The sequence below is a fragment of the Peromyscus leucopus genome, chromosome 5, assembly GCF_004664715.2.
Source record: "Peromyscus leucopus breed LL Stock chromosome 5, UCI_PerLeu_2.1, whole genome shotgun sequence".
NCBI lineage: Eukaryota > Metazoa > Chordata > Mammalia > Rodentia > Cricetidae > Peromyscus > Peromyscus leucopus.
This window is the reverse complement of record NC_051067.1, coordinates 135,723,885-135,795,973: the sequence shown is the minus strand read 5'-3', so window position 1 is coordinate 135,795,973 and position 72,089 is coordinate 135,723,885. Positions and strand designations below refer to the sequence as shown.

General features: G+C 39.5%; 1 protein-coding gene across 4 annotated transcripts; it reads right to left on the bottom strand.

Annotated features, from left to right (window-relative positions):
* Nucleotides 1-25,934: 25,934 nt before the first annotated feature.
* Nucleotides 25,935-64,982, bottom strand: Ythdf3 (YTH N6-methyladenosine RNA binding protein 3). Of its 4 annotated transcripts, none has more exons than XM_028864513.1 (6): nt 64,622-64,982; nt 64,163-64,187; nt 61,013-61,158; nt 58,570-58,655; nt 42,448-44,046; nt 25,935-32,488 (listed from the first exon to the last, which is right to left on the bottom strand). In XM_028864513.1, exons 3-6 carry the CDS (start codon nt 61,068-61,070, stop codon nt 32,465-32,467), a joined length of 1,767 nt encoding a protein of 588 aa, XP_028720346.1. In that variant the 5' UTR covers nt 61,071-61,158; nt 64,163-64,187; nt 64,622-64,982; the 3' UTR covers nt 25,935-32,464. The 4 variants fall into 4 exon arrangements, with proteins under 4 accessions (XP_028720346.1, XP_028720343.1, XP_028720348.1 ...); XM_028864510.2 differs by having other exon boundaries at nt 25,935-32,353; XM_028864515.1 differs by lacking the exon at nt 61,013-61,158.
* Nucleotides 64,983-72,089: the final 7,107 nt, after the last annotated feature.

The following is a 72,089-nucleotide window of genomic DNA, read 5'->3' as shown; positions in this document are numbered from 1 at the left end:
CAAACACTGCAGATATCCACACTTTTGCTCCTGACACAGTAAAAAAAAAAAAGTGGTATTATTATTATCTCCATTTTACAGACCATGAAATAGAGATACATAGTTTAAATCCCCCAAGATCATTCACCCACCATCTGGACACTGCAGCCAGGATTCAGAGCTGTGGGTAATACTTAGCACTATATCTTTGCCATCACAGCTCAAGGTGTGACCCCAAAGGAGTTTCATCACCTGAAAACTTGTGAGAAACGCAAATTTAGGATCTTACAATGGCTCACCAATCTGAAATGGTAGAAAAGGCTCAACAATGCCCCCTTAGTAGCCCCTCCATTTGTAATCATGGTGAAGTCATTGAGCTAATGCAGTCCTTGATATTATCTCCAAGGTTATGCAAACTGACAAGTAAACTAATGTGGTTAAGAAGTCAGGAGGCAAGAACAGCAGAGGGGCAAGAAAGAGCATAGCCTATGTGACAGCTGGGAGTCATGAACTAATCCCCTTTCTGCACCCACCGGTCACTGAGCTGGCATTCAGTTCTGCGCAGCAGCGTTGGCCTGCTTGGCACAGGTGTGACTTGTCAATGCCCTTTCTCCCCATGCCTTGCATTTGCTGTAGTGGGGGCCACTCTGAAAACTTGCTATAGGATGCCCATAGAAACCACCTTGACGCCGGGCGGTGGTGGCGCACGCCTTTAATCCCAGCACTCGGGAGGCAGAGCCAGGCGGATCTCTGTGAGTTCGAGGCCAGCCTGGGCTACCAAGTGAGTTCCAGTAAAGGCGCAAAGCTACACAGAGAAACCCTGTCTCGAAAAACCAAAAAAAAAAAAAGAAAGAAAGAAAGAAAGAAAGAAAGAAAGAAAGAAAGAAAGAAAGAAAGAAAGAAAGAAACAAAGAAAGAAACAAAGAAAGAAACAAAGAAAGAAACAAAGAAAGAAACCACCTTGACACTTGACACTCACACTCCAATCTGAACACAGACCCTCTTTCCCTAACAGAGTAGGCAGGATGAATGTTGACAAGTCAGTGAATCCTCTTTTCCATTCTCTTAGCAGGTAAGTCTGGAGCATATGTCAGGAGTTGGAGTGAAGAGGGAGAATGCCAGCCAAAACCATAAAGGAAACCAATATTTAAGGGACACATATGAGACAGGGAGGCAACAACGAAGCCTGGAAGCCTAGTGCCAGCAATAGCAGAATTAACACTGCAGAATTCAACTTCACGTGAACCAGGGGACTGAACATTTCCGGCATTGAAGGCAAACAACCCTGAAGATTCAAGGAAGGTAAGAACTGCAAAGGGTGGATTTAGTAACACATTACTGGCAACTGCTGACTCCACTGAATGCAGTTTCCATTGCCAGCATGAAGGGCAACCTACAGGATGCTGAGTCCTTGAAGACTACGGCAGAAGAGGAGAAAAATACAGAGGTAGCTGAAAGAAAGCAGACAAGAGAAAGTTGCTGAGTTCTATCTTGGGGGGGAATCAAATACCTTGATGCTCTCTTGGGCCAAAAGAAGGCATAGATTATAGGCTGAAGCGAGGTGGGATAAGCGACAGGGTACTGTCTCTCAGCAGGGAGGACCCAACACCCTTATGATGGAGTTCATGTGGGTAAGAAATTCTGGTCTCACTGCAACTGAAAACCAAGAGGGAGGGGGTGGGGAAGCAGCCACACACGGCTGCAGGCAGTGATTGGAAGGTGCCTGGGGCAGCAGCCTGTGGTGTCTGTGCTGTAGACGAAGCAGCCATGACAGTCATGTGCTCCAGGGAAGGGGGAGAGATGGAGACCCGGGAGAATGTGAAGTCGGAGTCTTGAAGAAGGACTGGATGAAAGACTGGAATAAAATGGAGATAGTAGAATCAAGTACCAGACACGCAAGACTGGGGAGGATTCTCTGTTTTGTTCAAATATATCTCTTATTGTTTCATAAGAGTGAACAGGGTGAGCTTAGACTCTCCCCAGATCGCAGGAGCAGGACTATCTGACTGTCTCTCAATATGGGCTCCTGGAAGCAGCTGCAGGCCCCCTTCCTGTCACTGCCACTCCCATCTGGGTTCTTCACAAAATGCTTATTTCATCTGTAGTCCAGCTTCGCGCCCTTCAAGACTGGCTCTTTAAGCAGGATAACACAAAGCTCATCCACAGACATGAAGCACAGGGCGGTGTGGGCCTCTTCCCCTGACACCTTTATTTGGGGGCAGACTGGATTTCTCTTCCTGGTTGTGATCATCTCTAAAGGGTGAGGTTGGTTGTCTGGAGGGAGAATCAAGTAGGAGAGTTTGGATCGTTAGCAGATGGGCACACACACACACACACACACACACACACACACACACACACACACTTGGTTCGGGATGGGGCTGGAAAAGTCAAGTGGTAAACATGGCTTCATAAACTGTGCTAGCCAAGATTTGTAAGAAAATCTGCAAAATCCAAAATTAATATGAATGAACGCTCCTGAAAAGCTGCTGCGTCTGGCTTTGAAGGAAACGTCTGAAAGGAATCCTGTCTGCAGAGACTGACCACTGATCAGCACTTCAGTCCTGTGGAGGGGTTGGAATGTTGCAGGTCCAGAAGCTAACCACCTTATCTTGGGCTAAGTTCTAGCCCTCTGGAATAGCCATTGCTTGGCCCCCAGGTCTAACTCACATCTTGACAGCACATAAAACCCTTTTAGAATCTATTGACTTAACAGGCAATTAACCTTCTACCAATCCAAAAGCTAAGAATGCCACCAGACAGCATCTTAAACCTATAGAAAAGCTTCCACCATTTTGATGCCTGCCTCTCTGATGGACCCACTAATGTATTTCAAACTTGTCTTGCTTTATGACTTCCTCTGTTCTGTAAAACTACAAAAACTTGATGAAAGTGCTTACACGTTGGAAACATGGGATTTGGGGTGACCTAAATCTGTGTTCCCCGGGCAATGGTCACTCAGAATCATCCCAAAATAAACTATCTTTTATTCCCTTTAAGACAAGAGCTGTGCTTTTTGTGTCAATACTAACTTTGGTATGAAAACTTTGAATATGTATTTCCCAGAGCAAGAGGATAAAACATAGTTGCTGTGGGATGTTCTGTATGTCCTGTGGGAGCCTTTCTTGGGTTCTTTGTTCTTTGTGGCGTTACCCAGCAGGTCCGCATAGAGGATGATTAGGACCATGGGCCTGAGTGCAGGTGTCTGAGTTGGTCTGCACTTGGCTGTGCTGGGGGATGGTCTGTATGTCAAGTTGTTCTGATTGATCAATAAATAAAACCTGATCGGCTGTGGCTAGGCAGGAAGGATAGGCGGGACTAACAGAGAGGAGATATAAAAGAACAGGAAGGCAAAAGACACTGCAGCCGCCATGACCAGCAGCATGTGAAGATGCCGGTAAGCCACCAGCCACGTGGCAAGGTATAGATTTATGGAAATGGACTAATTTAAGCTATAAGCACAGTTAGAAGCCTGCCACGGCCATACAGTTTGTATGCAATATAAGTCTCTGTGTTTACTTGGTTGGGTCTGAGCGGCTGTGGGACTGGCGGATGACAAAGATTTGTCCTGACTGTGGGCAAGGCAGGAAAACTCTAGCGACACATAGTACAGCCTGATTTTTTCTCCTAATTTAGGACTTTTAAATATTTAGACAATGGTTGTATAAGCATCTATTGTTCTCACACCTCAGATCTCATGCGGGTTGGAGGAAGGCTGAGTGTCCACACAGGTGGTGTAACTGCCCTGTCCCAACAGGTTTAGTTTGGGCTCCCCTAGGCACCTGTGAAAAATGGTACTGCAGCTGCTGGGGCTCAAAAGTCCAAGTCCTGGTGTTTCCAGATCTGGGGAATGTTCTCTGAGGATGTGGCTTCCTACACCGTGACTGCTCCTCTCGAGGCCTTTGACACTGGGCACAGCCATCACTGTAGTTGGTGACTAGAACTGGCAACTGTTGCTTAAATGAGGTCTGGAAATAGGGCCCTTCATTCCTTGAAAAAGAGGCTCTTCCAGGCTTTTTGGACCCCTCCAGCCATTAAAAAATTCAAATTCAACTAAGAAAAGGAAACTTCTTTTTTAATTTATTATTTTTTATTTTTTAAGAAAATTTTTTATTCATTTTACATACCAATCAAAGATCCCCCTCTTCCCTCCTCCCCCCCCTCCAGCCTCCCTGCCCCAACCCACCCCCCCCATTCCCTCCTATAAGAAAATAAGGCCTCAAGATAAGAGGGATTCTATGAGCAAGGGCATCAAGATCATGATGGGGAAACCTACAGAGACAACCAAACCAAACTAGTGAGAACTCATAAAATTTAGATCAACGGCTGTGGAGCTTGCATGGGACTTGACTAGGCCCTCTGCATAGTGAGACAGTTGTGTAGCATGATCTGCTGGGGGGCTAGCATAGGATCAGAATCTATCCCTGTGCATGAGCAGACCTTTTGGAGACCACCACCTATGTATGATGGGACACCTCACACAGTCCTGAGGCAGGGGGAGGGGCTTGGACCTGCCTCTACTAAATGTACCTCCCCATAAAAAAAGAAACTTCTGACTCACACATTTCAATCACAAATTTCAACTATCTTCTCATTTCCCATACTTCCTACACTCCATTGTGCTTTCTTTCATAATTCCTAATACAACTGGCACCATTTACTGCTCTGACAAAGATCTTGTCTTCAGTGACTTATCCAATCATTTCTCTGTAGATCCTTTAGCTTTTCCACCTATAATTTTGGTAGAAAGGATAAAACTTGCTTGGTATGATCTTAGGAAATAAGAAATAACATCTTCGGGGTCATGTGTTTGGAAGAATCCACACTTCAATGCAACAACTGACTCAAGGACTTGGCCCCCAAACTCTTACTTATTGCAGATTCTGATCTTAAATGAGTTTTCTATCCATCACAAATTCAACTTTCTTTTCATAGTTGGAGCATGAACAGATTATTGCATTATTAAAAATGTAAACAGCGCTCCACAATGACACAATGATATTATTCCTTTCAGAATGTCAGGAGGCTGCCACCACAACTCCCTCCCAGAAGCTTGTTGACATAGCTGCTTTGCACACAAAGATGCTTCCTCTAGTTCCTTTGTGAAATCATTCCTGAGCTTTTGGACCAAAGGCAAGTAGGTGTTCACACTATTAATTTAATGTCAACATTACTCAATCTACCACATCCTTCAACTAAGGGAGACAGACTCCTCCAGGATCATACTCTTGCCATGGTACCTGTCCTCATGGTTAGTTATAAGTATGAAAAAAAAAACCTAAGTATCCATTTACTTGCAATCTGTTAAAAAATACTTAAGTGTGGACAGCATCATTCCACATGCTAGGGTCCCAGACTTCATGAAAAGGGGAGAGTGAGCTGAGCACCTTCCATCTCTCTCTGCTTCCTGACTGCAGACACAATGTGGCCATCCTCCTCAGTCTCCTGCCACCATGCCTTCCCACCATGGAGGACCATGCACTCAAACTGAGATCCAAAAATACACCCTACTGTTTCCAAAAGAGAAGCTGCTTAATGGCTTACTTATTGTGGCTTACTCAGCCTGCTCTCTAATAGCACCCAGGACCACCAGCGCAGGGATGGCAGCATCCACAGTGAGCTGAACTTTCTTCCTACATCAATCATCAATCAAGGAAATGTACCACAGGCCAATCTAGTGGGGACCTTTTCTCAGTTGAGGCTCCCTATTCCCAAGTGACTTTAGCTTGTGTCAAGTTGACATAAAACTAGTCAGCACAACACATGTACTAGAAAACAATCTTTTTCACATGTGCAAAGACTCGAAGCTTAAACAGGAACTTATTCTTCATGAAAAAAATTTACATGAAAATGTTTTTATGAAAAATTACTTGATTATGTTTTCTAGAAAACTGAAGAACAAATCTAAGAAAGACTAAAAACAGCAGAGCCATGAGAGAAAATGGAATTAAATAAGAGAACAGTGAAAATAAATCTCAGTGGCCAAAATTACCAGCAATATCTGAGAAAAGGCAATCCAAATTAAAAGAGAAAGCAGAGGACAAAGAGGAGGGAGTTTCTCACACAGAAGGAATACTTCGAACAACAGATGAAAGTAGTAAGTTCTGTGAAGAGTTTGGTCATGTAGGTAAATTGGGCATAAGCTTCTTTTATCTTTTGCAGTATGCCTGGGAATGAACTCAAGACCTGAGGTGCCAAATAAGTACTCCTCCACTGAGCCATATGCCTAATCCAAGCTTCTACCATTCACAAAGGAAAAAGATGTCCTTAGGCAGAGGAAGGGAATAATGGTATGTGAAAATTCTAACACCAAATTTTAATTGAATGTGCCTGTATGATAGAAGGAATAAATATTACACTTGACCTTGTCACTTGGGACAGAATATAAGGGTTACCAACCTTAACTATGTAAAAATAATAATATCTCTTTACTGAAGTTGGAAACCGAAAGGTGTAGAGCAGAGTGTTGACTTTTGCTTCCTACAGAATGAGAAGCAAGAACATCCTCTAAGGATGATAATATCTGCTGTCATTTGAATTTCAAATGCTCCCTCTAAAGGTCCAAGAGATAAAGCTTTGCCCCCCCCCCAAACAGTACCATTTTTGAAAGGTGGTGGAACCTTTTCAGAAGTTGCGCCTATTAAAAAGTCATCAGGCTATTAAGAGGTTAGAAGAACCCCAGTCCTTTATCTTCCCTTCAACCATGACGTCAATGCATTTTGCTCCACTGCATGTATCTGTCATGATGATACCTTGCTATTTTGAACAGCCACCCTTAGAGTAAAATGTGACCTAGAAATATTACTAGATAAACCAAGGCAAGGCTCATCTGTCTGGTGCCATCAACACAGTAAATTCAAGCCTCTAAAGGCAGAGAGCTCTGTTTCACAGTTCATCTCACACCCATTGATAGTATGAAAATTCACATATTCCAGTGGTAGAATCATATATGTGTGTTGAAAATCCAGCCAACTAAAAGCAACTGGCCTTGATCACCTTTTAACAAAACAGCTTAGAGAAACAGCAAATGCATCATGTGCAATATGATCCAGCTGACAATAGTTTTGATACAACTTGGGCTGAAACCAGTGCATTTCATAGCAATAATACATTCCTCTGTCCTTCCCACTGGCCTCACAGAACAGTTGTAGTGAATTGCATCTCTATACCAAGGCTGTGTTAAGCCCTGCATTGTGCCTTTGAATTCCTTTTCTCCTTCTGTAAATTGTGAATCACCTTTCTGCTAACTAGCATGCCTAGGTTGTGTATTCATTTCACAATCCTCTCTTCATAAGCATATCCCCTTACTTAGGAAAACTCTAAAAACACATCTTCATTGGCAGCATAAGCAAAGCATCAGCACCAACAAGATGATGGGGCAGAGCCCGGTATGGTGGCACACACCTTTAGTCCCAGCCGTCAGGAGGCAGAGGCAGGCCATTCTCTGGAGTCCAAGGACAGACTGGTCTACAGAGTGAGTTCCCGACAACCAGGGCTACACAGAGAAACCCTATCTCAAGACAAAACAAGACAAAAAAACAGATGGTGGTGCAGACGTAAGCAACAGTTTCTAGGCATTCTATGAGTTGACAGCAGATCAGCTAGAGAGTAGCTCGTCATCAAAGTGAGTGAGCCAGGAACACACTGAAGTTCAATTTTTATTTTATTTTCTTTAAGTTATTTATCTATTTTACATCCCGACTGCAGTTTCCTCTCCCTCCTCTCCTCCCTTTCCCTCCCCCTTCCTCCCCTCTGCATCCCTCTCAAATCCACTCCTCTGTTTCTGCCCAGAAAGAGGCAGTCAACAAACATGGTATATCAAGTTGCAGTAAGACTAAGCACCTCCCCTTGTATTTAGGTTGGGCAAGACAATCCAGTATGAAGATAGGTTCCCAAGAGCCAGACAAAGTGTTAAGGACAGCTCCTGCTCCCATTGTTAGAAGTCCCACAAGTAAGCAAAGCTACACAACTGTGACATATAAGAGAGAGCTTAGGTCAGTCCCATGCAGGCTCCCTGGTTGTTGGTTGAGACTCTGTGAGTTTCTATGAGCCAGGTTAGTTGTTTCTGTGGGTTTTCTTGTGATGTTCTGGACCCCTCTGGCTCCTACAATCCTTCCTCCCTCTCTTCATCAGGATTCCCCAAGCTCTGCCTAATGTTTGACTGTTGGTCTGCATCTGTTTCCTTCAGTTACTGGATGAAGGCTCTCTGATGACCACTGGTCTGATCACCAAACTTATCACAGGAGATGACAGTTCAGGCTCTGTATCCACTAATGCTAGGAGTCTTAGCTAGGGTCATCCTTGTAAATTCGTGGGAGTTTCCCTTGCATCAGGTTTCTACCTGTCCCCGAAAGGCCCCTTCTTTCCAGTCATCTCTTTCAATACTCTCCCCCTCTACCCACACCCTAACCCAGTCCCCAAATTTCCCATTCCCACCCACCCCAGTCCACCCAGGAGAATCCCCCTTCTTCTCCTCTTCCCAGAGAGATCCATGAGTCCCCTCTTGTGCCGTCCTTGTTACCTAGTCCTTCTGGGTCTGTGGATTATAGCATGGTTATCCTTTACTTTACAGCTAATATCCACTTATGAGTAAGTACATCCTATGTTTGTCTTTCTGGGTCTGGGTTACCTCACTCAGGATGATTTTTTTTCTAGTTCTGTCCTTTTGCCTGCAAATTTCCTGATGTCATTGTTTTTAACAGCTGAGTAGTACTCCATCTGAAGTTCAGTATTGACAGACCACGAATAAGACAGTTACCTATGAACTTAGGTTATTAGAACTGAGGGTGAGAATGAGCCTATCAGCGCAGACTCCACTGCAGCTCAGCTGTGTGACACACAGGATGGCTGAGCGACACAGGCACCACAACAGGTGGAGAATGTAGGGTCTGCCTGAACTTAGCCAACGGTGCTTGACAAGTGTTCTCTGTTTCTCCGTGTCAAAGGGTGGTACCATAATGGAGAAACACACCTCCATCTTCAGGAACCTACGTCATCCTCTTCCATGAAACTCAACCAGGTCCTGCCTGCCACACTTTCCTTGCCAGGATTACCTGGCGATATGGTGTGGTCCTGACTGATCATCACTGACACAGAGCCATGGAAAAGGACATACAGTAGAGTGTTGGGTCAGAGCCACAAAATGAAGCGGAACTCCCTTTCTAAGACTGCAGCCAGACAACAGAGCTGTCACGTGTGAACTCAGTCTTCATGTTCACACAGCAGGCACAGCACCTACAGAGCTGTGTCCCTAGTCCCTGTTTCTCGTTTTTGTTGTTGATACACATACATCTGGGCATGATGGTATACACCTTCAATCTCAGCACCTGAGAGGCAAAGGCTAGCAGGTATCTGGGAGTTCAAGGCCAGCCTCAGCCACATAGAGATTTTAAGGTCAGCAGGGCTACCTACCCTGTCTCAAAACAACAATACATACGCACACACACACACTTTTTTCTTGAATGATTTTTAGGTTTATTTTTGTCACTGTTTCTCTCCCTTTGCACTCTGAGTCAAATTCTTTCATTCTCCCATCTTTTTTTCCTTAAATTACAGCCTTCACTTCCACATTTCTCCAGCTACTCCCTTTTCTCCTTTGCTTTCCATCTCCAATTTCTTCTTTAAATTTTTTTGCTTGTTTATTCCTGCCCTCATCATGCCTACTGTTGTTAAAATTGTGGTATTATAGTTGGCCCTTAATACTCACTTTCTTTCTATATCTGGTTCCTTGTTATCTGTAGCTGATGCTATTTATTCCCCCTTCTCTATGCAGTGTTGGGGATCAAGCATGACACCTTGAATGTGTTGTGTTGATGCTGAGATATGCCCCCGATGCAGCTAAGAGGCAATACACCTTGCTCTATGCATAACCCACACACACCTAAATTTCAATGTGAACACTTGAACTCAAACCATTGGGAAGGGATGGCCAGAGAGATAGCTCTGCTCATTAAACACCTGCTGCCACACCTGGCATGAGTTCTAGTACCAGGACCTCCCGGCTAGAAGGAGAAAGGCAACTCCAGCAATGTGTTCTCTGGCCCCACATGCATGCTGTGGCATGCTTGCAACCCCTACCCCAAATAGTAATCAATACAATTTAGTTTTCTTTAAAGAGCTGAATTAAAAAAAAAGAAGAAAGAGAGAGAGAGAGAGAGAGAGAGAGAGAAAGGAAGGAAGGAAGGAAAGAAAGAAAGAAAGAAAGAAAGAAAGAAAGAAAGAAAGAAAGAAAGAAAGAAAGAAGGAAAGAAAGAAAAAAAGAAAGAAAAAGGAAGGAAGAAAGAAAGAAAGAAAGAAAGAGATGCTCTATGTGACAACCAAGATCTAAGTAAGGAGGACGAGAACCCTCTCTTAGACAAGCACCCCTACTGCACCAGCAGCGACGTAACAGAAAGGCTATGGACACTGCCTATGAGGGACTGCAGCACAGGTTTCTCCCATACCCTGTAAGACCCCATGGTGTTAATAAGATTATAGCAGTAACTACAGGGGCCAGTGAGATGACTCAGTAGGTATAGACACTTGCTGCTGAGCCTGACGACCTGAGTAGCATCCCTAGGACCTGCATATCGAAAGAGAGAACTAACAAGTTATCCTCTGACCTCTATTCACACGCTAGGGCAGGTGAGCACACACCTGTGTGAGCAGGCATGTACATGTATTACACATACACAAATAAATAGATGCCAACATTTTTTAAAAGACATTAGTAATCTCAGAAGGTGCACTCAGACTCTACTACAATACACGTCCCTGATCTACTAGAAGTATCCCACTCTTGTCAAACCTACAGAAAAGTTGAACCCTTGCGTATGGAAGGGAATATACTGAATCAAGCTGTATTAATCACTGCCAATGAAGTAACAGAGGCACTGGAACTCACATAGAAGTATAAACAATATCTGTAATCATCAGGGTCCTCTAGATGAACAGAATGGATAGATGAACAGAATTGATACAACTTAAAGGGGGCATTTATTAGATTGGTTTACGTGATATTGTCTGGGTACTCCCATCATGGCTGTCAAAGCCAAACACTCAGTTGACCAGTTCAGAAGGCTAGTTGTCTCAGCCATCTCAATCTGGTGCTGAAGGCCCAGATGATTCATACAGAGCTGCTGGTCTTCAGCCCACACTGATTGCTTGAAACTGGGTCCTAAAGTCAGCACAGGAATGCAGCAGCTGTAATGATGGGTAGATGATGAACCTCTCAGAGATAGCAAAAGAGTGAAAGCATGCAGGAAAAGCAAGGCATTCCTCCTTCTTCTTTATCTGAGCTGCAAGTGGAAAGTGCCCTCCAGACATCTGGATGGGTCTGCCTATTTCAAATAATCTGATCAAGGAAATCGCTAATCAGGCTGGAAAGACAGTTTCTACTCACATGGCGGCTCACAGCCATCCAACACTTCATTTCCAGAGGATCTGATGCCTTCTTTTGCCTCCATAGGCACCAGGTATGCACATGGTACACACACACACACATTCAGGCAAAATGCCATACACATAAATAAGATAAATACATCCAAAAATGTAAATAAAACAAATGAAATCATTCAAAAGCATGTCCAGTAGCTTGCCTTTTAGATGATTCCTGGTCCAGTTGACAACCTATTTAAACATCACCACATCCATCTAAACAGAAGTGAAACACCAATTTAGAAATACAAGAAACATATAATACAAGTGGCATAACTCTCCAAAAGCTGTAATTGTCTAGCAACTGATTCCAAGGTTAGTGCAGTGGAAAAATTCTTGATAAAGAATTATTCTTGCTGGGCGGTAGTGGCACACGCCTTTAATCCCAGCACTCGGGAGGCAGAACCAGGCGGATCTCTGTGAGTTCAAAGCCAGCCTAGTCTACAGAGCAAGATCCAGGACAGGCACCAAAACTACACAGAGAAACCCTGTCTCAAAAACAAACAAACAAAGATTCTTTCCAAAGACCACCAAATTCTGAGAGACTTCAGAAAGACCCAAACAATACAGGTAATTCCTACCCCCACTAGTTACCGACCAGAACTAGATAAGAAGACCCTACTACTGAAGCTGCCACATGCCCTGGTAGTAGGACATGGAGAAATCAATCTAGAACTCAGAAGCATTCTGATTGCTAGCCCCCAAAGTGTCCAAAGGTGCTATGTAGGCTTCTGAAGGACAACTTATCAACTGCCTTACTCCTCTGTGGGCTGTGTTAGTCTGGTGCAGAAGTAACATGTCTGTTACAGGGGTATCCAACTACTTTGCTATTGGAATTGAGGCTCACTCCACAGGAGGAAAATTACATCTGACATTGTAAACCTGGTAAAAAGCCTGTGGCTGTGGAGGTCATGGGCCAGAGTTGGGAAGCTATTGTTGTGATTTGTTGTTGTTATATAGACAGGATTTATTCCATTGGTTTTTATGATATGGACTGGATAGTCAAACAGTTAGTTGCTAAGAATCTGATAGCTGCTCAGTCGACCACAAGGATGCATGTCTTAGCAATACACATCTGGTATTGAAGGCCTGGAGGATTCCTGGCACTGGCCTTCAGATCACATCAGAAGGTTCCGATGTCAAAAGAAAGAAGGCAGGGGCCGTGAAGTAACAGAGTAGCTGCTGTGATTAGCAAGGAGCAAAGACAATACAGCAGCCCACATTGTTGTTCAGCTAAATGGACATGGTGCACCCCTCAGCTGGCCTTCTAAATTATGGATGCATGCCCATAGATTAGTGCTGCTCTCAGCTCTAGTCCAAGAAGCTTCCTTTTTGCACTGGACAGCAGTTACTGCAGAGACATAGCTGGTCAAAACGCTGAGAATGAATAAATAGGCCATCTAAATCACACACTTCAAAGTGCAGGGAACATCATGGAGGAGAGGATGGAAGGAATTTAAGAGCCAGAGAAAGGGGAGGAGCATTGCAGGAAGCTGTTACCTGGGTAACCCGTGTCTCCTCAGGACCTATGATTACCTACCTTCACAGACCTGCACAAGATCGGACCCATCATCATTCCTCAAGAATTCAGGAGCAGTTTGTGAGGTCTTTCTCCTCCTGGGGATTTAGAGGCAGTTATTGGTTGCTAGCAGGAGGTGGGGGTGTGGAGGGAACACATGAGAATCCACACACCTTCCTGAGAAGCTACTGGCAGTTAACTGGTTGCTGGGAGGAGACATATTATTCAGTGATGTACAATGATTATGTTGCCCATGCATGGTTTTGTAAATCTCCCCTCTCCCATGATCATGTCAGCAGCCTTAATCAAAGTCACTGTTGTCCTTTGATGGTCTCTGACCATCAGAAAGTAAGGAACAGTCTCTTTGGCCATGATGCCCTGCCCACATGCATGAGGTCAAAAAGTGCACCTGCAACCATGAACCAAAGTGAATTATCCTCCATTCAGTGCTTTTCCTCAGATATTTAGGTCATTATGACAGACCCCATTAGTACTTTTTGTTTTAGTCTAAAACCCCTTTCACCAAAGTGTGACAAAAATCGATGAGTTTGCAGCCTACCGGGCGTGATACTGGGAAGGAAACTTCACTTCCTTTACTCTAAGTTATCTCACTTGTTCACAGGCATATTGATAGCACTCTTGCGGTGTTGTAAAGGGCAATGCACTGGGCACACACCAAGAGCTATTGCCGGAAGTCCACAAGATACAGTTGCTAGTTTCCGATCCATCAAATTCCTGCCAAGCTTTCTGACCCAGGACCACAGATCACCCTTTTTCTTTCATCTTATGCTAATTCTCTCCCTGAGTTGACTCTTCCTCTTAACCATTTCTCTAAGTTACTGTTCATCCCAAAGCCAGACCCACGTGCTGATTTTGGGTTTCTTACAGAAACAACCCACTTCAAAGAAATGACTTCTTGTGGTTTCTAAGCAACAACAAAATGTAGGGACCTAAACAAACAACCATGCTGTGTTCACTCTCACCTTTCTGTAGGTTGAGCCAACTCAGCGGGGATGTTCCGCTGTGAGTGGGGAATGACCAAGCCATTTACAGGTTCTCTAGGGTGCTGAGATGGGTCTGGCTCTATGCACGCAGCATCATGTGAGCTCTGCCATAGGATAGCAAGATTTACATATGTCCAAGTGGGTATCCTTAAACTATAAGACTGGAAGCTGAGAGACATTTTAAAACTTGGGGTCATTAGGTAAGATGATCCCATCCACTATGTTCTTTTGGTTACACTGTCCCAAGGCCTCATTCAAGGGGAAGATCATCCCTATTTCCAAAAGAGGGGAGCCAGGTATGCCAAAGGAACTATGGTCATTTTTATCCATTCCAAAGAGGTTTAACAAAAGCATCACAGAAAGACCTTCTTGGCAAAAGCTTTGCCATGGTACCTGGGAAGAGAACTGACCTTTTCACTGCATACTGGGCTCCTACACAAACCATCTTTCATTTTTATTCAGGCACACTTTCTTTGGCTCCATTTCCCAAGATAACTATCTTAGATAAGAAGAAAAGAGAGCCGAGTAGGCAAGGTTTAAAACACAAGAAACCAACTACCACTTGTCCTATTGCTGATAAAAAAGAAAAGGAGGAGGGGGAGGGGACAACAATCTGGAAGCTAACACCAAGCACATTTTCAGCTGTTTGCTGGGAGAAACTGTAGCAGCTGACACTGAATTTTTACAGCATCTATTTCTGCCATGCATTTCACTCACCTTGGGGTGGCAGTTTTTCACACTGTTGTGTGGACCAGGTTCAGGGAGCAGGTCACAGAGAAGTGAAGTATGCCAGGTCTGCTGTAGATCAAAGTGCTTCTCAAGAAGAAGGAGGAACAGCCTGACTAGATCACGTTATGTAAATGACAACAATTAGATTCTGGCAAGTATTATCAGACTTGGACAGAAGCCATGTGTTGACTCACTTATTGTTCATTCAAAAATTCGTGTTGAGAAGATTCTGATACCAGGCATATGCAGCTTACAATTTCAAAGCCTAAGCATGATAAGAGGCAGCAGGAGAGAAGTGCATGCAAAGAAGGTAACTGTTAAAATTGCAGGACCACACATGTAGCTAGAGTTTTCCTGCCTGGCCCACAGTCAGGACAAATCTTTGTCACCGGCCAGTCCCACAGCCGCTCAGACCTAACCAAGTAAACACAGAGACTTATATTGCATACAAACTGTATGACCATGGCAGGCTTCTTACTAACTGTTCTTATAGCTTAAATTAATCCATTTCCATAAATCTATACCTTGCCACGTGGCTGGTGGCTTATCGGCATCTTCACATGCTGCTGGTCATGGCGATGGCTGGCAGTGTCTCTCCTCAGCCTTCTGCTTCCCAGAACTCTCCTCTCTCCTTGTCCCACCTACTTCCTGCCTGGCCACTGGCCAATCAGTGTTTTATTTATTGACCAATCAGAGTACTTTGACATACAGACCATCCCACAGCACACACATCTTCCCTGAAGCACAGCACCGCCTTGACCTCTCTGCTTTCCTTCTAGAAGATAAGTCCTCGGGGCTGGAGATGGGGCTCAGTGGATAAGAGCACTGGCTGCTCTTCCATAGGACCTGGGTTCAATTCTCAGCACCCACATGGCAGCTCATAACTGTCAATAACTCTGGTTCCAGGGGATCTGACACTTTCACATAGATATACATGCAGGCTAAACACCAATGCACATAAAATTAAATTACAAAAGATAAATCCTCATGCCTACAAGTGGCCACAGGAAAAAAAATAAATGAGAATATGGCTTCTGGATTGGTGAAACATCTTAGGAGGTAAAGGTTCCTGCCATCAAGCCTGAGTTCAATTCCCAAGGCTCACATGGTGGGAAGTAACGACCTCCTACAAGCTGTCCTCTGAGTTCCACATGTGCATCATTTTCTCGGGCCATCAGATACATACACATATAAAACAAAGCAACATCATTTAAAAAAACTTTAAAAATACGATTTCCTGCTAATTAGATTAAAAAATACATAGCGTAAACATAATCTGAATGGCTACAACATTTTCTTTTAACTGTTTTCCCAGCAGGGTGCCTGAAGCCAGCATTTAGATTCACCTCTTAGGAAAACCACTAGAGGGCTCTGGGAGACAAGTGAGCAGGCTACAGTACCCAGCCAGAGATAAGATTGCTCTACCAGGTACTTGACTGAAAGCATGGCTCAGAGTGAATGATGCAGAGAAAATGCGTTCACAGAAAACATGATGTTTTATATAAGTGTCAAGAACATATGGAGAAAGCAATTACCATGGTCAGAAGTTGTGGTTTTTATGGGTATCCCCCAAAGGGCTACATTAAAGGTCATGTTATAAGGTGGTAGGACATGTAAATTGGGCCTAATAGGAGGCCCTTAGATCACTGGAATAAGCTTTTGAAAGTCTTTCTCTTGTTTCCGGGCCCTGAGAAAAGCAATTCTGCCCTACTGTGTGCCTCCTTGCCACTAAGATTACTACCTCTACCGAATACATCAATAGTATCAGTTACTCAGTGCTGACACAGAACAGCACGAGCTGAGGCACCAGATGCCAGCCTAGGCAAGAAAGAGAAACCCTATTCAACCAATCAAGCCACAATTGGGAATAATGCCATAGGGATTAGCAGACTTTTATAATCCAGATTTATGCAGTGGAATCAATTCATGTCTAAAATCTGGATAAAACTATCATTACTTTTCTGACATCAATTGTGGTTATAGAAGTGATGGGGATGATAAGAGGGAAGATGGGGGAAGCCTGGATTTTTTTTTTTTTTTTTTTTTTTTGCAATCTCTCAGTTTGACATAGCCAGTCTCCAATATGATAAAACTTTTCCTGAATATTGATAATCGAGATGAGAAAGCTTAAATCAAAGCATTGTATTTTGGATAGTAGATACTGATCATGTAGGAATGGACAGCAGAGGGCGCTGTTCAGATCCCCAGAACACCTGTTTAAAAAAAGTCAAACCAAAAAACATAGTGGCATGTGGTTATAATTCCACCACTGCAAACACATACAGATCCTTGGGGCATTCATTCCTGTGGAATGATACCCAAGACCTTCACACACTTTGGCTTCAACAGGTGCATGCATACACATACACATTCATGTACACACATAAACAAAATTTTAAAAAAGCATAATTTGTAGCACAAACAAAATCCAACAAACATAATGAAAAATGCAGTCAAGTCTCAATAGCTCCCTCTGCTGTCCATTTCTGTAATTGTTTTTAAATTATCTTTTTAAAACTAGATGCCAGATTAAGCCAATTTATAAAAGCAGAGTTAAAGCAATACCTGACACTTTATCGAGTTTGAAGCCTGCTCATGCATCATTTGTTCAGACCTTTTCCTCTATGCTAGAGTACAAACGAGGAACGGTTAGGTTCCCAAAAAGTGCCATCTATACTTAACTTTCAAGTTTCACTTTTGTCCTCTATTTTATGATACATCAGTCAGGAACTGAAAATCAGTCTTGCTTAGAGCTGACTTTGAAGTGGGAACTAGAAAGTCTAGGCTTATAGTCCTGTTGTGGTCACAACTCAAGAGGTCAGAATCAGTCTGGATAACATACTAAATCACTTCAAAACAGGAAAATCCAAATTTGCTTGTTAAATTTTTATTAAGTGTTGTGAGAATGATGGGTAGTGAGATGGTAGGAAACTAAAGGAAAATCAGCAATAAAAGCTGACACTGTGAATCCATTGCAATGAATATGCTCAGTGAGAAGTATACCTGACTCTGTGTATTGAGATCAAGAGGAGACAGATATTCACTGGTGAGATGGCCAGAGGTCCTGTGTTGGAGCTTATCCAATAGAACTGCCGAAGAAAATCCATCTATATTGAGGAGCATGGAAACCAAGTGGGCCACCAGTGGGCACTGAGCAGAGGTGCTCTCAAAATGAGTCCCAGTGCCAGGCAGATCAGAAGGGACACTGAACGGTTTCATGTGACAAGAGATACTGCAACAGACTGAATGCAGAAGACAACCCAGAACATTCTACTAGATGAAGCATTGCTGTGGGGGTGGTCTTTCTCTATGCTGTGAATATATGCTGCTACCATTGATTAATAAAGAAGCTGCTTTGACCTGTGACAACACAGGTTACAGCCAGGCAGGAAATCCAAGAGAGTTACAGGAAGAAGAAAGGCAGGATTATAGGAGACACCAGTGGCTGCCCAAGAAGCAAGATGTAAAAGTACCAGAAAGCCACCAGCCATGTGGCGATACATAGATTAATAGAAATGTGTTCATTTAAGATGTAAGAACTAGCTAGTAATAAGCCTGAGCCATAGGCCAGTTTGTAATTAATATTAAGCCTCTGAGTGATTATTTTAGAAGCTGCTGTGGGACCACGGGACTGGGTGGGACAGAGAAAGGGCTCAGTCTATGTTTGGTGCACAATGTGGGGCAAGAATTTCCATATAAAACCTGAGAGCTTGCCGGGCGGTGGTGGCGCACGCCTTTAATCCCAGCACTCGGGAGGCAGAGGCAGGCAGATCTCTGTGAGTTCGAGGCCAGTCTGGGCTACCGAGTGAGTTCTAGGAAAGGTGCAAAGCTACACAAGAGAAACCCTGTCTCAGGGGAAAAAAAAAACCTGAGAGCTTAAAAAAAGGTTCTAAAATGGAGCCAAGAACAGCTTCCTAGCTCAGGTCTCATGACAGGCTGTGGTACAGAATGTGCCCCCTGGCCGTGGTAGGTTTCAGCAACAACATGGCAGACACCTGCAGTCCTGCAGGTGTTTATAAAATCATCACTCAGAGGCTTAATATTAATCACAAACTCTTTGGTCTATGGCTCAGGCTTATTACATTAAGCTTTACCTATGCTCCGTTACATCTTGTTCTCTGGCAGCTTGCAGAGTCTCCCCAGCTCTGCCTTTCTTCTCCCTGTATCTTTCTTGGATTTCCTGCTTGACTATAACCTGTCTTGCCACAGGCCAAAGCTGCTTCTTTATTAACCAATGGTAGCAACATATATTTACAGCATACAGAAAGACAGCACTTCCCCTTTGCTAATCAAAAAGGAAGATTTTCATTTTAACATAGTAAAATTACATATAACAAAACAGTTATCAAGCAAGAATTACAGTTACAATATCTAGTCTATTTGTACTTGGCAAATTTAAAGAAAATATTCTATTATCTCTCCTATTTTTGTGAGTCTAAAGTTTTATATCTAATTTACCTTTTAGCACAACTAAGGAAAACTGTAATTGTAACTATCTAGTCTTCAACTCCATCAAAGGCCCCAGAAGGATATAATATTATCTGAGTAAACAGGAAATACATTGCAAACAATTTCCATAATTCTAGAAATGACAGAGACACCTGGCTGTCTGGACAGTCATCAAAATTATTTAATATTTGTTCTAACTTACAATAGGAGTAAATGTCAGTACCTAACTCACATGAACAAAACACTTTTGGTTTGCTCAATGTGTAGAGAGGTCTTGAGACAAATCAGTTAATATTTAAGAATATTCAACTTTACATCACCATGAATTATGTAACATTACAAATTTGACATTACTGACATTACTATTAGGAAATCATCTGAAAAATCAAGTAAGAGCAGAGTCTAAGACAGTAATTTTAGCATCAAAGTTACTCAAAATCCAGCAGAAGGCAAAGTGTGCTGAACTGGGTTAATATAACCACTGACACACGTCTTTTTAAATCTGAATCACCATAAAAAAAAACTTTTGTAAAAATCTCACTTTCTAACTTTGTTGTGATGGTTATTCTTGGTTGTCAATTTGACTGCATCTGGATTTAACTAAAACCCAAATGACTAGGCACACCTGTGAGGTGTTTTTTTTTTTTTTTTAATTAAATAATTTGAAGTGGGAAGATCTACTTCTAATCCAGATTGGTTGAGGCGGGAAGGTCCACTTTTAATCTGGCCCACACCTTATGCTGGCAGCCTATATAAAAAATATAGAAGGAGGAGCTGTAACATGAATTCTAAATGATCTATTAATAAAAATCCAGAGCCTGATATTGGGGTGAATGCTGAAAGATCAGAGAGACAAAAGAACAAGCCACCTCTTACCTCTAGGACTCCTCAGCCTGAAAAGCTTTCCTCAGCCAAAAGACTCTAGTTCCTGTCTCCTCACGCCTTTCTCTGGGCCCCCATATCATTTCCTGTCTCAACTTTCCTAGTGCTGGGATTAAAGGTATGTGACTCCCAAGTATTGGGATTAAAGGTGTGTGCCACCACTGCCTGGCTCTGTTTCTCTCCTAGACTGAGTTAATCTCATATAGTCCAGGATGGCTTTGAACTCACAGAGATCCAGACAGATCTCTGCCTCCCAAGTGCTAGGATTAAAGGTGTGTGCCACCACTGTCTGGCTTCTATGTTTAATCTAGTGGCTTGTTCTGTTCTCTGATCTTCAGGCAAATTTATTAGGGTACAGAATATATCACCACATTTTCCCCTTTTTTGTCTAAAATAATAAAAGGTTATAACCAATATAAGAAAAACTATACACAATAAGTACAATAAGTATATACAATATATAGCCAAGAATTATATTAACAATGTCCAGTCTATTAACATTAGGCAGGTTCAGAGAAAGTATTCCATTATTGATCCTATTTTTTGAATCCAAAATGTTGTACCTAATTCACTTTCTATCCTAACTTGTATTACCAACTGAATACTAACTTTTGATGTCTTTCAAACTTAAACACTTTACATCAATTTAGTGAGCATCTTTTCTGAATTTGTTAACAAGGAAAATTATAACTATCCAGTCTTCAATTCCCTCAGAGACTCAAGAAGGAAAAAAATATTACCTAAGTAAGCAGGAAGTACAAGTAAGCAACTTCCAAAAAATGTGAGAAATGACAGAAACAGCTGACTGCCTGGACAGTCACCCAAGGTTCTGACATGATACAGAGATTTTGCACTTTCTTTTAACAAGCATGCTTAGGTTTAGAGGAGAGAGCTACACTCCAATCCCAAAGCCAGCTTTAATTTTTAATTAAACTGGAACTACATAAAGACCATTTGCATTATGTGTCTGTAGAGAACAGCAGAAACATTTAGGAAGACTTATGAAATTTTATCCTGTTAGATATTCAATATACCAATAGGCCAATTTACTCTTTTCCTTGGGACATTTTTTCTGGATGATGTCCTTTTTCTTTAAATGTTTTATTGGTCCAATGTTCTTTAGATTCCTTAGCCTTCAGTCTCATAAAAGACAAAAACAAAAAACGTTCCCCAAGCCTAACTTTAGGGAGGTTCCCAATTAAGAGGTCTCTCTTGTTCAAATCGAACCTTTATCAATTTTGATGGCATCCACAGCTTATCTTCTCCTGTAGAAACAAAAGCAAAATCTCGTCCCCAACAATAACACATATCCTGGTTTCCATTCTGAAGTCAGCATATCCTTAAAGTATATAGGCTAATTTAATTCTGTAGTTTTTGCTATTCAATGTCTCTCTGCAGCTGTTGTTCCTTTCAAATTAGCACTGAGAAAATTCAAAGTTAACAGATCATTATATAATCTATTTCTGGGGGATTTTGTTACCCCTTTCTGTTTATTTAGCATATCCTTTGATTTGATCTTTCTATGACTGCTTGGCCTGTAGGATTATGTGGTATACTATGATGGTATTCTATTTGTACTGAAATGTGATTTTAATTGTATATTAATAAATAAAGTTGCCCAGGGGTCAGAGCTATTACAGCCATAGCAAGAGCGTGGCAGTGGTGGCGCACGCCTTTAATCCCAGCGCTTGGTAGACAGAGCTAGATAGATCTCTGTGTGTTCAGGGATACACCCAGTATTGGAGACATACGCCTTTATGACCTGGAGGGCTGTACTTACAGGCAGTGACGAGGCCATCATGTGTTTGGGTTTACAACCAATGAGAAGGCAAAACAAAAAGACTATGCAAAGACATACACACACAGGAAGTAGCTCTCTTTCGGAGAAGTAGGAGCACCACAGGAGGAAGGGTAAGATTTTAGCTCTGAGCTCTGACCTCTTGGCTTTCTCTTTTACATTGGTTCTGTGTTTCTTATTTAATAAGACAGTTGGTTACATCTACAGTATACCTGTAATATGCTTTATATTGTAATAAGCAATAAACTGTTTCATTTTACCAGAGACATATGCTGGAGCATTGTGAGTTTTAATTTGTGCAGGTGTACCCGTGATGGCCATAACTTCTAGCAAATGAATGATTACAGAATCAGCCTTTTCGGAACTCAGAGCAGTTGCCCATTGAAATTCTGAATATGTATCAATGGTGAGGTGTACTTATTTCAGTTTTCCAAATTCTACAAAATGAAACACATCCATCTGCCAGATTCCATTCCTCTGAGTACCCTTTGAGTTACATCCTGCTGATAGTGGAGTTTGTATAAAGAACTAATAGGACTGGTCAGTGGTGGCACACACCTTTAATTCCAGCACTTGGGAGGCAGAGGCAGGCGGATCTCCTGTGAGTTCAAGGCCAGCCTGGTCTACAGAGCAAGATCCAAGACAGGCTCCAAAACTACACAGAAAAACCCTGTCTCAAAAAAAGAAAGAGAGAGAGAGAGAGAGAGAGAGAGAGGGGGGGGGGGAGGGAGGGAGGGAGGGAGGGAGGGAGGGAGGGAGGGAGGGAGGAAGGAAGGAAGGAAGGAAGGAAGGAAGGAAGGAAGGAAGGAAGGAAGGAAGGAAGGAAGGAAGGAAAAGAAAAAAGAGAACAAGTAGGACATTTCCTTATAATTGCCTTGGCTTGTTGCCAGGTTGTGGAAAAATCCATTTTTAAACCCTATTGACATGTTTCTTATGAAATCCTGAGGCCTCCAGCACATTTCCTATCAATAATTGATCAATCTCATCATTGCCTTGTGCTAGAGGGCCTGACAGACCATATGAGATCGGATGTGAGTTATATATAAGGGATGATTCCTATTCCTGATTCTTTCTTGTAGCTGAATAAATAACGAAGTTAATTCTTACTCATTGCCTGCTTGTTCTCACGTTGCTAAACAAGTGCATTCTTCCACTAGCATTAAAGCCTACACCTTCAGGACTCCAGAGTATACTGAAGATCAGATGAGACATCCAGCCTCATGGACTGAACAATTACTGGATTCTTGGGCTTTCCATTGGTAGACAGCCATTGTTGAACTAGCTGAACCACAGCCTGTGAACCATTCCAATAAATTATATATATATAATATATATATAAATAATATATATATATAATTTATTATATGTAATTTATTATATATGAATGAGTGACATGGAAGAAGGAAGCTTCCTTCTATATATGTTCTCTTCCTCTAGAGAACCCTGACTAATACAATCATCTGAAATAATCAACACTGATCAAAAATTAGTTTATTTCTACATATTATTTATTCTATTTGTTTTTATTGCATGACCTTAAAAATAGTACCTGAGAAGTAAGAGGGCATTAAAACAAAGCAAACTTAGCTGACAACCCAAGGCTACAGAATTTCCTGCCGTATTTAACCATTAGCTCCCTCGTACACTCCAGTTGGGGGGAGGGATGGGTTGTTAAGTTTTGAGAGAGAACAGAAGGTGGTTTAACTAGTCCTCAAAGCCTGATATCCCAGTGGTACTAGACTCCACAACTGTTGCCGGGTACATTTCCTCTCTCCAACTTTTCATTAGAGAACATGTCGCTAAGATGTCTGAAATAAGTATGCAAGGACCAAGAATGTTGTACTCTCTAAGTGGCTTAAGTACTTTTTAGTTTTTTGCATTTGAAGAAGCATAGCAGTTTATGATTATATGTGTACATGTGCAGCAACATGCAAAAGAAGTCAACTTATTTACTGCAAACAAAAAGTAAGCTTCAGAATTTTAGTAAAAAGTATTTTAGGTTAAAACTTCAAAAATGGACAGTATTAAAGGAAGTATATTTGTTGAGGAATGAATTATAAAATGTGACACATACAAACCTTAAACTGGTTAAAATATAATTTAATTGCATTGGTTAACACTGGTTCAAGACATTTTCCTTTGAGTAAACAATATGCTGAGTTCATTTCCCTGATGTCTTTCCTATGACCTCTAAAATACATCAAGATTTCTCAATGGGGTGAGAACTGAAAGACTCATTTTGTAAACACTATAAGCATAAACTCTTCCATTTTTACAATTTCCCCAAATACTTTTAGGGTTTCATGTCTACCTGAATAGCTCATCTTTATCAGATATATTCAAAACAGCCAAATTATCTCATAAACAATTCTGTCATATTTGATCAATTCACATACTTAAAACTTCCAATGCAAACAAATACAATGGGAGAAACAAACTTACAAAGAAACACTAATGAGTCTTGGTAAGAACAGGAAATGTTTAGGGTATCTGCAAAGAATGACTCCAGGACTCCTCCTGGATGCTCAAATCTGCAGGTGTTTAATTAAGTCTTCCATCACACTTCCAATCACCTCCAGCTTCCTGTAATACCTAACACAATGTAAATACTGGTAAACAGCTGCTAGCCTGTAGTCTGGGAAACGATAAGGAACACACAGTACACAGACATAATTTTTCTGAATTTCAACCCATAGATGGCAGACTCCTCAGACTTAAGACCCAAACATATGGAGGCAACTGTACATCTCAGCTTAGGGCACTTCCCACACAGCACAAAACCAGTTAACCCAGTGGTCCAAGTAAAAACAAGCTTGTGCATATTTGTTGGAGATAGTATCTCAAATACTGGCACACAATACTTTTATACTGAAGGTAACAATTTCACTTGTAAATGTTAGATATTTTCCTTAGTGTGGCACTAGAATAAAGCTGACATTTCATTTTGTGTATACCAAATGCCGCTTCCTTTTAGAACTGCAGGATTCCACTGTTGACAAATGAGGTAACATGTGCACATTTATTTCAGCTCTGAAATGTGACTGGTCAGTGAGGCGTTAAGTTTGCCTACATGACAGAATCAAAGGGGCATGTGTAGTAAGAAAAAGACAATTTCTACTCTCCTTTCCGGAACTTCTTCAGTTGTTTACTGGCTTCTCTTAACCATTCAGCCTCTGCATTTACTTTCTGTGTAGTCTATTTGACCTTGTTTTAAAGTCAGCTCCAGGAAGATAAAGTACTGTTGACACTTTCCTTAGAAAAACTATGGGTGATTATTACTAAAAGCAGTGAAAGGCTGGAGAGATGGCTCAGAGGTTAAGAGCACTGACTGCTCTTCCAGAGGTCCTGAGTTCAATTCCTAGCAACCACATGGTGGCTCACAAACATCTGTAATGAGATCTAGCACCCTCTTCTTAAAAAAAAAAAAAAAAAAAAAAAAAGCAGTGAAAGACAAAGTAGCAAAGAGACATCTGCATGGGCTCTCCCTCCTAGAGGGCAACTTTTTCATTTATTATTATTATTATTATTATTATTATTATTTAGTTAAAAGGGAGGTTTATTTTGTGGGGTAACTTACATGTGAAGGAATTGGTTACAGGGTCTGGGAAAGGTGTATCGCAGTCCAGAGGTGTTCTCTGGAGAACTCTGCTTGGTCTACCTTCAGTGTCCAAGAGAGCCAGCACATCTGGATCTCGGGTCTTCAGAGTCCTCTCTAGGCCCTGCTTTGTAGGTGTGACAGTTACCGCCATGAGTTAGCCTCTATGGGGGTTGGAACTTACAGATCAAAGCTGGAAGGGCTACCCACTACAATTGTATCTTGTTTTTTCGAGACAGGGTTTCTGTGTAGACCTAGCTGTCCTAGAACTCACTCTGTAGTCCAGTTTGTCTGTCTCTGCTTCCCAAATGCTGTGATTAAAGCCTTGTGCCACCGCCCAGCTTTATTTATGTCTGCAAGCCAGGCTACTCTGCATTTGGGACTGGGGATGTTGGATTGGGAGTGCAGTTTATGACCAACATTCTAGTAATGTGTGTGTGTGTGTGTGTGTGTGTGTGTGTGTGTGTGTGTGTGTGTGTGTGTGTAAAGGCTAAGCAACCAAATTACCACCTTGCCAGACAGCCTCCTCACCCCACCCCCACACAAAAAGAAACAAACAAAGGATACATAATTAACAAAGCTTTATTACTACAGTGATTGTTCTGGGTTCTCAATAAAGCAGTAAGAAAGTAGTCCATTTTCACTGCAACCTCTAAACTGCACTCAAGCAGTAAAGATTACCCTAAAATAACCTTTAGGGCACAACAGACCCTACATTCTTCATCAACAAAAAAGGACAGTTCATATTTGAGGGCTCAAAGTAAGCCCAGGGATAGAAATAAACACACAATGGTATTACCTCATTTAACCATTTTGAAATAAATCTTATTATCATTATTGTACTATTTTGCTCTCTTAACCCACTAGAAAATATACTGAATTAGGCAGGGGTTTCAGATTCCAGGAACAGTTAGTTACCCACCTCCAAAACTCTTGGCCACTATATTAAAAATCACCTTACAATGTTCAAAAGAAGTTCATCAACATTATGTCAAGCAAAGCCAGCCAGGCACAGAAAAGTAAATACTGCATAATCTCACATGACCTCTGAGACAGTGGTTATCAGAACTTGGGAAGAGTGGGGGAGGGGTGGTCAGTAGGGACAGCCTTATCATAATAAAGCTACAACTGACAGCAATTAATGCTTACGTCTGAGTGACAGACATGACTATTTTCACCTGACCGTTACATGTTGCACACAGTATCATTGAACCCCACAAAATATGTACAAATGCTATGTTGATTTTTAAAAGTATATATAAAAAGACTCAATTACAAAAGATGCTACACTGTTTTAAACACCTTTTCTTTTAAAGGAACACACCAGTCTAATCATAGCATACATCTACCTCAGATTTTTCTCCAGCAAAAGCTCAATGACTATCAGTTCCTACTCGCACACAACAGTCAGAATTTCCCCCATGACCTAAAATTTGCTTATCTTTTACCCCTTTATTAGAATCATTGCTTCTTCATACAATTATGCTTGAAATAGGTCAGTCCTATTAGAAGTCCTTCAAGATCTCTGCTGTCCCCTTGAAAAAGGTATAGAAAGTGAGGAGATGTATCTTTCTAAACGGGAAGTGTTGACATACAAGCTTTCAGCAATTGAGGGTGAATAATTAAATTTCTCTATTTTATAATTATAAATCTTTGTTAAATACAAGAATTACAGTATTAATTCTCCCCTCAAATGTGGACTAGAAGTCCCTTTGAATACATTGGAGGAGTAACCTGCAGGGCATTGTGGTGATGCACACTTGCAATCCTAGCAGAGACGGCAAAGGGAAGATTATAAATTTGAGGCCAGAATGAGTCACAGAAAGAACCTATGCTTTAGACAGTTTCTAACACTAACCAAATACCTTGGGGAAACAGATTTTTTGGTTCCTGGTTTTATCATGGCAGAAGGGTGGCACATCATAGTGGCCAGGAAGCAGAGATGTTTACATTTCTTTCTTCTCCTTTTATTCCCTCTGAGCCCTCAGTCTATTAGTAGATGATGCTACTTCCACATTCAGGATTAGTCCTCGCCTATTTAATGGTCCCTGGAAAAGTCTTCACTCTCACAGAAGCACCCCAGAAGTACTTCTCAGTTCAAACAAGCTGACATTCATGATTAGCCATCATACCCTTGTCTCGTAAGACAAAGGGAAGTTAAGTGGGCCAGCAGTAGAGTACTTAGAATGTGCCAGACTCTAGGTTTAACCTCGGGCATCGTACACAAGAGTAAATTTAAGAAACCTGACATTCACCACCTCAGCCAGTCATCACCAGTCACATTATTGACATGTGACAGAAAAAAAGCCCTTCATGTGTGTAGTCCTCCTCCCTAAAACGTATAACCCAAATAAACAGAATTACCTACCAGCTACATTCCAAAGGAGGAATATTCTCCACAGTATCAATCATTATCATCAAACAGAAGCCCAAGAAACCACTACAACCAAGGAGATGTGAAAACTAGAAGTGCCATGGTACTCTTGGGGGAACCTGACAAAAGAACATTGAGTAAAAACTAAGAGAAATTTTAAAGTGTACATTGAGGAAATGAAGAATCCATACTCATTAATTTCTAAGATATCAGGAACTCGGGGAGCTGGGTACAAAGTAGGTAAAAACTCTAAATATTCTTTTCAGATTTTCTGTAAAATTGCTCTAACCTCATTTATGAAGAATAAAAAGATACTATGAAATGGTAGAAGAAAAAAAATTGGATGTCTTTGGGACATGTTTAATACTCTTGACACACAAAAATCACATGGTTGGCCAAACTTACTTTCAAAGGAAAAACATTTGACATCATTAGACACTACCATAGCCTACAACTCTAATTGTCTAAATAAATCCTGTTACAAAATCTCAGAAATGCACAATCTTAGCCGTATTCTATTTGCACACTAACAACTAAGAGACTGGTTCGGTGTCATCCCATCAGTTAGATGTAACTCAACTGACTTATTCCTACATCCCCTAAATGCAATTCCATCATCCAGTGTTTCCAAATGCACAGTATGTAAAAATCCAACTTTAATATATGAATTCTTCAAATATATGTTCTTTGAAGGACCAAGTAGGATGGCAGAAGAGGTGGGGATTCAACCTGGGCAGTTACTCTGAATCCCTATCTTCATTTTACATTTTCATGGGAATAGTTTTTCACTTAAATTTAGCTCCAATGTTACATAGATAACCAACACTAAATCAATTCTGGATTTAGTGCACTACTTACGAATAAACTGTACCTAGCCTACTACCATTACATACAGGTACTACACAAGAATTCTGTCTGTCATTTTAGCAGGGGAAATATACATTTTGAGATTATATACTGTTAAGTACTATAGAAGTAGAAAGTAAAGTTAACCACCTTGATCAGTTAACTCTAGGAATATCTTAGTTCCTAGAACAGAAATCCCCAAATCCAGCACTGAGAAGCAAGATCAGTGAAGAATAATCAGGTTCTAACTACAGGTGACTAATGACTACCCTCAATTCTATGTACACTAATGAAACACATACTTTCTCTTGGGGAGACCAAAAGGAGGCTCCTGCTGCTACTGCAGTGGGTGCACTGGACACAGCCAGTGATTCTTGTATACACACAACTGGTTTTGAGAACACAAAACTAAAATGTTAGTTTTCTCACCCAAACAAATGCTTTATAGAGAGCTAAGTTAATGATGAACATCCCATCCAGATAAATTCCATGAATTCTAAAAGATAATGTATAACTGTTAGAAAAGCATTCCTTGGGGCCAAGAAAGAGATAGGCTCTTAGACAGCTGGCATTACTACTTCCTCCTGCTGCATTAAAAAAGGCCTCTCTTCCTCTTTTCTTTTAAGTATTAAGAATATGTAAGCCAACAGGCTGGTTAGATTGAATAAAGGGATCCTCCCTGTCTTTAATTCACTCAATCTAAATGACCAACTAAAATGATTAATTTCCATGCATTTGCCAATCAGGAAAATCATAATAGGCAAAAGATATTTCCTAGCAAGCAGCATATATTTATAAAGATAGATAAAAAGGAAAGAACACAGATATGAGTGAACAATTTTTATTGAAACCCTCAAAGATTAAAGAGGACCAAATGGTGAGTTCGGTACCATAACAAAAAAAAAAAAAAAAAAAATCTCACCTACTGTACCATCATTCACAGGAATGAACAAACCCAAACACGACAAAATTCAAATTCTCATTTGTAACTGCTACAAGTGAATGTAAATGAACTAATCATTTCATCATATCCTTCCTTTAATCATATGAAAAGGGGAATTTACATGGCATAACAAAAGATATGCAAAACTTAATGAAAACACAATTCTCTTAAAATCTCACAAACTTACTTGTAAAGGATGCAGAATGCACTTGAAATGATTGAATGACTTAAGCTGATTGAGTTTTTTTATTGCAAACTGTTTGAACATCAGCTTAACCTTCATGCATGGTACTCAAAAATAACACAGCTTTTCAATTAGAAAGATCACGTTAAAATAAGGAATTAAGCACTAAAAGGCTGAGTTTTTTGTTTTTTTGTTTTTTTAAGGAATTTTCAAGTACCAATATGTATAGTGAGAGAATACTAATTTTGGTTACACTTTCCCCCTTACTGTTAAATATACAAACTATAATACCTTTAAAAATAAAATACCCACATAAGATAACTTTAATAAGAATCATTCAAATGACAAATTGGAAAAACATTAAGCAAGAAATCACGGGACCAATAATGTCTTAATTTAAGATTATTCAAACATGTTATTATATATCTACTCTTGTAGAGCCCAGGCTCTCTCCCTTTTGGTCCCTGCAGTTAAGAAACATTCTGTTGGTTGTGCTATAGAGACAACCTGTAATGATTTCACTTAATGGAAAAATAATCTTGCAATATACTGACTGACCAAGAAGGAAGAGAAGGCTGGTGCTTTGGGGAATACTTAGGTGAGAAAAACACAAAGTTACCAAGTGGAAGCTTTTTTTCCCAAAGGAATGCTGCACCCATTTCACTTAAGATTAGAAATTCAGGTTAAAGGCACTGGGATGTTCTTCTCACCAGGAACAGACTCTCAGCTACACTGGCCCTGTCTGAGTCTACTGCAGTCAGCCTGCTCATTGGGTATCTGATGACATTTCTTACATAAAACCTAATGTAAATTAAACAAGACTGAATTAGTTCATAATGTAACTAGTTTTATAAAAATATCCAGAGTTGCTAATAAAGCACCAAGAAAAAGAGAACCTCAGGGGGAGGACTCAGCTCCTTCCTTCAAGGTCACCCTTTTACAGTTTTCTCTAGTAGGAGCTCCAGAATGACATGAGTCATCTTTGAAATGTCCTACCTATACAATCTTAAGGATATAGAACATTGCTGTGCTGACTATACCCAAATGCCAATTTTCATTATAAATAGTTAAGAGACATGTTACAAGATTTCATGGCTTAGTCTCAAAAAGGTAAAATAGGTGCAATTTTCCTTTATGAAAGTTCATTCTTTAATATACCATTAATATTTTGATGTTCCCTTCAGTAAACACTGACATAACTACACTGGGACTACCAAGTAACTGTGAAGTAGCTATGGTTATCTACAAATACTGTATTCTAATAAAAAATACAATATTTGCACATTCTAAAACATTGTACAAAAAATTATATAAATCAAAGTTTCAAAGACATATCCATGACGAGGCTTTTGAGTTGAAGTGAGCAAAGACGAGAGCAAATGAAAGTATCTCTAAACACGATGTAAACATAAATGGAGTAATGCAAAACATCAAGGTATTCAAATCTACTGTATTGCTATTTTCACCTTTAACATATCATTCTACATAGCTTTCTCCTTTCAAAACAGTAATATAAGGGGCAGGACATTATTTTCATAACCTTATGCCATCAAATCACTCAATACAGATGCACAACACATTCAATTATACAAAATCAATTTGTTTCAAGATACAAAATTAATGTTGATATGAAAAAAATAGGATGTTAAAAAGATAACTATAAGAATACCCAGATATATGCTGTATTCCCACTTATATAGATCTGATCAATAAAACATCAACACATTCACTTAGATACTGATTTAATTCATGGATCAAGGCCATATTTTCAAAGTACTTTAAGGATGCCAGGACATTGCAAAAGCTGGAGAAGAGTTGAGGAACAGTATATGCTTGCTAAACAAGAACTATGTTTATTTAGCTAGTGAGTACCTAGAGTAATAAATTTTTATTTCATGATAGCAATCCGCTCACAAACACCCAGAAACAGGATTGAAGGGTTTTAAACGTAGTTATAAAGGTCATAAAAAGTCTGAGTAGACTGAGGTACATTTACTCAAAATGTTGAGATTCGGTTAAGTGGTAGAAACAAAAATCATCCCTCAAACCAATGTACATATAATTGGGGAGGGGGGTGTGCATTAATTGAGTCCACCAAGCTGCATATCAATATTCTGTTACACCAATAGTTTGAAGACAAGGGCAATGTTCTAATATAATTTTAGATTATGTTTCTTTTGGCTAAAATAGAGCATAAGGTTGCTTTGCCATATTAAAAGTTTGCTACAATAATTTTTCACATAAACATTCAGACTTGAACAACTCCAGGACTAAATATGGCATGATTATTTTGCTTTTAATCTGTCAAATAGCTAACAATGGACAATTTAAAAACTACAACAAAGAAAAGGTTGAAGCAGTGAGACTCTTACATCATTGAACCACTTCTAATGGTTAACTGTTAGTACTTAACAAATTCAAAAGTTAATGAATCCTTGCATTCATTCAGTCTTCTGTGCCTTAGCTAGGATGCATAATTACAAAAGACAGCAGGTACTGGTCAAAGCTTCAGGACAGAAAGTGCTTGATGAAGTTACAGTTCTCAAGTGTGTTTGGTGAGAGTATAAGGGCAGATGCGCTGATGAAAACCATTACAAGAAGAGTCAGTTTCGTGTTAAAGTGTTCAAAGATGTCACCTTAAGCAGAAAAAAAAAAAAGCTTTAATAACGTCTTCTTTGACTTATTAGGCATTTCCAGAGTCTACATCATTAGTGTTGTCATTTTAATAGGACATCTCCACACGGTGGTTATTGCTTGTTTCTATTTCTCTCCTGAAAGAAAAATATAAATATTATAACATAATACAATCACCATGTACTGATTTTAACTACAGGTACATATAATGCAAATCATCTCTAGACACAGCTCTTCAATTACTAATTATTATCTCTATTTATCACAGTAAGATGATTGATACAAACCTTTTAAATAAGCAACTCCAAAAACAAAGGCCTATTTCAAGATAGTTTATATCCTCTTTACATTCCTATTTTAAGGTGAGAATATTATGCTCTTCTGAGTCCTTCCAAGTGAAGTTTAAATAGTGTAGTATATCAATTTAAAAGCTTTTTATTGGCTGAGATGGAGACAACACTGCATTAAAGGTATATTAAGAGGTCAGTATAATTTTTAAATGACTCTGATTAAAAAGTATCCACCACTTATTCTCAAATTTAGTATATTGCAACTTTTTATATCAAAAATAAAGAAGACCCAAGACTGTCTCCTGAGGGGGATTGTTTGCTATTTTAGAGGGAACAGAGATCAGAGGGGGAGGTGAAGAGGTAACTACTTAAGACTACATTAGACAGGAAGGTGAGAATCAGTAACAACAATGAGAATAATGTATTTTAAAAAAAGAAATACAATGTTTTAGTTTGAACTGTAATTAACTTTTAAAAAAAGATTTATTTATTTATTTATTATGTATACAGTGTTCTGCATGCATGTATGCCTGCAAGCCAGAAGAGGGCACCAGATCTCATTATAGATGGTTGTGAGCTACCATGTGATTGCTGGGAATTGAACTCAGGACCTCCAGAAGCAGCACTCTTAACCTCTGGACCATTTCTCCAGCTCCTGTAATCAACTTTTACAAAAATCACTAAAATACACAGATTATATACTTAATTCATCTCTCTTTATAAAACATAACTTTCAAGTCAAGGGACAGAAAAGGAGATAGTAAAGAAAACTATAAAAGAAAACTCCATAATTCTAAAAGATGAGAAGACTAAAAGATCTTAGATTAGAAAATAAGAGGGAAAACAAATATTTAATTTTTATAACATGAGTCATAATAAATGTATATTCATCCATGAAAATGAAAACCAAAAGCATTTTTAAATCTCATATTACATATTTATGAGAAATAAATCCAAAACACACGGACAAAGAAAAGTTAAGGTAACAGATACACATTACAACATAGACCAAATCATGTCAGACAAAATATTCAATAATCAGAGATGAAAGCTACTGCTATATAGACAGACATTTGAATGGTATAAATGGTACATTCAAGTTTCCAAAAGCTGTAACAATAGTTAGCAAATTCATAATAGGAGAATGTAACAAGTTTTCCTTAGTAAAACAAGTACATCAAAAGTTAAACATAAAAATCACAGAAAACTGAATTCAGAGTTCTAACTAGGACACAAGGCTATGATCACATGACAGCCCAGAATGCAAGTTCCAATAATGCCAGTGTTCAATTGTTTGTACTTTTCTAAAAACCTCTGTATTGGGGCGGGGGAGGGGGGGGTAATTAGTCTACTTGTGGCAGTCACTTTCCTCATTTCATCTTGTAGGTTCCAGAGTTCAGACTCAGCTCATCACACTTGGCAATAAGCACCTTTACCTATTGAGCCATTTTGCTGGCCCAAAGAATCAATTCTACACACACACTGTTTTTGAACATCAATTTCAGAAGCAAAACAGATAAGCAAGCAAGCAAACACACACACACACACACACACACACACACACACACACACACACACACACCTAAAAGTTCTTTTTTTTTTTTTCTTTTTGGTTTTTCGAGACAGGGTTTCTCTGTGTAGCTTTGCGCCTTTCCTGGATCTCTCTTTGGAGACCAGGCTGGCCTCGAACTCACAGAGATCCACCTGGCTCTGCCTCCCGAGTGCTGGGATTAAAGGCGTGCGCCACTACCGCCTGGCCACACCTAAAAATTCTTACACCTCTAAAACTCTTCAAAAAATATCTGATGTTAGAACATTTTTCTATGAATAAAATGTTAATTATAGCCTACCAAAGAACTAAAAATTTACATCAGTAGAGTTTCAAAAAATATTCAAATGTGCAACAAAACAAAAATTAAAAGCTAATTTTTAGTAACCAGTGAATGACTGCTTTGAAAACTCAAACAGCCAGTCTTGGTAGCACACCACCTGTAATCTCAGCACCTGAGAGGCTGAGGCAGGTGACATAGGGCTGCATAGGAGAGCTTGTCTCATAAATAAATAAATAATTGTTAGGATGAAATAAAAGCACCAAGAATGGCAATATGCCGGTAAGTCGAGAAGGTTAAGACAAAATGAACAACTTTTAAAAAGGCAGAGCCAGAGAGAAACTCAGAACAAATATTAAAGTGTAGCCACAAGACTTACTGATGGATTAGCTCAGAAGCAAGGAAGAGAAGTATTGGGCTGGCAAGGTTTGCAGTGAGGAAAGGTACTTGCTGAGAAGACCTGAATCTGATCCACAGAACCCACCAATTTCTAAGTTGTCCCCCTAACCTTCACAGGCATGTTGGGAAATGTGTGTTTCCCTCCCCAAACTTCATGCACAGGCACACAACAATTATACCTATATGATTTTTTAAAAGAGGAACATTATAGTGTCCTGCCATCTAAAAGGAAGAGAAAGAGTCAGGGCCATGCAAGGAAATAAGGATTATATTGGATTTAATATGTTTACGAGTGAGGACTTCAAATAGAGATCGAAATAGATGCTCCTGGATATAGTAAGACCATTCAGGATGGGAATGCAAATTTGGAAATTGTCAGTGTATAGTAAATGTACACCAAGAAAACTTGAGTCCCCAGAAATATATAATCCATTTCTTTCAAAACAGTAATAAGGCTGAGAGATGGCTCAATGACTCATGACTCAGACATGAGGACCTCAGTTCTGATCCCCAGTATGCACTAAAAGCCGGACAGATAATGCACATCTGGAATTCCTGGAGGCTCTCAGGCCAACTAGCTTAGCATATACACTATTAGTAAACAACAAGAGACCCTGTCTCAAACAAGATGCAAGGTGAGAACTGATAAGCATACCTACACCTACCTGCACATGAACAGAGAGAGAGAGAACAAAAATCCACATTTACACTTCTAAAAGGTAGGGTTGCGTCTTGAATTAAGTATATATTCGCAATGAAGTATTTATAGGCTATCAGCTGCAGATCAGAAGAAAATGAGACTTGGAAATGATGGATTGCCAATGATCTCATCCACTTGTTACAAAATGAAAAATTTATCACACAGTTGGCATCACAATTACATGTGCTGTTAAAGCTAAGAGAGATGAGGGAAACATGATTTACATATAGAGGGTTACCATTCAGTGCAACCTAGGAAAGGATTAATTATGCAGAAAGTCACTAGACATTCTTTTATGTTATAATCCAAAGTGATTCAGAAAATTAGATTTTTACTCTAATAACTAAATGATACTTTAAAAACTAATTGAGAAAAATCCTTCCTCCATTTTCCATCCATAGCAAAATGCCTACCCCAACTAAGCATAAAACACTAGAGAGATGAATGAAGAGCCCAGGGCCAGGACCACAAATATGCCCATGGATATTTGGCACATTTACTATCTTCTATTCTTTTGACAGAGTTAAGACTTCCATCTCCTTCAAACTAGAAAGGAGTTAGAAAACAAGACTTTTCCAGTATCCTAAGAAGGCCTTGTAGCTTCTTTTATATCATAGGCAAATTGCCAATTTTCCTTCTAATGACCTGAGGTTCATTATCATTAGTATCATTTCTACAACCAGACCTAAGCCTGCAAATGAGCCACAAAGGTATTTAAGAAGCACAGCACCCAGTAAGAAAATGAGCTGAAGCTGAGCTGAAGGAGGTGGTGAATGCCTGGAAAAGGCAAAGCAAAACACTCAAAAGTCAAATGCAACAAACAAACAAAGTATTTTTTGTAGATAAGAGCCACTAATTTGTCCCCCAGATAGAGTTTCTCTATGTAGCCCTGGCTACCATGGAATGCACTCTGTAGACCAGGCTGGCCTCAAATTCAAAGATCCATGCCTGCCTCTGCCTCCCAAGCGCTGGAATTAAAGGCACCACCTGGCAAAATCTAATTTTTTATAAAAAAAAAAAGTAGTTTATATACTAAAGGGGTAAGTGATCACTAACTCCCTAATAATATCTGAGTTAGGAAAAAAAAAACAGTATAGTACAAAAAAATAAAATAAAAAAAAACAAACAACTAAACAGACACAAGAAACCTAAAAGGCACTCACATAAACAAGTAATCAAAGTTAAAATCACCAATACTAAGTGACATATGATAAAATGAACACATTTGTTATAGCCATGCCAAAATTCATAACCTCAATCTAATGAATGCTTGAAGCAACCTAAAATTAAGGGACATTAAAAAAACACCTGGGCAGGTGTTTGGAGAGATGGCTTAGTGGTTAAGAGCACTGGTTGCTCTTCCAGAGGACCCAGGTTTGATTCTCAGCATTCATTTGGCATCTAGCAATCATTCTGTAACTCATGTTCCAGGGGATGTAACAACCTCTTCCAGACTCCTCCACCACTTCATGCACATGGTGCAGACATACATGCAGGCAAAACACTCAAACACACAAATAACAACAAAATGAACAACAGAAAACCCACCTAGTCAGTAGTCTTTAAAAATGAAAGGAGAAACAAAGACAGAGAAACCATAATAGACTGGAGGTAATTAAGAAACATAACAAAATGCAACGCTGGTATCCAGACTGGGTTTTGAAACAGAAAAGGATATTACTGAGAAAATACAAGGATGTAGGAAAAGCCTGTACTATATATAATTAAGATGGACCATGACTGAAGTTAAAATAGCTCATAGATTCAATGCTTCAGGAAACTTGATGGCTTACATGAAAGAACATCTGTAAATGTTAGAAAGATCCATGCTCCAGAGTAGGGATGCACAAGGATGGTGTCATGGCTCAGTGGGTTAGGCAAGTGTAGCACAAACTGATGAAACCACTCCAGAACCCATGTGGAAGAACTAACTGCACAAAACTGCCCTCTGACCACTATACGTCTTATGACATGCACATGCACACACACACACGCACGCACACACACACACACACACACACACACACACACACACACACACACCCCAATACTAAATAAGAATATGTAGGATAAGGACAGTTACAATGGGTTAACAACCCTATCCATTCAGAAGCCAGAGCATGTGTGGTATAGCCTTTCATTCTGTACAAGCCTGAGCTAAGTTTCTGGTATAATCTGCCCCAACAAAGGTAGCTCCTTTTTTGTTAGAAAGCAAAAGAAAACAGAAGAAGTCTGCGGTACACAACAGATTCTAAATTAGAGCCACTAGGGAAAAGGCAATGAGTATGCTTTGAATAAAGCGGTTGTTTTAAATTTCTATTCCTATTCTAATACTACCCTTGCCCTTCTCTGCCCAGCCACAGTTTGATTTACAACTACACTAACAGGTCCCAGTGACGAAGTCTGCACTTACAAAGTAAGTATTTCGGTGGCTCGTGAGATGGCTCACCGGTTTAAAGCACTTGTAGCACACATGTTAACTGTCTAACATCACAACCCAAGATGCAAAGAGAGACAGACTCAAGTTGTCCTCTAACCTGTGCACTGTGTAACTCTGAATACACCATGTAACTATTTTTTAATATTTAAGACTTGAAAAACACACTTTACTGAAATATAAACCAATCATTTTTGCCAAAGATCAAATAAACTAAATGTGTACTACAAAAAAAAACAGGAAAAATGAAGAAATTAACAGAAAAAAATGATTTTATGTAGTGTTTCCTAAATGCCGGGCAAGCACTCTACAAGAATGCTGCTTCTTCAGTCTGGTAGAAAGTAGCTTATCGTCAAAAGGAAACAAAACAAGGCTCTTGGTCTGGCAAGCTTTAAACTAAATTCTGCCAAAAATGACTTAGATTCTAAAGGAAATCTCTCATACCAATCAGGGCTTCAGGTGTGACTCTAAGCCCAGCTTGAGGCTGCCACTTGTAAAGAAGTTGGGCCTAGAGTATCAGTGTTATATCTCAGGGCTTTAAATAATATGCCTAAGGAACTAGTTCCTAAATTACCATAGTATTTGAATAAACTGTGCTGACTTCAGAAAGATAAAAATGTGCATGTGTCCCCTACCCCATCTCCTAATGTCCTAGCTAGCACTGAACTTTTATAACTTACTGTTTGTACAAATGGAGAAATCATATCCACAGGCAGCATTTATTATATATGCTGAACAACCAGTAAATACTAGAGATTAGACCAATGAGGAAGAAAAATTCCGAGACACAAACTTTGAAAGTCTTTAGAGCAGTAGTTCTCAACCTTTGGGTCACGGCCCTTTTAGGGGTGAAAGACCCACAGAAGTGGTTTACGACCATCAGAAAACAGAGATATTTACATTATAGTGCATAAGAGTAGCAAAATTACAGTTACGAAGTAACAAAGAAAATCATTTTGAAAATCATTTTAAGGTTGGGGTCACAATACCATGAGGAACTGTATTAAAGGGTCACAGCATTAGGAAGGTTGAAGACCACTGCTTTCAAGCATTTACTCACTTGGCAGTATCTTCTTAAAGACTCTGTGACAGTCCTTTTACCTGATAGTAAGAAATGAACAAAGAGCAAACTCACTTGCTCTCAATCAGCTTATATACCTGTATCAACAAAGATTATCTACAGGTTTTTTTCCCCCCTTCTTCTTCCCATATTCCTCTACCCGCCAAGGATAGTGGCTCCCAATCATAAGCCCATTTTGTATGTTAGGCTTAAAGACTCTTACTGCTCTTGAGAAACAAATCTGTTTAACTGAAAATGTGTTCAGGGTCCCTGTGAGAGGGTATTTATTCCAGTATAACCAATAGCTACCAGGAATTATCAGCATTTCTTTGATTCTTTTTTCATTTTGTTGAAATGCCTCTTTCAACCTTTCTTTTAAAAACCAGAGGAAGCCAGGCAGTGGTGGCGTATGCCCAGTACTATGGAGGCAGTGGCAGGCAGATCTCTGTGAGTTTGAGGCTATCCTGATCTACAGAGCAAGTTCCAGGACAGCCAAGGCTACATAGAGAAACCCTATCTCAAAAAAACAAAAACTATGGAGGCTAAGTTTTTTTTTTTTTTTTTTTGGTTTTTCGAGACAGGGTTTCTCTGTGTAGCTTTGCGCCTTTCCTGGAACTCACTTGGTAAGTTTTTATAAGCCTGGACTTCATTGCTTTACCTACCTGAGGGATGCAATTCTATACTCCCCTCTATTGCACCTTGAAATATTTCACTTTTCATACCTAGGGTTAGAGAGGACAGGAAACATTTTTGATTAACCTGCTTATCCTTCCTTTGCAGTATCTTTTGCTTAGGAAGTCTTAAGATTTTTCTGCTTTCATGTCTTTTATTATTTTAAACTAATCTGCTAATCATTTAAGCCCATTATTCCATCTGAAAACATGGGATCCTGGAAAGGTTCCTGTAATTATCTTTCCCACTGTTTTTTTCCTGCTGCTTAAAAAACTCAGACCACTATATTTTCATGTCAACTGTTCTGCATTTGGTTAGTGTTTTCAATATGAACTTCTAAAGCTTTAAGAAGATCTATCATGGAAATATATTCCCATTAATTTGCTGGCTAACCTATTTTTTATTCTGATAATCATGTTTTAAGTTTTCAGAAACACTTTTGAGTATTCTGCTCCAATCATGTAGGAATAGGAATCCCTCCTACAAGACAGATTGTAATTTTGTTTTATATGTGTATGTAATGTATGTATGTAAGTATGTTATATATACAGTTGTTTGTTTTTGAAGGGTCTCTCTACATAGCTCTACCTGTGCTGGAAGTTACTATGTAGAACAGACTGTCCCCAAACTCAGAAATCACCTGCCTCTGCCTCTTGAGTGCTGGGATTAAAGGCGTGAACCACTACACCTGGCTTCTATATTTTAAACTATCTTTTGCTCCATGAACTATCCAATTTTTTTATCTTGGTCTTTTCATGAAACTTCATTTTACTCAAATATAATGAAAACTGGCTGTTCAAATCTAAGAATGTGTCCACATCAAACAATGAGACAGTACCTATATAATGACTGGAATAGATTTCTCTTGAAAATTCAAATTCCCCTGAAACTTCTCATTCTGAAATAAGAGAACCTGACATTTTAAACTATATAAGGCAGATAGAATATACCAAATTGGCTCTTCCACAGGAATCTTGTTGCCTGGAAAAGCAAGCTGAAGAACTCCCACTGCCAAAATATTCAGGAAGGGAAAACTCAGTAAATAAGATTAAAACATTAAAATTAAGCAAGGCAGTGGTGGTGCACGCCTTTAATCCCAGCACTTGAGAGGCAGAGGCAGGCTGATATCTTGAGTTCGAGGCCAGCCTGATCTACAGAGTTCCAGGACAGCCAGGCCTACACAGAAAAACCCTGTCTCGAAAAATAAATAAATAAATAAATAAATAAATAAATAAATAAATAAAATTAGTGAAACCACAACTAAATTTTCAGACTAGATAGGAAAGAGACATAAAAAAATGTACTTGTAGTAGAAGAATGAAAAATCTTATAAGTATTTCTTTGTCATATCTTTTCTCCCGGACAATCTCATCCCATTTCAACAGGCGCAGCCATGGAAGAACAAAAACCCCAAGTCTGATTCCCATCTCAACTGTCTAAATCAAGGAAGGCTCTACCTCTATTTTTCAAAGATCATAAAAAATAAGCATATCCCAAAACAACATCTTTACCCACATCACACTGTCCACATTCCAAATTGTTCTCAGATCCACTGTCTCATAGTAGCAATTACAATCTATTACTTACCTGCTAAACTAAAAAGACTCCCTGACAACTTCTGATCCTATTATTTCCCTCACTTCCCACATTTAACTAGGCGAAAACTCTATTTAGCAATTCATTTGAACAGCTCTGAATCACCCCAAAGCCAAGTTTCTAACAGTTCAGCACAGCAAAGACTGGCACCAGGATCACCTAGGGTGCTTGTCAGAAATATAACTGAAGTCCTTATCAAATCCATAAAGGGGTATGTTTTACAAACACTCCAATAAGTACTTCTGAGCCTTCAGGTTTGGAAACTACTACAGATCCTTATCTCAATAAAATTCACCAGAGTGCTCACTCAATGTTAGCTGAAGCCATTTCCTCTTCTGCACACACGTAAGAAGCCATAATATATTTGAGATCGTACATCGAAATGAATCACTGCTGTGTTTTCATGAAGACAGAAGTGTGTGCCTTAACATTAAGTTTCCCACAAATATTTCCACAGCAAATGTATTTACTCTTGCCTGTGTTCAAAAGAACCTTAAGTGTACTTTTTATGGAAAAAAAAATTCATTTCCTACCCTCCCCATTCTCTTTACATCTAAAATCAGGCCCCCAAATTGATGTTTAGTTCTGAAGAGACAGCAACTCAAGCCTGTCTTACCTTGGGACATTCCAGTCATATACAAATATATGTAAATTCAGAAAGTCTCCCCGAGTCTCACAGAAAGAGCGTTAACATGAGAAAATCAAATGCTACAGATCTAATTCTAAAGGTCATGACCTTCGGATCTCCCTTCCTAATTCTTGTTCTATTTTGTTACACATTTTGGTCCTATAAAATATATACTATAGTTTTACATAACAAACACATACACACACACACACCACCTTTCTCATGAAACAAAGCAATAGCAGACATTTATTTGAAAATAGTGCTCCAAATTTTAAATGTATTTTCTCATAAAACTAATATTTAAGAACAGTGACTAGAAGGGCTGTGGATTTGAGGTAGTTTAGAGTTATGTTTCTTAAGCTTTTGACTTTTCTCAGAATAAAGTGCATAAACTATAATATTAAGAGGTATAAAAAGGATGCCATTCAATACACTCCACCCATGAAGATGAATCTTCACACAAAAATGACTGGATTCTTACTTACCCTTCGCATGGCTTCCTCCTCCTCTTGACGCTTTTCATAATGTGCAAAGTCATCAAAGATTGAGGTGGTATGCTTGAAAGTAGCAATTATTTTAAGCACTTGCTTTGCTTTTTCTAGGGGTACTTCTTGAGTGTCCCTTGAATTGGTTACTGGTTTGTTGTCATTATTTTCTAAGCGAATATGTCGTAATTGGTTATTGGGAACATCTTTGACAAAGATCCATTTAACTTCAAATTTGCCCTTCCACTTATCCTGAGACCAGACACCAGCATATGCATTATAGTCCACAACAGACTTCATTTCAGCCACTCCACAAAAATGTCCACTGCCATTCACACTGAAGAGTAAATAGAGTGGACCTTTACCATTCAGAGAACGGTAAGCTGCATCCAAACGCTTATTACCATGCTCAGTACTACACCAGATAGAGTACTTGATAGAACGATGGATATCATCCTCAGAATAGCTCTTAATTATAAACACACGTCCATTCTTCAGGTTCCAATCAAAGTCTTTGGGATTATAGTTGTTTATGGCCTTTAGTTTTTCCAGCACTGGATGCACCTCTACACTAGAAGGTGAAGCACTAACAGGTACAACACCTAAACCAAAGTTTTCACTGCCCGCTCCATTGTTCTGGTTGAAGCCGGTTCCCCTATTCCGAGGAGCTACCCAGCGATTCTGCAGCTGTGGCTGTTGAGACTGCACTTGGTGAGGCTGAGCCTGTGGCTGAGGTCCTTGTTGCTGCTGTGGTTGTGGTGGCTGAGGCTGCTGTTGAGGCAGTTGGCTTTGCACCAATGGTGGTGGTTGAATTAATGGCTGAGGCTGCTGGATTATAGTTTGAGGAGGCAGAACTGGTTGGGTTGGTGGAGCCTTTACCACTGACCCCTTTTCATCCCAAGTTCCAATATTCATGTTGTGTTTTATAGGAGGTGGTGGCACAGCAGAACCCCCAATTCCCACATTGCCCTTGGGTTTAAGTTTCGGTTGAGGTTTGGCAGGCTTTCTGGCAATAGCAGCCCAAGAAGTTGGTTTAGGTGCTGCACTGCTCACAGGGGGCACATTATTGGTTGCAATGCTAGTCATACCACTGCTGCTCAAGGCTGTACCTACAGTTTTTGTCACTGCAGCTGTCAGGTCACCACCAATTTTCAGTCCTGTCATGCCTTGCTCAATACTACTAATGCCAGGCACCTTACTCAAAGTATCATTGCCAAATCCAGCCTGTCCATCAGTAATAGCTCTCCCAAGAGAACTAGGTGGATAGCCATAACTGCTACTATAAGCAGAATTTTGTGTTGATTGTCCCTGAGATCCACTTGTCCCCCATGTAGAGAAATCAGCATTACCAGGAAAAAAGTTAAATCCATGTTGACCAAGAAATGGAGGGGTATTTCCTAATGCCCCTGGTTGACTAAAAACACCATCTGGTATGTAATGATGTTCTCCATTACTCATTTGTCCATAGGTTGTCAGATACGGCATAGGCTGGTCTCCAGCCGTGGACCATGCTGCTTCTCCAAGAGAATATGGAAATCCAATGGATGGAGCATAGTAACTAGGCATATATGGATCTGACATTGGTGGATAGCTGTTATTCTGCAAAACAGAAAACCACAATCAGTAGTGAAATGTTCACTTAAACGGAAAAGAGAAAAAGGTTAGATGAAAGACTGAGAGCAGTTTTAGGTGAATGGAAAAGAGATGTATTTGTTCCACACAATTAAAATTTCAAATCAATATTATCAGCAGAAATATTACAGATGAGTACCATCACCCTTAAGACAGTCTTGCTGCCCAGCTGGCCTCAATCTTAACAATACTCCTGCTTCTGCTAAGTGCTAGGATTATGTGCTAAGTGCTAGGATTATGTGCTAGGATTATGTCAGCAATGAATAATTTTAAAAATATTAAAAATTATAGCATTTTTAGGCAGAAGGTATAGGAGTAAAATAAAGATTGGGTTTTTGTCCCAGTTTTAAAATTCTGAAATTTCGCCGGGCAGTGGTGGCGCACGCCTTTAATCCCAGCACTCGGGAGGCAGAGCCAGGCGGATCTCTGTGAGTTCGAGGCCAGCCTAGGCTACCAAGTGAGTCCCAGGAAAGGCGCAAAGCTACACAGAGAAACCCTGTCTCGAAAAACCAAAAAAAAAAAAAAAAAAAATTCTGAAATTTCTACAAAATGCTAGTAAGCTTTACAGGCACTAAATTATAATGTACACACTAGACTTAAACAAATCCAGAATGTATGTCAAATAGAGGAATTAAACTGCAATCTTTATGGAATCAAGTTTGGCCACTTAAATTTTGTACTTAAGAAAAAACAAAATGTAGAAATGCTATATCTGAGAAGAAAATAAAAATCAAGATTATGCTTACACCATTAAACACAATTAACTGTTTTACTCTCCTCTATTTTTAAAATGAAATACAATAAAATATCCTCTTTATCTTATTGCTGCTCCCAGAAGTCACACATTTTTTAAAAGAAAATCCCATTGCCAATCAGGGAGACCCCAGAGGCCCTCAAAACAATACAGGCTATTGCTATAGCTCTTTGGTTGCCCATCAGAACTAGATGATAAGACCCCACTATTGAAGAGACCATACACTTTTAGTTGCAGTAATCAAGAAATCAAGAGGGAAATAAATTAGAAGCTTCCTCTCTTCCTCTCTGCTTGATAGCTTTTATAGGTGTCAGAAGACACTGGATCTTATGGGAGAAAAGGCACTAAGTGTGCACCCATCTCTGGACCTTTCAAGCTACAATACCAACCTGCCAAGCAAGAAGCACTCAACGGTGCAATACTGGCATGACTGTTATGAGGGGTAACGTGAGACAAGGTCTTGCTATGTATATGTAGCCAAAGCTGGCTTCTAACTCTTCATGCTCTCAGACTGGCCTCAATACCTTGATTTTCCCTTCACACCTTAAGTGCTGAGACAATAGCTATGAACCACCATGCTTTTAACTTTATGGATCAGAAATTTTTCACTATAGAAACAGCAATTTTTTCATTACTACAATAAAAAAAATCAACAGCTTGCTGCTTGGGTAGATTTTAGGTCTGCACCACAGCAAGAATTTATATGTAGTACTGTAAACCTGGTCAAAAGACCATGGCAGGGGAGGTCATAGGCCCTAAAGAGGAACCTACTATTGTTCCTTTTCTAAATGGATATGGTGTCAAAATGTTTATACTCATAAATTAATAATGCTTTCAGCATTGGTCAGAGAAGCTTATATGCAGCAGGTGGCAGTTAATACAGGGAATTCCTAACTGGTCCAAGTGCTAAGAAGTGAAGAGAGCTTAGCACTAAATGGGTTATCTGTATCACCCTCTTTAAGGTTCAGAGAATACTATGAAAAGAGAATGCAGAGAGTCTAATAGCCAGAGGATAAAAAACACTGGGAAAAAATTATCTTCTAGACATGGTATAGCTGTTATACTTAGGAACTCTCAGAAACAGTGGCTATCTAAACAAGAGCTGCACAAGACTTAGGCCCAGAGCATTGTATCATGGATGGGGAAGGGACCATTCATAAGGCCTCTCAAAAGGAGTTATAGGAAGATAATGGCTGCTGGGGGACAGGAATCCTCTACCCAAGCTCTCATGCAAGCAACTCTAAATGAAGTAGGTCTTACACACAAAAGGACATGAAAGGAGGGGAGCTTGCTAAGAGGAGACTGGATAGGAGAGGAAGGGAATAAGAAGATAACAGGGGGAAATATCCTCAAAGGTTTGTGTGTGTGTATGTGTGTGTGTGTGTATGCACGCATACACAAGAGAAGGAGAGAGAACAAGAGAATGATTGGGAAAGAATAATTCTTTTTAAATCTTGGCTTAAGGATATGATACTAAGAAATCCATTTCTCTTATGCTGTTCACTACTTATCAAATTCTGACTACCCATTTAAAACGTGAGACAAGGTCTTGCTATGTATATGTAGCCAAAGCTGGCTTCTAACTCTTCATGCTCTCAGACTGGCCTCAATACCATGATTTCCCTTCACGCCTTAAGTGCTGAGACAATAGCTATGAACCGCCATGCTTTTAACTTTATGGATCAGAAATTTTTCACTATAGAAACAGCAATTTTTTCATTACTACAATAAAAAAAAAATCAAGCTTCAGTTTGCATATTAAATAACTGTACATTTAAATTTTCCCAAAATTAAAAATAGCAAGTTTTACTAATGAGAAAAAAACACCCCAAACTGTTACAAATCAATATAAAAAATACTCTAAAATTTCCCTAAAAATAAGGTATTCCCCAAAAATGTCTTTAAGGCAAATCTTTGACTCTTAATGTGTTTTTCTAGACCCAATCCCCCAGTCTCACAACAGCTCTACAACAAAACACCTTCAAAAGCAGCCTTCTCTGCCTCTCCACCCCTCCCCCGACAAAATCATCTCTGGTAGATCTCACAAATTTTCCCCTTCTAACCTCTTCCTCCTAAAATGTTCCCCTCTGAATCCCACCCCCTACTTTACCCAATAGGCCACTAACCCAAAGGCCACTCCTGCCAGGAAAGCTGACTTTCACCTCTCTTTCTGCTCTTCCAGATCCAATCCCCCAGTCTCATCTCCAGCTCTGTATGTAACGACCTGCTGCAGTCTCCCTTTCCTCTGATTCCATTGCCAAAGGATCACAAAATATCTACTCCTCCAACCTTCCTTACCCAACTCATCCAATTATCCCAGTCTCCAATACCAACAAGCATTTCCTGGGAACACAACTGAGCAGGCAAAGAAACAGAAAATTTCCTACCAAGCAACACACAGGTATCACACTCTCCTAAAATCCAGAGAGGAAACAGAAACCAAGGGAACAAAACACCCACACAACAAAGACAAAACCAGATATCAGCACCAGATACAGATAGATCTGTAATCATCCCAATTGCAGATGCCAGGTAAAAACACAATTACAACCAGGAAAATGTCTTCACTAGAGCCCAGAACCCTACCACAGCAGACCCTAAATATTCCAACACAGCTGAAAAAAAGAACTCAAAATAGCCGATATGACTAGGAATATAAGTCCTTAAAGGAGAAATGAATAAATCCCTTTAAAAAAAATCCAGGAAAACAATAATAAACAGAAAGAAAGAAATAAAACTGTTCAAGACCTGAAAATGGAAAGAGAGTAAAGAAAACCCAAACTGAGGGAATTCTGGAAATGAAAAATTTAGGAATTTGAATAGAACTACAAAGGCAAGCTTCACCAATGGAATACAAGAGCTGGAACACGGAATCTCGGGCATTGAAGGTATGACAGGAAAAAAAAAATGGATAATTAGTCAAAAAATATGTTAAATCTAAAAAACTCCTAAGACAAAACATCCAGGAAATCTGAACACCATGCAAAGACCAAATCTAAGAAAAACAGGAAGATGACGAAGAAACCCAGCCAAAAGGAACACAAAATATTTTCAACAAAATCTAGTTTTCCTAATCTAAAGGAAGTGATGTCTATAAAGGTATAAGCATACAGAATACCAAATAGAGTGGGCCAGAAAAAAAAGTCCCCTCAGCACATAATCATCAAAACAATAAACATACAGAAGAAATAAGCCTATTATAATTGCACCTAACTTCTTAATGAAGCCTCTAAAAGCCAGAGGGCCTGGACAGATGTGCTGTAGACTCTTAAGAAACCAGAGGCCAGCCTAGACTATTATGCCCAGCAAAACTTTCAATTACCATGGGTGGAGGAAATAAGATTCCATGATAAAGCCAAATTTAAGTAGTATTTATCAACAAATCTAGCACTACAGAAGGTTCTAGAAGGAAAACTCCAAGCTAAGGAGGTTAACTACAACCATGAAAACACAGGAAATAATCTCAGACTAGCAAAATCAAAAGGGAAACTCTCTCTCCTCCACCACTACCAACAAAAACAAGAATAAGAAAATAACGAGAATCAACAACCATTTGTCATTAATCTCTCTCAGTATCAATGAACTGATTTCCCCCAATAAAAAGACACACATTAACAGAATGGATGAAAAACAGGATACAACCTTCTGCTGCATCCAAGAAACACACCTGAGCACCAAGGACAGATACTACATCAGAGTAAAGCGTTGGGATATACCAAGATATATCAAGAAAATGGACCTAAGAGTCAAGCTGGTGTAGCCATTTTAGTATCTTACAAAATAGACTTCAAACCAAAAGTAATCAAAAAAGATAGGAAAGGACACTACATACTCAATGGAAAAAATCCACCAAGATGACATTTGAATTCTTAACATATATACCCTAAACACAAGAGCACCCAAATCTGTAAAAGCACAACCAGAGCTTAAATCACATATTGACCCTCACTTATTGATGTTGGGAGACTTTAATACCCCACTCTCACTAATGGACAGGTAATCCAGACAAAAAGTAGAGAAATGCTGGAGCTGACAGACTTTTTAAACCAAATGAACCTAACAGATATCTACAGAACATTTCACCCGAACTCAAAAGAATATACCTTCTTTTCTGCACCTTATAGAGCTTACTGCAAAATTGACCACATACTCAGATACAAAGCAAGTCTCAACAGATTCAAGAAAGTCGAAATGACACCCTGCATCCTATCAGACTACCATGGATTAAAGCTGGATTTCAATAACAGAAACAAAAGTCTATAAACTCATGGAAACTGAACAACTCTCTACTGAAGGAAAAAATGGATCAAAACAGAAAAAAGAAATGAAAGACTTTCTAGATTGAATGAAAATGAATACACAACACAGTTAGACTTTTGGGACACAATGAAAGGCAAGTTCATAGCACTAAATGCCTAGGTTTAAAAAAAAAAGTGGAGAGATTGTAGCCAGAAATTTTCTGTGTCCCGCAGCTGTTCAGTCCCAAATAAACACACAGAGGCTTACTATTAATTACAAACTGTTTGGTCTATGGTTCAGGCATATTGCTAGCTAGCTCTGACATCTTAAATTAACCATTCCTATTAATCTATATTTTGCCACGTGGCCATTGCATTAACAGTCTGCTGGCATCTTGTTCTTTGGGCAGCTAGATGGTGTCTCCTGACTCTGCCCTTCTTCTCCCTGTCTCTGCTTGGATTTCCCTCCTGCCTCTATCCTGCCTTATCATGGGCCAAAGCAGCCAAGCATATTTATTAACCAATGGGAGCAACATATAATCATAGAGTATAGAAAGATTGTCCCACAGAGCAAGAGATCTCATACTAGCAACTTAACAGAGCACCAAAAGCTCTAGAACACATGAAATCACATCCAAAAGGAGGAGACTGTTAGATAGTCTCAAACCCAGAGCTGAAATCAATAGAAGAGAAACATACAAAGAGAAAAATAAAGAATCAAAGAAACAAAGAGTTGGTTCGTTGAGAAAATTAGTTAAGATTGACAAACTTACCCTGATAAAATTTTGTTTCTGATAAAATTAGAAAAAAGGGGGATTATAACAACAGATACCAAGAAAATTTAGAGAATCACAAGGACACACTTTAAAAAGGTACCCCTTACCAAAGTTAAATCAAGATCAGGTAAACACTGGTACAGAGAAAAATGTTCTGAACAGAATTAGCACAGGCAGTAAAACTAACAATTAGTAAACAGTACCTCATGAAACTGATAAGCTTCTGCATGGCAAAGGACACCGTTAATAGGACAAAATGGCAGCCTAAAGAATGGGAAAGATTTTACCAACTCCACAGCTGAGAGAGCACTAATATCCAAAATATATAAAGAACTTATGAAACTAGATATAAAAAAACAAATAATTCAATTAAAAAATGGGGAATAGATATATACAAAGAATTCTCAATAGAGCAATCTCAAGTGGCTGAGAAACACTTAAAAGAAATGTTCAACATCCTTAGCCATCAGCAAAATGCAACTCAAAACTACTTTGAGTTTCCATCTTACACCTGTCAGAATGGCTAAGATCAGTAACACAAGTGGGCTCATGCTGGCAAAGATGTGGAGAAAGGGAAACACTCCCACACTGCTGGTGGGAGAGCAAACTTGTAAAGCCCTCATGGAAATCAATAAGGCAATTCCTCAAAAAGTTGAGAAATGATCTACCTCAAGATCCACCATACCACTCTTGGGCATATACAGAAAAGATGCTCCAGCACACCACAAGAACATTTGCTCAAGTACGTTCACTGCTGCTCTATTCATAATAGCCAGAAACTGGAAATGACCTAGGCATCCTTCAACAAAAGAATGAATAGAGAAAATGTGGTATATTTGTACAAGGGAGTATTACTCAGCTATTAAAATAAAATGACATCATGCAGTTTGCACGCAAATGGGTGGAACTAGAAAAAAAAGATCACCAAGTGAGGTAACCTAGAACAAAAAAGATAAATATAGTGCATTGACTTATATATAGATATTAGCCATTAAAAAAGCAATAATCAAGCTACAATCCATAGACCCAGAGAGGTTAGGTATAGACAAAGGGTCCAGAGGGAACACACCTCCCTAGAGGTAGAAATAGGATGGATTGTATGGGTAGACTAGGGGGTGAGAGTAGAATGGGAGGATCAGTTGGTGAGGGGAAGGGGATATGGGGCTGAGGGAGAGAATGTAGGGAGAGACAGAACTGAGGGGCATTTGAGAAGAGGTAGGGAAACCTAGTGCAGTGGAAACTTCCTAAAATATATTAAGCCAATTCTAATGAAGTTTCCAAATAATGAAGACAGAGTCCCAACTGGCCATCTCTTGTCACCACAAAGCTTCCAATACCAGGACTGGGTTTCATCCAATTGAGTTGTTGGCCATAAGGGTCCCATGGAAATCCCCAAACAACCCAGGCTGTTGCCAAGACAATAGGTTGCTCTCCACAAACTAACAACAAGTCCCCATTGATGAAGACAACACCCACACAACTCACTGAACATAGAAAGGCGAGCTGGTGCCTACACAGAACCTTAACCCCCATGTTCTAGGGTCTTTGGTATGGAAAGATACTCTGCAGGCTACCAAAAGTGAAACGTAAACACCAAACCAGCCACAAAACTTTACAATCTTCCTGCCTGAAAAATATGCTAGGGCAATGGTGGAACAAAGCTTGTGGGAGTAACCAACCAATGTTTGAGTTAAAGCCTACTCCATGAGACAGAACCCATACCTGACACTGCTTAGGTGACCAAAAACCAGAGACAAGATAGTCCAGAGACCTAAGGTAAAACCAAATACTACTAGTCTAAGCAACAACAAAAAAAGTAACAATAAAATGACTCCTATGATAGTATGCTATACTCATAGATCAATGCCTTATTCAGCCATCATCAGGGAGGCGTCTGTCTTCCTGTAGCAGATGAGAACAAATATCCACAGTCAGACATAATGCATAGAGAGGGAACTTGGAACACATAGCCCTAAATGCTATGTCTCCATCAATTCTCTCCCCTCAGAGCTCAGGGAACCCCAAGGAAGAGTAGATGGAAGGAGTATGGGAACCAGTGGTGATTGAAGACAACAGAACAAGGCCTTCTATATCAACTAAGCAAGGCTGCTATTAACTCCAGAGACTGAAGCAGCATGCACAGGGCCTAAATGGGCCTACACCAGGTCCTCTGCATATAAATTAAAGCTTTCGGGGGGGCTCCAGAGATGGCTCAGTGGTTAAGAGCACTGGCTGTTCTTCCAGAGGTCCTGAGTTCAATTCCCAGCAACCACATGGTGGCTCACAACCACCTGTAATGAGATCTGGCGCCCTCTTCTGGCCTACAGGCATACATGCAGACAGTATACATAAATAAATCTTTAAAATTAATTAATTAAAGCTTTCACTTTAGTATTTTTATGGGATTCCTAAGTGTGTGACCGAATGGGTCTTTGATTCTTGTGCTTTCTCTTGGGGCTCTTTTCCTTCTGTTGGTTACTTGTCCAACTTCAATATAATGATTTTTGTTTTCTCTTATTATATTTTATATTGCTAAAAATATAAAATAAAATGTTTTCTTAGAAAGACACATTAATAAAAAAGGAATTGTCTTTGAAGTGATTCCCTGATTTTCACCAGAGTCTCTATTGATGAAAAATAAATAAATACATTTAATAACAGATTTCTCAGTCTTTATGTTCGATATCTGAAGCTCAGAACAAAGTTTTAGGATTTGTAAAATCATGAAAGGTAGGGGGGAAAAAACCTACCTCATCAGTCAGTATTTTCTCTCAGGGGTCAGTACCATTGAGGCTGGCTTTTCATTTATATAGAAAGATATAAAGTCCAAGATTTTATATTAAAAGCTGGGGGACCTTGTTCAATGGCGTAGCACTAATTAGAGTACAAGAGGCCCTGGTGCTCAAGTCCTGACCCCACAAAAAGAAATGCTAATATAAACTTATCACAGTAACATCACAAATACTATCTGGAACAAATTTCCGGTTTTTTAAAGAGCTTATTATTGAAAACTTAGATATTTTAGTACTACTACATCGTCCATCCCTCCCTCCCTCCTTCCCCCCTGTTCCCGCCCCCCTCTCTCTCACACACACACAAAGTGAGTGGGGGTAGACTGTAGACTGACTGACCTTGTATCACAAAGAAAACCAATGAGGACAAAAAGATTACTTAATAGAAGTAGGAAATAGAAGAGGTAAAAGAATGTGTGTAAATGGGAAAGCAGAACAGAAAGGAACTGCCCAGGGAAAGGGGGGAAAAGAAAAAACAGGAGGAAAACAATGAGAACAGAATATAGTGACACCAATGTATAATAAAGCCAAAGCATGACAAATATAGTTTCTATCTAGTGCATTCCAAAACAAGTAATAGTAAAAGTTTCAAGTGTCCACAGCATAAAGAAATTGTTAGAACTATTTAAGGTATAGTTTAACTACCTTGATATAATCATTCCATGTTATATATCCATGAATCATAACCTTATAAATATGTGTAACTCTAAACATCTGATTCATGTAAGAAAAAAATCCTCAAAATGTCCCTGGAGGTCAATACAAAATTAAACTCAAGAACTGAAAATTTTTAATGAAAGATGGTCTATATTTGGACACGGGATTCGGTCACAGGTGCACTTGGATTTTGCACCTTTTATATAAATTTTAGTTCTAAAAGAAAACTAAAAAATACTTATAAATGAGAATGCTGATCCACTTAAAAATAAATTATAAGTCTGTAACATTTTTAAATGAATAAAAAAATTTTAAACAAGACATAAGATTCAATTTTAAAACAAGCTAAGGAGGTTGAACCTAAGAAGAGTTGAGGGACAAAGCTAAAAATGATTAAAAAAAAAAAATCCTACGAAATTCTCAGAGAATATAAATATTTATTAAAAAGAAAAACATTAAGAAATGGAGATGTTGCCCAGGCAGTGGTAGTATACACCTTTAATCCCGGCACTCAAGAGGCAGGCAGATCTCTGAGTTCGAGGCCAGCCTGGTCTACAGAAGAAGTTCCAGGACAGCCAGGGAAACATGGTGAGACCCTGTCTCAGAAAATGAACAGGTCAACAAAAAAAGTACCCAAGTACTTCAAAGACTGACTCCCAATTTCCAAGCCCAGAATGGTAGCACACATCTATGATCCTAATACATGTGGAAACTGATGGGTTCAGAGCCAAACCTAATGTGAACTACATATACCACCAAACCCAATCTCAAACACACACAAACAAAAAGCTCTCCTGATTCTGGAATTAATGAATGGGTTAGTGATTTTCACTGTATCTATAATGATAATATTTACTTTCTTCTATTGTTCATTGCAAAAACTGAGATTTTTTGCAATGCAATGCAGTGCAAAAACACTGTCAAGGCAAGAATACCAGTACCTGAGAGACTAAGGCAGAAGAGTCTTAAGGGTAAAGCCAGCCAGGGCTATACAGTGAGAGTGTCAAAACACAATCATAAAATTGTTAAATATAACAAAACTGTGTTTCATCAACTGTAATTCTTCATTCTGTAATCCTACCAAATATCCTAACACATTCATCCACTTAATATATATTTCATGAATCCCTTGACCTGCCAGATACCATCACACCAGTGACTAGAAATAGAAAGATAAAGAACTCATTCTTTGTACTGGAGCACTCCACAATCCAGCAACAAGAACTAACCCTCCAACTTAACTGGTATTATACTCATGTATAGAAAGTAAAACAAAACACATCAGCAAATAACTAACTCAGAAATATAAAACTTCATGGAGTGATGACTCTGAGGCTTTTCATAAAAAAAAAAAAAAAACATGCATGACAAATACAAAGATTAGGGTAATTACTTTTTTTTCTTTAAGAAATCAAGAAAACATTTGTATCTCCAGAAAATAAGTCTTATTTCCCAAGGATGGGCAATGTTAACTAAAGAGGAGATCAAGTATGCAAGTCATTTTAAATGCACTCATGACAAATAGAACCACTTCTGTGAAACTGTAGTAGCGGTTTTATGTGGGCTTTATTTTTTGTTTTGATTTTTAGGAGACAATCTTGCTATGCAGTGCAAGCTAAACTCAACTTAACTATGTATCCCAGTCAGCCTTGAATTTGAGATCCTCTTGCCTCTTCCTAAGTGCTAAGTACACCATCACATCTGGCAGGTAATTTTTTTTTTAGTTAGTATTGACGATCACACAATCAGACTTGGATTTTGGTCTGTGGCTTGGTAGTTACTGAAACGCCAGTGGAAAAAAAATCACATCCAATGGCACATGATGCCAAAACAGAATAAAACTCAAATGTAATTATTTTCCCAAGCCTCCACTGGAAAAACACAGGGGCTGACTGAATGACTCAGGATTCCACTTGGCTTGTGGTACGTATATACCCCTCTTCTAGTAATATACATATGTACACACTCCTCTCCAATCAATGCAATCAGCAACCTCAGAGTCCCACCCACAGGGGCCTACATGAAGGTATCTCTCTGAAAAAGGGAACAAGTTTTTACTCTAACAATTAAACTCAGCAAGTTTGTATTCAAAAGTATTCTCAATGCATTCTAGTCTGAAGATCAGAGGACGGATCCAGCCAGGGCTGGTTTGGTATACATGAACAGTAAAACAAAACTGCATCTTTTTTAGGAATTATACTCTAAATCCACTTTATTCCTCTGTATATGACTAAAATTAGATGCATATGGGAAGGAATATGCACAATGGAAAAATTATTGTATGACCTAATCAATCAATCAAAGTAGAGAACCATTCAAACTACAACCTTAGCAATCAGCCCATCCTTCCTTTAGACCTCCTGAAGAGAGAACCCAGACAGCAACTTGAGGCCTTGAATATTTTCACTCAGGTGGCTGGTTGCTCCCTTGAAGTACATGCTAAATTTTTCTACCGCTTTGCTTTAAATAAAATTTCCCTGCTACTTTTGCAAATCAGTGTGGGTTTTAATTTCAATTCTCTGAATAAATGGCCAAGAATCTGGAAACACAAAACGCCAACACTGAGCACAGGTAACATCAGTATTCCAACTTCCTCTTTAAATGTATTTGCAAGTTACATGGCATCTTCAACAAAAAGGCACTCAGGAGGCAGAGCCAGGCGGATCTCTGTGAGTTCGAGGCCAGCCTGGGCTACCAAGTGAGCTCCAGGAAAGGCGCAAAACTACGCAGAGAAACCCTGTCTTGAAAAACCAAAAAAAAAAAAAAAAGGGCAGCTGAAACAAGAAACCTGGACTCAGGGAATCAATGATCTGTTTCCTTCCTCCTTTACAAAATAAAACACTATAAAATGGAAGAAGTATGCTGCCAGAGGAGTAAAGCCAACAACATTTTTAGCACAATCCTAGAGTTAGCTGCTATGAATTAGATCTAAGCATATAAAACAATTTAAATCATCAGTCAAAAGTTTAAAACACCTTTCCCACCAGATGATTCATTTTTGTTACTTAAAACTTTTGAAATTGCACAAAGAGATTAATTTAAAAAACACATTTAAAAATACGTAGAGCTGGAGAGGTGGCTCAGCAGTTAAGAGCCTTCCTGTTCTTCGTGTCCCAGAACCCACCTTGAACAACTCACAACTTATAAATCCCAGGTCCAGAAGATCCAACACCCTCTTGTGGCCTCTGCAGGACCCACATACACACACCCAACTTACAATCATACACATACACATAAAAATAAATCTTAACAAGAACCTCACAATTTATCAAGTTGAATTTTAACTGAATAACTACTTTAGTTAGATCAGCACTGCAAGGAACTAATTCATTAAATATTTGAGTATTTACACAACTTTATAAAGTCTGTCAATCATGATTACTTGAGATATTCCAGCAATATATTCAGTTTCCACTAAACTGACAATACTCTTGAGTTATTTTAATTTTACAGTTCAGCTAAGAAATTCTGAATTATTTAAAACCTTATTTATATAACTTATCTTTAAGATTTGGGACAAATTTCCACTTTTTTTCTATACAATAAACCTAGTTTCCAACATTCTAAACTGTTATTGCTCTTAAAATGCAAGTCTTGTTAGAAGTAATCATTTTTGGTACTGTGGAAAGGCAAATGCTAACATTTTTTTCTACTCCTTCCTGCCAAGCATTCACAAATTCTACCACTTGTTTTCATTCCTCCTCATTTATTTATTCCTCTCCAATGTATGGTAAGAATTTAAGCCAGCACACAAAGAAAAGTGGATAAAGAGAAATGACCAACAGGTAGATGAGGTTGAGCAAAGCCATCACTTCTATAAGCTACAAATCAAGTCTACAATCCACAAAGCAGAAACTTTTTGTTCAAATTGTCTAACTGTGCAATTCAATGGGAACACTTAGTGCCTTTTCCTCTTACACTTTTAAAAACCTAGGTTAAAGTTTCAGAGTACATTTTTCATATATCTTTTTACAAGTGAAAGAAACAGCACTAGAAACTTCATTCCAGAATATCCTCATGAACTGGTAGAGGCTGAAATTGTGTTTTCAAAATTTGATTCGACCAATGACACAAATTTAACAATAAACATGACAGCAAAAATTTTGTCTAAATACCAAATACCATTATTTTACTGCTTCTTAGAATTTAAATTATCCTTATAAACAACTTCTCAGAAGCTACTAGGGGCTAGGCATGTAGCTTAATTGTGGAACATGACTTAGCAAGTACAACATCATAGATTCCAATCCCAGAATTGGGAGGGGGAGCACTAATAATATGTATTTAATCTCCATGTCCACAATAAAGAAGTATTTATAAAGTCCTTAATTCTATTCTCTAATACTGCAAAATGAAAAACTGCAGTAACTTAAATTCATGTCTTAAAAGAAAATACATTTAACTAAAGTTATAAAACAAAAAATAATTATCTAGTAAAACTTTCCAGTAAATTAAGTTTAATTTGCTTTAGTTAAAAATACATGGCTGTGGGGCTGGAGAGATGGCTTAGAGGTTAAGAGCACTGCTTGTTCTTCCAAAGGTCCTGAGTTCAATTCCCAGCAACCACATGGTGGCTCACAACCATCTGTAATGAGATCTGGTGCCCTCTTCTGGCCTGCAGGGATACATGCAGGCAGAACACTGTATACATAATAAATAAATAAGTCTTTAAAAAAAAAAAAAAATACATGGCTGTATTGGGTGATAGTAGACCACTCCTTTAATCCCAGCACTTGGGAAGCAGAGGCAGGTGGATTTCTGAGTTCAAGGCCAGCCTAATGGGCAAAGTGAGTTTCAGGACAGGCAAGGCTACACATTGAAACCCTGTCTTGAGAGAGAGAGAGAGAAAAAAAAAAGGAAAGAAAAAAAAAAACAAGAAGAAAGAACATGGCTGCAATAGTAAAAGATTAAACTACCTTAATATTAAAAAATTCTAAGGGGTTGGGGATTTAGCTCAGTGGTAGAGTGTTTGCTTAGCAAGCACAAGGCCCTGGGTTCAGTCCTCAGCTCAAAAAAAAAAAAAAAAATCTAAGCATAATATATAAAAATGATGTTCATCTTTAAATATTTTAGAACCCCATTCAGTTACTTATAATCTCAAAAGTAGTCTTCTCTGCCATAAACCTGCAAGTGTTATTTACCAAACATAGGCAAACTACATGGATTAATTCACATTATATTAGTCTTGTATTCAATTAGATGTCTATCTGGAAAAATTAGCAAAATCTAATAGAAGTTTAACTTCTTAAAATCTTAATCTACAAAAAACTTACCTGATTTGTCTGGCTACTTAAGTATGGCTCAAAATCATCATCATTTACAGCATCTTTTTGATGAATCGAACCATTTTGTACTGAAACTAAAAAACATACTTGTATTAGAAATGTAATCCTTATAAAATTTATAGCACAATCTAACATTTTAAAATTTTTAAGTCAACTCCGCAAAAAATAATCCTGAATTCCTTGCTGTTTTAAGAACCCTCTTAAGGATAACCTTTAGAAATAAATATTTAATGTGTGCCACAGAAAACTTAGAAATCCTGTGATTCATAAGTCCAACATTATATAAGCCAGATCTATACACTCCCCCTGACCAAAATCTTAAATACCCCAATTTCAACACTGTAGTGAACAAAGAAACACACAAATGTTGGAAAGGGCTTCCTAAAATTTTGTGTGACTTTAAAATAACTTTAAGTAATGATGTAGACAATATTATTTGAGCATGTGACCTAACTTTGTAAAAGTCTAATAATCTGATAAAGGTAAGAATTTTTTTCTTACCAAAACTGGGTCTTCCTATGTTATGCAGGCTGACCTTGAATTCTCAATCCTCCCACTTCAGCTTGTGAAGCAATGGGCATACAGGCATGTATACAGTACCAGGCCCAGCCTTCTAGTAACTATTTATGACCTAAAGTTCCAGTAATTACTTAAATTTCTCAAGTCAAAGTGGTTAAAATTCATGATTATGAAAAATCTAGAAAGGACTAGTCTGATACCACATACTGGTTATCACAACACTTGAGAAGCAGAAGCAAAAGGATCACAAGGTTAAAAACCAGTGTGGACTATGGCCTTATGTTGTTTTGGTTTGGTTTTTGGCAGTACTGGAGGCGCCAACCCAGACCCCGTGTATGCTATTTACGTATTCTAATTCAAATATGTAAGACTGATTCTCTAATACATGTGTGTGCACATACCTTGATTCCCAAAGGCTAACTGAGGGTAACAACTCACTGGTGAAGAAGTTAACATGCACTGAGAGGCTTTGAGTTCAAATCCAAACACCAATAAATAAGACTTTCACATGAAAGTAAAACAATTAAGACACCAAAGATGATGATGATTACTCATGAAACACATGAGAAAACAAATTAGAGGATAAATCAGAATGTCACGCTAGTTAAAAAGCTATTTCATAAACACTGTAAAAAATGTGTCTGTAGTCAAGAAAAAAATATATTTGGACACTGTCCCAGCAGTGACTGAGTACATATAAAGCCACCTCCTGGATTCAATTTCAGGTCTACTACCAAGGAGGCTGGTGATCTCCATTTGAGCTCACTAATCTGATGACTATTCAGGTTATTCAGTCACTGCCTACTTCATTTCATCTTCGTATTAAATGACCATATTCAATAATCTTTATTAATACTGAATACTGCAACACCCCAAATAAAACTAAAATTTTTCTGAACCAGAAAAACAGACAAAGGTTACTGGGATAATATCTGATATGGTATCAATATTTATTATTGGAACATGAAATGGAAAAAAAAGCAATTTCTGAGGGATATCAATCTCTTAGAACTACTGCTCAAAACTATATCACAAAGTAGTGCCAACTAATGTGGGGTTAATTTTATCCAGAGCATCAACTCTAATTTTGCCCTAAGTGTACATCTCCTAAAATGTAATGTTAGTGAGCAGTGGCTTATAAGCAAAGATCTGTAAAATCCCTTCATTGTTTCCATCCAGTGATGATCAGAGATGGTTCAAAAATAAAGCTACTCTGAACATGAAGCCTTCAAAGCTGATCTCTATGACCCAAAGATCAAATGGATCCCGACTCCACTTATAAGATTTAACTGTATTTCATAAGGTCTTCATTAGAGCTAGACTTAAGCTAAATGTGCCCCAGAATTAAAATCTGTTTGTCACCACTAACAAAATAAAAAGGAGGGTGCCACAGGATATACCCAATGCCATCTGAGGGCTGAGGTAACCACTGCAGTCCCACAGTCTGCTACACCTGTGCTTCCCAATGGTTTGACTATTCCTTTCTCAACAGTGGCAATGCACCATCTTTTACTTCTTGAAGAACAAAAATAAATAAATAAATAAATAAATAAATAAATAAATAAATAAAAGTTTCCTACTTCTGGACTACTAAACTGGTATGCATATCAGCCAGTATCTAAAACAATCGTTTCTATCTCTTGCATCCATTAGTTCTTGGTTATCTAATCCATACTGCTATATAATCAAAAAAGTATTCACTAAAAGGCTCCTAATAAGATATTGACTGTTTCTTTCATTTCAGAATCGTATTTTTCTTAAAATAACTGGGTTTTGTTGTTGTTGTTGTTGATCATTGTTTAAGGGCAATCTAATGTCTTGGAGACTGAAAGTCACTGAACAGTTAATGAAATCTAAGCCACTTCTATATTGTGTAAAAGTTCTCCAGGGGAAAAAAGAACAGATGACTTACATGATTCTTCGCCTGTTTCCTCTGCCCTATGAAGCAAAGTCAAATCAAGATAGAACATGGGCCTTAGAAGCCAGGTGATTCTCTGCTCTGGTCCTGACTACATCAAGTTAGGAAAGTCAACAGATGTGTGCATCATGTTTTCCCACCTACAAAAACAGCGACAATACCATATACCCTCTATCTCCTTACAGGAATGTTGTGAGGATTAATAATATGAAGCCAAATAATGATAGTATGGTGCTTTGAAATCATTTCTTGGGGGGACAGAGAGAAGAGATACAACATAATATTGCCAAAATACACTACTTTTCTGAAGCATTCAAACAACCAACTTCAACCTAATTCTTTTAAACTGCAGTTGTATAAAATGGTGTACATGTCCCTCCTACAGAAGGAAAGAGGAGGAGAAAGAAAACTGATTTCCACGTGTTGCTTACTTATATAAACTTAAGGGACAAAAGAAAGGAAGGAGGAAGGCCCAAGAGGACATCCGACACACAAATGAAGACACAGCAAGCAAAGTTCTTGTTAATAAAGAAAATTATGGGCCAACAAGTAATTATCCTTAAATTTTAACTATCCTTTGGTAATATCTTGCCAAGTATAACAAGCAATTCTGACATTTTATATAGGAAAAAAAAATTAGTTAAAAAAAGGAAAATAAAAATGTAAAAATAAGTAAACCGAAAAATTAGAAATTATATTTCAGAAGCTTTTTTGTCTTCCCAAATAGACTGAACAGAACTCCTTTTCATTCCTTTACTACAATAAGCCTTAAGGATATGCTTGAAAACACTTTGCAGAAAAATAGACTCTAAAGCCAGGTGTTAGGCTAAGAACATCAGCTAAAGGTAATTCAGAAAAGAAACATAGCATCTCAGAAATCATATTAAGTCAGCTAGTTTCAGAATTTTAACTGATACCAACTTCTTAGGAACATAGTTCTTAAGCTCTGAATTCAAAATTACTAACCCTATCTTTACAGTTGTAAAGCAGGAATAAGTTATACTTTCTGCTTGATAATGATGCACAGACTATAAGACAATTAATTTCACTAATTAAAATTAAGTCAGCTAAGGCAGAAGCTTTTCTCAAACACACAAAAGTTGCCCTGACTTGGCCTGTAAAGTATTTATAAGCTTACTATGGTTTCTATCATTTTAAATCAACTTACATGATTTTAAATATACCAATACTTTTGGACCAGTAGCTTTTCTTCTCCTCCTCAAGAGGATAAAAAATAATTCAACAAATAGTAACTAGAGCAATAAGCTATTATAATTACAATAATCCTAATAAAAATAGTCACTGGCTTTTTTTGTTTACAGAAGAGAAATTTTAACAAAAAGGTACAATATGCTCAGCAAACTTAGTAAATCAGTAGCTCTATGTGGTATTAGAACCCAGGACTTTAAGAAATCCCAGACTTATCCTAAGAAAAAATTATAAACTGAACAAAAAGAGTAAAAGAAAAACTGGAAGAAAAAAGAACTATCCCAAAACCACAATTTGTATGTGTATCTAAATATTAAATCAGAAGTGATACTAATAATTAAAAATTGTCATATAAAAAATTTAGTCACCAGGTAATGCAGTCTGTGGCTCACTTCTATCTGTAAGGTGATTTATAAATAAGTGTGATAACAACAAAGAAGTCATTTGGCAAAATGAAGTGATTCTTGAGTAAACCTAACTTTGATAATATAGAACAAGCTTACAATACCCAATCTAGATGGTCTATATTTCTATATATATATAAAAAAAAAAAACTTCACGGAAGTCACTTACCTTAAAACAGGTAACACAAAGCACCTAGCACTTCAAATAGCCTTGCAAAGTGCCATTCCCCATAGTTCTAGGATAAAATAGTTTACACTAGGCAATAATGACCATAGATTTCACAGATGGTCAGATAAGCCGAAAAAGAAAAAGAAATTCCTTTTAAATTTACAAATGTTTAATAACTAATTTTAAATTAACCTCTAATTCTGAAGTTTATAATTATAACTGAAATTCTATGAATTAAAAATTCCTAAATATTTATATGCTGAAAAAAAAACATCATTAATTAAAATAAAGCAGTAAGCTTGTTACCTAACACACTACAATGCATCTGATATATACAAATTCTTATATAAAATGTAGCACAACATGAAGGAAATTATTTTGCGAAGAACCCAATTATTTTCTAATTAACCAGCATTGCAACATAAAAACCCAAGGAAAAAAATTAAAATCATCAATAGAAACATGAAACTTACACCTAAAGGGCTATTATAGATCTTATTTTCTAAGCAGTACTTGATTACTGGGGGTAAAAAACAGGAAGTATAATTGTATTTAGTGTCATTTCCGGCACTACAAAAACGTTATAAATACATAGTTCATTGTAATGTTCTTTAATTGGCACCATCCCAAGAAAGGAGTTATTGTTCTACACTAATATCACATGATTTATGTCATAATGTTTCAATCAGCTGACTACTTAGTTCCACAGGCATAAATACAAGCTACATTTATGTTTTAAATGCCTTACTTTTAGTGGTAGTTTTTAAATAGTAAATCATATAATACTAGCAATAACTGCACAAATAATTTCCTTCTCGGGCTTTTGTAAGATACCAGATTGAGACACACCTTGCAATCAGGGCTATACAGTAAGATTACATATTTGCTGTTAGGAGTTCTGTACTGTTGTTGCCTCTTTGCAAGCAACTTCTATGGAATCAGTGATTAACCGAACCGTATGATTTTCATTAATGTGACATAGAACTCCATGAGAATTTCAATGTAAACCAGACATTTCAAACAGAATGTTCACTTTAAAAACGCACTTAACTATACACAAAAGCAGAAAATTGTGTGACCTAAGTTATGTAACAAAGATAAAATAGAAAACTAAAGAAATACCATTACGATAATTGAAATACAACCAAGACAGCTGTTTATTCTTGCAGTACCTCGGTTTCTACAAACGTAGCTTCAAACCCAGAAACTACCTAAATGTTGGCTGTCTCAGCTGCGACGGATGTTTTCCTAACATTTAATATTTAAGAAGAGCAAAAAACAAGCAAGAAACCTATCGCCGTTTAAAAATAACATCTAGGCAACCTCTGAGGATTTAAAAAAAAAAATCATAACCAAACTCACCTTTATTTCCTTGCCCTTTAGGTCTCTGGAGCAAGACGAAAGATGTGGTAAAGGGAGGAGTGGGGGGAGGAGAGGAAAGAAAAGTGTGTTAATCAGAGACATTCTCGGAGACAAGTTATTCCGAACAATCCGCGTAGGAGTGAACCCCACCAGCTCCTCCGCAGCCACTCCGCCTGTCGGCCTCCCGCCGCCCCTCTGCATCGCCCCCAGCGCCCGCCTCTTGCTCGGGGCCCCGCCGCGCCCGCCGCCGGGACATCCGGCCCTCGGAGCGGTGCCGGGCCCCGGCCGCAGGCTCAGCCGCCCAGCGCGCACGCCGGACCTGGGCGGCAGCCCCGACCCCGGCAGCCGCGGCGCCGTTACGGGGCCGGCCGGCGGCGGCGGCCTGAGGAGCCGCGCCGCCCGCGAGGGTGGAGCTCTGCGGCTCGGGCCTTCGCCGAGCCCGGGGCCCTGCTCCCTCACCTGATCCACGCTAGTGGCTGACATTCTTCACCGCAACCCGAGAGGAGGAGCCGCCGCCGCCGCCGCCGCCGCCGCCTGGGCCTCTCCGCGAGCACTCACAGCAGTCGGCTGCCGCCCTCGCGAAGCTCTGCTCCAGCCGCCGCCGCCGCCGCCGATCGCGGGGACTACGGAAAGCGGGCTCGCGCTAGGGAATCGCGGAAGGGGGCCCGAGCTCGCCGCCTGCACGCTGCTCGTCCCCGCTCGCCCTCCGCTCCTCGGGCCCACAATGGCGGACAAGCTCCCGAGCCCCACTTCCGCTCCGGGCCGCCCTGACCTTCCGCTATCCAGTCTGACGTCCACGCACACCTCGCAGTTCCTCCCCCACTCCCGCCACAGACCCTGGCTCCGCCCTCGCCTCGTCACGTCATCTGAGCGGGTGGGAGGGGGGAATAGGAGCGAGGGGGGTTGACGAGAGCGGAACGCGGGACGCATGCGCGGGACGGAACGCGTCCCGGTCGGGCGGCGTCGGCCTTGGGGCTCCAGAACCGGAACGCAGAACAAGGTGACTCAGGCATCCTCCGGTGCCGATCCCGCAAAGCCAGTGCGGGGTCCGGGACCACGAGCTCAGTCGCCACTTTGTGCCTCTCGGCTCGGGTCGGTTTGGTTTTTGTGAATCAAGTAGCCTTCCGGGAGAGAAACAGTTGCAAGACTGCCGCCCCACGCCCCGACAACACAATAATAATGTTAAAATTCCACTAGAAACTAGTAGTTACTTTCTTACCAGTTGGCAAAACACAAAGGAGGTCCGTCCATTTGTACTTTTGACGTTTTTACTGAATTCCCTTCCCAAGAAAGATTGCTTGGCACCTGTAGCGTGGACATAACTAGTCAAATCCTTTCAAAACTTCAAAACTACCTAGTTTAAGTGCTAACTTAGAAAATTAGAAGAAAAAAATCCATCTTCTGTCGTAGTATGACAATAGTTTAGAAGCACTGGAAGAAGACTGCTTTTCGTGTAAATCCTCGGATGGCATTTTTAAGGTGTGGGCAGCCCAAATCCCTTTCTCTTCTGTTCTAATCTCAAACTGCGAATCCTTCCATTGCCCAAGGTTTCTCTTACTCTCCATTGTTGCGCCTATCTTCCACTCCCCAGACAGTTGGAGATTTTAGGGAGTTTGTTGGAAGAGGCACTGGGGCTGGGAAATTGAGATTAGACAAGAGAAAGAATAGGAAAGCTGGAAGGCCTTGCCTTTTCTTTTCAGAAGCATGGCTTTGGAATCCCATGAATCTCAGCTGAATGCTTACCTGGCAATGATTAGTTTATTGCTCCTATTTGAGAAGCATGGCTTTGGAATCCCATGAATCTCAGCTTGAATTCTTACCTGGTAATGATTGGTTTATAACCTTGGAAAGCACAGAACCTAACTAAACCTTGGCTTTGTGAGTAAAATGAGACTACATGTATAATCAGTGGCACCAGTAAGCTTCCCGCATCTGTAACTGTACAGATAGTTCTTCCTTTGTTGAGTGAGTCCCAGGGTCAAAATTGTAACTTACTATTCATTAAACGTCAGCCACCATAATTGATTAAATATTCACAGTATTTCATGTGTTGACTGCTGTTATAAAAATTGAAGGCCAGGTGAGGTGTCAAGTGCCTTTAAATACTGTACTTGGGAAGCAAAAGCAGGTGGATCTCAGTAAGTTTGAGGCTAGCCTGGTCTACAGGACAGACAATGCTATGTAGAGAGACACTGTCAAAAAAAAAAAAAAAAAAAAAACAGTAAGGTTAAGAAAGAAATCCAGCCGGGCGTTGGTGGCACACGCCTTTAATCCCAGCACTCGGGAGGCAGAGGCAGGCGGATCTCTGTGAGTTCGAGGCCAGCCTGGGCTACCAAGTGAGCTCCAGGAAAGGCGCAAAGCTACACAGAGAAACCCTGTCTCGGAAAAAAAAAAAAAAGAAAAAAAAGAAAGAAAGAAATCCAAAGCCAGCAGGATGGCTGGGCAAGTAAGGACAATTGCAACAAAAACTGACAACTGACAATGTAAGTTCTACACCTAGAACCCACATGGTAGAAGCAGAGAACCACTCCTGAAAATTTTCCTCTGACCTCCACATGTGTTCACACACACGTGCAAATGAAAAAAGATAGATACATAGAAACAATGGGCTGAAAAGATGGAAGAGCAAGTATTGCTTTCACAGAGGCCTGGAGTTCGTTTCCCAGCACCTACCACTTGTGATTCACAAACCCCTATAACTTATCTCCAGGGGCTAGATGCTTTCCTCCGGCCGTCACTGAAAGCTGTACTCATGTGCACATACCCACACAGAGATGCATACAGCATCTGGGGACAAAAGTAGTGATAGAAGACTTGCCTAGATTATGAAGGCCCTGGGTTCAAAGCACAGTCCCTCATACTGCAGAAAGGAAAGAATGTGCAGGGCTGAGAAAGGGGGAGGAAACCCTGATTAGTGTATGTGAGGCAGGATTTAAACATGGGCTCTTGAGTTTCTATATAGCCTCCATGTAATACTGCCTAACAAAATACTGTTCTCATGAGTTTCTGTTGTCCTTCATTCCTGTCCTTTAAATAAACTTTGTTTCCTTTTTATGGCTTTTTCTCCTAACAATACAGTCTGAACTTGATAAGTAGAATGCTAATTTCCTGTTGATAAAATCCACTTAAAACAAAGTTTTTGCTGTTGCTGGGGATAAAACTCAGGACTTTGCTTAAGCCAGGCAGTTACTCTGTCACTGAACTTTGCCCCCAACCATGCTTAACTTTTTTTCCCATTTTTCTTTATTAAGAAATTTTCTACTCACTCTACATACCACCCACAGATCCCACCTCCTTCCTCCTCCCATCTCCCAGCCCTCCCTCCCAAGCCACCCCACATCCCCAACATCCCCACATCCCCTAAATCAAGGTCTCCCATGGGGAGTCAGCAGAGTCCGGCACACAGAGCCTAGGCAGGTCCAAGCCCCTTCCCACTGTACCAAGGCTGCGCAAGGTGCCACACCACAGGTACCGGGTTCCCAAAAGCCTGCCCATGCACCAGGGATGGATCCCAACCCCCCTGCCTGGGTGTTCCCCAAACAGTTTGCATGCTCAACTTTTAGAAGTGTGTCTAGTAACTAGCTAGAACCACTTCCAGTACTGCTAAGAGTCTGTAGATGAACCTGGGGAAATCCTTCTGCAGAATCTAGATGACAGACAAACCATTCTCCTAGAGGGCTATGAATACATCAGTCCCATGGTCTTCAAAACATACTATACACAGCTCAGAAAAGAAGAGGGTTGGCCTGACTTAGTCATTCACTATGTCGGACTTGGTGCTCTCATGCAGTGAGGTTCCTTTCTGCCTAACTGTAATTTGTGGATGACTTTTTGTGTACATTCATATTGTATATTGTGTATAGTTAGGTTTAACTATATGGGCCATCAATTTCAAAATAGTGGGAATTTAAATGGTAGTCTGTGTTTCTTTTCTGTAAATGTGATCCAGAGGTTGTCCAGGGCTGAAACTGCTACAGTGTCAGTTTTTTCTCAACTATGCAGTATATCAATCAATGAAATGACAGATTTTGTGAAGGAGAAAGTTTGTTCACCAGAAAGTCAAGTGTATAGAAAGTAACGGGCAAGTCTCAAATTCACCTCCCACAGTATAGCATTTAGGGATATTTCTAGAAGAAGCCAAGCAATCTAAGGCACAGGGCAAGGTGATTTTGGATAAGGAAAAGTGATAGGTGGGCTATGTATGCATGATCAAACTCGATGGTTCTTTATGGAATGTATGCTCAAAATATAATGTTAGCATGCTCTAGGGGTCACCCACCAGATGCTGGTTCAAGAAAAAAGGGTTAGTGCTTATCATTGATTTGAGTTGCTTTCATATGCTTGAAAAACAATATAAACTGTTATTATGTCCATAGGAAAGTTCATGGGAATCTATTACTTAGCATTGTGTCACCTTACATCCATGGGGCATAATGCCTCGGAAAACAAAAGAGGATTTATTGTGACTTACGTTTTCATAGGTGTCATCCACAGCTACTTGGATCTACTGCTCCTGTTCTCAGGGAGAATTCAACATGCCAAAGTGGCTCACTTCCTGCTGGGTCACAGGCACCCAGGAAGAAAATATCATGGCCAGGATGGATATACTCTGCAAAGATGCACTCCCCCAGGGACCTGTTTTCTGCAGCTAAGCCCCACCTCCTCATAGTCTATTCTGCCATGGATTAATCCTTTGAGGTTACAGGGCTCATGATACAATCAAAAACCCTTCAACTAGCGTCCATTTTTTTTTTTTTTTTTTTTTTTTTGGTTTTTTGAGACAGGGTTTCTCTGTGTAGCTTTGCGCCTTTCCTGGGTCTCGCTCTGTAGACCAGGCTGGCCTCGAACTCACAGAGATCCACCTGCCTCTGCCTCCCGAGTGCTGGGATTAAAGGCGTGCGCCACCACCGCCCGGCTTAAGCGTCCATTTTTTGACATAGGAGCCTTCAGAGGACATTTTCATATACAAACCCATAATGGACGTGGTATCTAAAATTTCACAAAAAGTAACTAAAAGCCCGCTTCCCCTAGGTTTGCACTGACACTTCCACCAGTGGCCTGAGGTGGCTACTGTGCATCCAGCTATCTCCATGACATTCCCGTCATACAAAAAAAGAAGAAAGAAAAAGTGGGGGAAGGGCAGAGCTCTCTCTGAGGCTATTTCATAGCAATTTTATTTCCTACTTCTGTCTACCTCCTAGTAACCACAACATTGTTTTCTGAAAGTGCTTAGTTGCGGAGAAACTGGAACATGTATTGTGAAATGTATGCTCAAATGAGAATCACGAAACTTACTCCCCAGGAAGAATGACAGATGACTAAAGAGATACATAACAAGTAATGAACTGTGTGCATAGTTCTTTTCCAGCTTCACTGTGTTTGCTACTAGTATTCAAATGTTTCCTTGAATTTTCCAGTGTTTAAGTTAAAACTCTTTTTTGTTTGTTTTGTTTTGTTTTTCGAGACAGGGTTTCTTTGTGTAGCTTTGGTGCCTTTCCTGGAACTCACTCAATAGCCCAGGCTGGCCTCGAACTCACAGAGATCCGCCTGGCTTTGCCTCTCGAGTGCTGGGATTAAAGGCATGCACCATCACCTCCCGGCTTAAGCTAAAAAATCTTAGGAACCTGCATTATCTTCAAGTAACACAGTAAATTCATAGAATTGACTGCTGCATTTTAAAGCTAAGATACCTAAATGTTGTATATGCAAAGGTAAAACTAAGAGTTAAGGACATTGAATAAGGCAAAAAATAAATAAATAAAATAAATAAATGCTGTTTTGAAACCCGCATAGTTCCCAAAGATTCTTGTGGTTATTTCGGGGAAATTTACAGTGGCAAGAAAAAGACAGAAGACAGCATGTAGCCTTAGATTTCCTTTCAGTGGTGTTTCTCAAGTGTGGCTCTTGTCTCTTGGGCCAGTTACAGCTTTTCCCATTTCCCAGGAATTTGTTAGAGAAGCAGAGTCTCTAGACCTAGGCTAACTTTACTAAATTAGAAATGATCGAGTATGGAACAAAGTATATATTTTTAGACAGAAGAAAAAAGGGTGTTTATTTTGAAGTAATTTTAGATTTACAGAAGTGTTGCGAAGATGGTACCCACAGTTCCTACACATCTCTTGCTCAGCTTCCCCTAATGTTCTTGTCTTACACAACCACCCTACAATTAAAAAAACAAGGAAATCCCCTGCTGGTTGATTGACTCCAGCTATACTTGTAACAGAGCACCAGACCTTAGTAGGCCCCCAGACCTTAGCACAACTGACTCCATGATGGAAGTGTCATTCAGTCAGTAAAAGTCAACACCTACACAGAAATACTAGCCAAATAGAAACAAAGACCTAATCTATATAGTTCTGGAAAAGTCTCTAAATATACTAACCTTGCCTTTTAGCTTTTGTAGTTCCACTTCTGACTAACTGTTCTTGTTAACTGAAGTATGTCAACCCAGAACATGGTTTTTTTTGTACTTAAAAGCTCACCCCAAGAAAAGCTCAGGGCTACACTGGGATCCTGAGCCCAGTGTTGTCACCAGCCAGCTAATAAACATTTCCTATTGGCTTAAACCCATATCTAAGCAGTCTTCTCTACCGCACAACACACACTGCTGAGATTTCCCTAGTTTCCACACTTATGTTCCTTTTCTGTTCCAGAATACCATGTTACATTTCAATGTCATGTTTTCTTGACTTCATCAGATCCATGGCAATTTCTTCACATGTCCTTGTCTTTGAATAATGAATACAAATTATAGGAAGGCATTGTTTTCAGTAAAGCTCCTTTAGGGGACCCCAAAAGTCAGACTGAAAATAACAATGGAGCCATACACACTTACGTTCCTCATCACCAAACTGTTTGTCTTACTTTCGGAAATCAGAATTAAAACAAAATCCCTTAGTCTAGTTAAAGTGACACAAGAATGGAAATTTCCTGAGCTTTCATTCTTACAGAAATGAAACCAAGCAATAGGATTTTAACTAAATTTTCGTTCCCTTTTCTTGTTTGTTTGTTTTGAGATTCAACCCCACCCAGGCTGACCTCCTGCAAGTAATGGCCTTCCTGCCGCAGCCTCCTAAAAGCTGGGATTCCAAGTGTCTTCCAACACACCATACTAATCTACCAGTTCTGTACAACTTCCCTCTCCCGCCCCCATTGTTGGTCTGAGTTCTTACTTCTATCAAGTTTTGTATAACTAAACAGTGATTCTTTCCAAGCAAATCAACAAGGCATATATCCCTCTCTGCCCTGAAGTATAAAACTTCAACATCCCCAAACAGGAACATGTTTTCCTTTCCCATTCCTAAGCTTGTGGCAGGACAGGATTTCCAGAAGAATGAGCATGAAGAGTAAGCAGACTATACCAAGCCAGGTAGATAGTTTAGTTCTTCCTGATGCAAACCAAAGCTACATGACTAGGAATCACTCCTAGGGGCAAAACCCATCTCCCGACATTCCCAACTGAGGATTGACCACCTCTCCAGACAATACCCCTCACCCTCAATTGCAACCACTGGCTTGATACCTTGCTGCTGTGATCTTCACACAACAATGCAGCCTTTGACTAATCCTCAGTTTGCTGTATCTATCTAACTATACAGAAGCAGCCCATCACTGTTTCCCACTATGGGGGGTGGGAAAGGCCAGCATGAGCAGCCAAATAAATCCAGTGTGGGTTTGACTCTAGGTCTACATGATGACAGGGTCAGTTATGGTCTGTGCTGGCTATTTTTATGTCAACTTGAGACAAGCTGGAGTCATCTGAGAGGAAGGAACCTCAATTAAGAAAATGTCTGTAAGAGCAGACTGTAGTCAAGGCTGTAAAGCATTTTCTTAATTACTGATTGATGTGGGAGGATCCAGCTCATTACAGGTAGGGTCATTCTTACACTGGTGGTCCTAGAATCTATAAGAACATAGCTTGAGCAAG

Bases quoted from the DNA above. Each gene is read 5' to 3' on its own strand.
- Ythdf3 (XM_028864510.2), bottom strand. From the start codon at position 61,070: ATGTTCTATCTTGATTTGACTTTGCTTCATAGGGCAGAGGAAACAGGC. The intron at 44,047-58,569 runs GTAAGTTTTTTG...TCTGTTTTGCAG, and splicing joins TAAGTAGCCAGACAAATCAG to AATAACAGCTATCCACCAAT. The intron at 32,354-42,447 runs GTAAGTAAGAAT...TTTCTGCTTAAG, and splicing joins AGGAGGAAGCCATGCGAAGG to GTGACATCTTTGAACACTTT.